This window comes from Chionomys nivalis, chromosome 3, assembly GCF_950005125.1.
Source record: "Chionomys nivalis chromosome 3, mChiNiv1.1, whole genome shotgun sequence".
In the NCBI taxonomy this organism is placed as follows: domain Eukaryota; kingdom Metazoa; phylum Chordata; class Mammalia; order Rodentia; family Cricetidae; genus Chionomys; species Chionomys nivalis.
This window is the reverse complement of record NC_080088.1, coordinates 56464280-56536368: the sequence shown is the minus strand read 5'-3', so window position 1 is coordinate 56536368 and position 72089 is coordinate 56464280. Positions and strand designations below refer to the sequence as shown.

General features: G+C 36.1%; 1 protein-coding gene across 1 annotated transcript; it reads left to right on the top strand.

Annotated features, from left to right (window-relative positions):
* Nucleotides 1-26636: 26636 nt before the first annotated feature.
* Zpld1 (zona pellucida like domain containing 1) lies at nt 26637-69324 on the top strand. The gene is made up of 10 exons (XM_057765946.1): nt 26637-26742; nt 44021-44241; nt 47233-47414; nt 48956-49028; nt 55477-55574; nt 56963-57043; nt 60955-61126; nt 62301-62409; nt 68732-68761; nt 69149-69324. Exons 1-10 carry the CDS (start codon nt 26637-26639, stop codon nt 69322-69324), a joined length of 1248 nt encoding a protein of 415 aa, XP_057621929.1.
* The last annotated feature ends 2765 nt before the right edge of the window (nt 69325-72089 follow it).

Below are 72089 nucleotides of genomic sequence, written 5' to 3'. Positions count from 1 at the left end.
ATCAGCATATTCTATTAAAAATGGGATATTTATTTGGGAAATTGGATAGTTTTAAGAAAACTCAGACAAAAAGTTTTAGCTGATCTTTAGAAACAATGCTAATGGATTGTTATATGCTCTTTTCACTTTTTTGTTGATTTTTCTCCCATGTATTACATCCCACCTTCAGTTTCATATCCTTTCCTCCCTCCAATCCATCCCCCCCATCCAATTCTCCTTCTTACCCAGGGATAGCAACCCAACAGGGTATATCAAGTTGCAATAAGACTAGGAACCTCATATTAAGGTTGGAAGAGGAAACCCAGTGGAAGAGAAAGGGTACCAAAAGCAATCAAAAGTGTCAGAGACAGTCCTTGCTCCCACTGTTATAAGTCCCAGAAGAACACCAAGCTACACACCTGTAAGACATGTGCAAAGGACTTAGTTCAGACCCATACAGGCTTCCTGATTGCCAGTTAAGTCTAATTGCGTCCCTATGAGTCCAGGTTTGTTGATTCTGTGGCTTTTCTTGTGGTGTCCTTCACTCCTTTGGATTCTTCCACAGCATTAACTGAGCTGGACCTAGTGTTAGTCTGTTTACAGTCTTTCTTATAATGTGAATTTACGCGCAGAGAAGGCTAAAGGACCTTATTGGAAATACAACAACATAATTCACAAATCTTAATTTAGTGTGTATTATAACATATAATATCCCCCCCCCTTTTCTCTCACATTCTTTTTAATGCCCAGGTTTTGGTCTTCCGAAGACATGGGTGGGATATTCTAGCTTTTCTGGGACCAAGTTGTGTCTTCTCTCAGGTATATTTATCTCTTTACTATAAATCTCAATTCACATAGTGTTGCCTTTAGTAACAACATATCTGCTTTACTTCGATGAACCCAAATATGTTTCTTTTTAGTTACTTTACTTTTAGAAGTTTACTTATATATTGTTTACTTTGCTCATATGTTCCAGGCAATTTGGATTTTTCCCTGATATAACTTTTAAAACTATTTACTCATTCTTAACTATAGATAATTTTTGTATTGTCAACATAATTTAAAATACCATTTAAAAATATCGTTACTTACTCTAGTTATTCTCTAATTTATCATGACAATTCAGAGCCTAGCTTAGTGAATTGAATTTGCCAATTACTTATGGTTTCAATATGGTTTTTTTTTATTTTTACAATATGGCGATTAACTTGAAGAAATTTGGAAATATTGTCATATTTATAATGCAGTATCAACTCAACCAAAATAGGAAGGGTCATTTTTGAAGATATTTTCAAGTATATGATACTTAACAAGTCAACCCTGAAGGTTCTGTAGAGTTCATTTTGGGAATAATTCATCTTAAATGCCATTATGGTATGGTCTTCATCAAATTTAAATTGTTCCCAGTACTCAAATGACTGAGATGGAGAATTACTAAATTACACTATTAAGTTTTTCAGTTGATGTGGGAGGCCGAATTCTGAGAATTTAATTGTGTTTTTGTATGTATAGATCTCTGGGAAGATCCAAAATTGCTATCGAAAAGTCTTGATCTTGCCTGAGTCAATTGTCTGTTTCTCGGTGGGAAATCACACAGATTTTCAGTAGTTACCTGAAAAAAAATCTCCTATCTTAGCAACTCTAATCATAAAGAAAAAATATGTCATTAAAATTTTCACTTTAGATAATTGTGAAGGCTGTGATTTTTAGGGTGTATAAAATAAACCATCTTTCTTAGTGTGCTTTCAATTGATGTAATAGACACCATGGCCAAAGCCATCATGGAAATAAATGGGTTTATTAGGTCTATAGGGTGCAGTGCATCAAGGTAGAACACAGCAGGAACTCAAGGCTGCAACCTGGAGGGAGAAGCTGAAACAGAGATTACAGATGGAAGCTTGCTTCCTGGTTTGCTTCCTCTAGGTTGCTCAACTATCTTTCATATACAGTACAGGGCCATCTTCCCTGAGGCAGCACTGTTTACATTGGGTTAAGAAATGCCCCATAGACATGCCACAAGCCAATCTGATAGAGGCAATTGAGGCTCCCTTTTCCCACATGTATCATGTTGACAACCAAGATTAGGCCTCACACCATCTTTTAAGAGTTCATCTAAGATAAACATTTTTTCTAAAATTTTTAATCTTTCTACTTTAAGTTGTAGTAGTAGAAAATATAATATTTATTCAGAAAAAAAGATTTAAAACTCATTTTTCTATTTACTCAGTTTGTATTTATTACTTTTTGTCTGTCTGTGTAGACCTCCAGATCTCTATGATTAACTAGTGGCTAGCTCTGCCCTCAGATTTTTAGGCAAATTGGACACGCAGGACATAAAAAAAAGTGACTGTTGAACTTTGCTAAGGCAAGGTAGGACAGTGCTTCAGAATATCTTGCTTCACAAAAAAGTCCAGCAGACATGGTAGGCCTGTAGACTAAATATGGATGCCCCAACATTACAGAGGAACCTTGGGTGACTCTCAAGGTAACCAGATGTTTCTATCATTTCTCACAATTTTTTAAGTCACTTTCTTGCCTTTATATGTTTTTTTGGTATTTTTCCCTTACAGCTTTTTAATATTATTTCTTCATGTTGTACATTTAGTGTTTTGATTATTATATATCAAGAGGATTTTTTTTTCTGGTACAGTCTATATAGTGTTATATATGCTTCATATTCACTGATAGCCATAAACTCTTTTTTATGTTGAGGAAATTTTCTTCTATTTATTTTGCTGAAAATATTTTCTGTGCCATTGACATGAGTTTATCTCCTTCTTCTATTCCTATTATGCTTATATTTGGTATTTTCATGATGTTCCACATTTCTGGATAGTTAGTGACAAGGTTTTTTCAGATTTAACATTTCTTTGACTGAGGTATACATTTCTTCTGTTATGTCTTCAATGCCTGAGATTCTATTCACATATCTGTTGATGACATGTGCCTATGACGTTTCTATCTGAATTCTATTTTTTTTTTAATTTTCAGATTTCCCTCAGTTTGGGTTTCTTAATTAATTTTATTTTCTCCTTCAGGTTTTGAACTATTTTTTTTCATTTTTTTCTAATGTTTGGATTTTCATAGATTTCTTTAAGGGATTTATTAATTAATTCCCTTTAATGACTTCAATCATATTATAAAGGCTATTTTAAGTTTTTTTCTTGTATTGACTATGTTAGAATACTCAGGGCCTACTGTAGTGGGGTTACTGAGCTCTACTGGAGAATATTGCTGTGGTTGTTATTGGTTGCATTTTTATCCTGGAGTGTAAAATTTCTGTTTCTGTTGTCCTCTCTGGATCTTAGGAGAATATGGTGGTCATGTGTTGCTTGGTAGGCAATTCTTCTGGGATCCTGATAGACGGGGATTCCAAGCAAATATGTTTCTGAAGGCGAAACTCGGGAATTGGATTTGGAGAAGAAGAAGAGGTGAAGATCTGCAGTTTGCCTGCCTGCTTCCCTGACCAAAGTGATAGTTTACATTTTATACTCAGATAATTTAATTGTTTAGTGTAGAGTTGAGCATCTGTGTTGGGCAAATGCATGCATTGATTTGCCTTTGGTTTTCTTTTATAATAATACATTATTAAATATTCTATAGCTGTAGTTTTATATTTCTCAAAAGTCTTAAAATTTGTAACTCTACCAAAACATCATTTTGAAGGAAATTAACAGATGCTAAAATATGTGTATATGTTTTTAAGAGATTTCTGGCTACTTCTATCATCTGTCCACTGAGAACCGAGGAAAGTTACATCACTCACTTATTTTCTATAGCCCTTAGACTGCTGATGGGCCAAGTGAAATGACCTTTCAGCAATCTAACACAGGGATTCAGAAATGGTAAAGTCAAGAAGCCACTTAAAGTTTAATTCCCTCTTTATTAAGAATTCTTTTGAAAAAACAAAAGTTGCTTCTTGGCACCTAAAAGCAAGCAAGAAACCTGTTGACTGGAAATTGGCCTGGGGACTTTAGCCTTGAATGGATTCTTTGTTCATTAAAGGGTTTCTATAAATGTCTGGTTTAAAAAGAGAAGTTGGGATGGGAAGAGTGATCAGAGAATGCCCAACAAATTTCCACCATGCTTTTAAAATATTATAACATTAAATTTCCACAATACTTATTAGAGTATTTAAAATCAATATTTTGTCATAATAATTGCTTATATAAAACTGAAATATTCTTCAGTATATAATTTTCAAAGAACTTTAGTTTCTGAAATTTCCCAATGCTTACAAAACCTTCTTTCAAAGTTCTTAGGGTATATATTTATAATCAACATAAAAACAAATGCTTGAAATTTCAAACAACAGAGTATAAAAATTGTTTAATATAGACAAAGTACCTCTAGACTGAAAAATTAGAATTTAAGGGCAAATATCATTCAATGTCTTCAAAGCTAAAAGTATCTAGAAGAAAGGCTTTGCTCTTCAAGATTAGAAGATGGCCTAATTCCCTTTGGACTACACAGGCTCAATTTAATATTGACCTGGAATTATTTATTCAAAGAAGTTGACCTCCTCTAAAGGTTTAATAAGCTGTGAAAATAAACTTTTTCATTCAATTTGAGCATTAGACATTGTCTAGTATGATTCAAAAGACTTATTTATGCTTGAACAAAACACTTAACAACATTCACGTTTGACTACTGCTTAAAAGTCTATTTTTACACAGATTTAACTTTTAAAACTGGACTTGGTGAAACAAATGTGAATTCATGCTCTGTCCTTGGTTGAAGTAAAACAGTGAGTACAGGGAAGACCAGAAAAGGATTCCAAAGAATTTTCAGCCAAAAACAATGAGTTGACTCAAATAAAATAATCCTTCATTTTGAGCTCAGAAAACTGAAAATTAGAAACTGTCTTTCAATTATAGGAGAGAAGATACTGGTAGTATGTATAAAATAGCTTGCTTTATTTAGTATACTTATAGTATACTATAAGTATACATCCAATGTATACTTATAGTATACATCCAATAAGATATAACCAACTATACATCATTCAATCTATCTACTATCTATATTTTACCTCTATCACTGATTGTTAGAAGTAAAACAATGAGCCATTCAGTTGTGAAGTACAGGCAGTTCAAAGCCAAATACTAGACACTACAACCCTGCAATCTATCTATATTAACACATTGAAAATTAACCATCACACTCATTTGGCAAATTTGTTAAGAGAGGCATTAATTTTAGTAGTGACACCTTCTGACTCAGGACTATACATTTAGATCCTCACCAGTAGTGAAATAAGACTGTAGAGGATTTGAGTTTAATCCAAGAAGAATTGTTGAAAGAGCTAAGATTATTCTGTCTGAAGAAGGGGAATTTGGAGCGGATACAATCAGTGTTTTTAAGTTGCCACATTGATGTATAGAGTATTTCACACCATCCCACACATATGGAGTGTGTGTGGGAGTATTAGGGGAGATTGAAGTAACTAGATGGGCTATACTGCTATTAAAATGGTTTTCTAAGCGGTTCTATGACTTTTACAATTAAAGAATTGTAAGGATAACTATATAAGTTTTATTTAGCTTACAAGATAGCCTGTCATGTTCAGAGTAATACCTTGTTGACTTTTGTTAAAGTAAAAGTCAAGTTATCTGTGTTTCTGGGCTTATTACAGTTTTTAGCAAGATCAAAGATAAGTGGATAAATAAACATTAATTGAGTAACTAATTGAATTTCTTGTTCTAGAGTTTACTATAAAGCTTAAAATTGAAACGAAGGGGTAGGTTGATTTATTCTCTGTCCCCCCTTACCAGTAAAACTCCTGAAAGTGTGTTTATTCATGACTTGAGTAGTAACCACAAAGGTCTTAAGATATTCATAGATTTTCACATCAAGTAAATTAATTTAAAAAAATAATAATTAAATTGTTCTGAGGTACATTTTATGCATTTAATTTGTTCCATTGCAACTTATAGATGCATGGTTAGCTTATATTTTCTTTTTAATTTCCTTCATAAAATAGTGTGTTATAATAATGCTCTTTTTTGGATAATTGTCTATGTAAAATATTTTGAATAAATGACTGCCTTGAAATAAAAATTATGTAGCATTTTCATACACAGACACAAACTCACAAACACATTACTTTTATTTCTATAAAGTTGGCTACACAGAAAGAAGTTAAAAAGAAAGAGAAAAATTATAAAGATGACAGATAAAATTGAATAACAATATTCAATGCCTGAAAAGACTTTTAGAGATTAAATTCTTTCCCACGTACTTTGCATTTTCATCTATATGTTCTGTAGGTCAAGTAATACTTCAAAGTCTAGAAGCTCTAAGCTGATTAATTTTGTTCATCATCTTTCATCCTCTTTTCTGTTAATAGTTTCAATTTAATATTCTTCTAGATGTGTAAAAAGTAGCTATAATATTATGACCAACCCATTAGACAACTGACATCAAGAACTTACTGTTTTGACTTATTTTCCCTTCAAAATGTCACATATTTTACATGATTCAATGGCATACATGAAAGTTTGATGTTGGGCCAATGGAAATTCAGAATAATGAATGCATAAATGGCACCAAAGATCCAGTATTCAGCTCAAGAGACCACCACTGTTAACTAATGGGACAGTACTCTTCTAAAAGAACAAGAATTTTTAGAGGAAATTATTCTTATTTTTTTCCTGGTAAGATGATGACATGGACTTGTCAGACGTTAGAAAAATTTGCAAGGTAGAAACTCAAAGGGCTACTCCAGGCTAACTATGTGCAGACGACTAAAAACATGAGGGCATCGTATAAAATCTGATGTGTTCAAACACAAGCCTTGATCTGCTTCTTCTTGGGTAATTGGATCTCTGGAAATGTTGGGTGACACATTCTTCCATAACAACCTGTTCAGGAGTACAGCTGCTGCAGCCCTCAGGCAATCCTCCTGCCATTAGTCAAGCTCCTCTGTGTTCTCTACTGGGACACGTTTCTGACTCCCCATGAGGTGGGTTCTTATGCAGGCTAACTGGGTAGCTCATATTACGAACTTCCATTACCTTCCAGCCCTTGGAGTACTTGATAGTTCCTCTTCTAAGGAAGAAATGAACACTCAGTTTATCTATAAGGTTCAGAATAAATATCCACATTTCCACCATAAGTACTATACTATGATAAGATCCTGTTTCTAGGTTAGAAGTTGCTTACAATCTTTGGTTTAAAAAGAATATGGTTGTCTTATTATGACAACAGAAATAATGATTAGAACCCTTTATTTTCCTAACATGATCTAGTTTGTGACTTTCAGCAAAGAGTCACTGGAAATACGAACCACAATCCCAACGTGTTTATTGACAAATGGGGCAATATTGGTGAGTTGATACAGTAAGTGCTCTATAATAGCCATCAGCGCTTCCATTTTCAATTATTTTCAGTCTAATGGTTTTGACTAGGCATTTCCAGAAATAAGCATGCTGAAGTAATCCAAGAAACAAGGAAAAGCCCTACAAATATGGGAATGATTTAAAAGCTTTCTTAAGCTTATTCAGTATCAGTTACCTAATAAAATTGGTTCCTGCAATTGAGCATGTGTAAATACATACATTCCAGGAGATAATAATACTGTAGTCACCACAGACGCTTCACAGGAAGTGTCTAGCATAAAGTTGTCCATTTGGGGCAGTGTCTAAAAACAATTGAAAAAGCAAACAGCACTCGAGGTGTAATGTTAAAAAAGAGCAACCATACACCAGTATTTCCACAAGCGCTTTAAGGGCTATGAATTCAGGTGTTTTAAAATAACGTTTTCTCCTGTTGTGATAAAGTAAACAGAATATAATTTTAGTTTTATGTCTGCTTCTTAACTAATCTACAGATTCACACTTTTATCCTGATCTAGAAGGAGAAAGCTAGGCGAGAGGGGCACACCTGCATTCTGAGATCTCAGGAGGATGGCTGCAAGTTCAAGGCTAGCCTGGACGATGCAGAGAGACTCTGCTTCAAACAAATGCACGCTAACTTCTTCTGCTTTTAGATTCCTTAAAGTAGAAGTGCTTTTCAGATTGCTGAGCTGAGAAATCCTTTGTACTTGTGCATGAAGCTTGTTTAATCCCATTTCCAAGTACAGCTAAATGAGTTTTTATATTTTCTCCATAATACACAGCCTAAAATCCCGAGACACAGAGCTAATTTAGGAGTTCAGGTGCTACAACTAACTTTATAAGTATTTTAAAAACCTATGGCTCTCCCATTAGTAAAAACACCATTGGGTTATGCCTCTAAGATACCAAAATACCAGATGAAAAATATAAATGGGATTAGGCTGAGTAGATTGTGGGAGTGGGGTTTTTGAACATAGGGCCTAATGAAAGGGAGAAGGAGAGAAAAAGGAATGATTGAGGGTATGTTCAATGTAAACAAATATATGACTATGAAAAGTATTCTTATACAATACTACGACTATGAAAAATATTCTTATACAACACTACTATGTACAATGAATATACCTATAAAACAAACAAACAAAAACCTACTTTAGGGCTGTTGGGCTGAATGTGTTGTCCTAAATGGAAAATTGAAATATGAGCATTTATAAGCTTCCATATGTAAGTGAACTTGGATTCATTTTAAAGCACAAAAAGAATTTTGAACATGATGGTAAACATTTCATCACACAAAAATGATGAACTACAAGTCGGTTGTATTTCTAGGTAATACAGCGGTTTATAGTGGAGCCTTGGTAATACAGCAGTTAATAGTGGAGTTAATAATTGGCTTTAAAGACACAAATCTAGCTTGATTCTTCATACTTAAAAGACATTTTAAAATTATTTATTCTAAATGATGCAAAGGATGTAAATTTCTTTTAAGTATGACCCATAATTCTAACTTACATAATCATAGTTTCCTATCGTGTGCTGTGTCATGAAGGAATTCGGCCTTGCCTTTTCTAGTTGCAGTAGCTCACTCATTGAAAGTGTAGCTAAATGACTTTTAAAGGATGTTAGGGAAGAACCAGTCAATTGGAGGAGTCTTGCTAAGCAGAGTGCCTTCTTGCTCTAAATTCAACATCTTGTAAAAACTATGATGCGTTGTCACTTTCTGATTACGAATCATTAAGTCCTTTTCTGGACAGGATAACGGCTCAACTCTCCACTTCTGGTGCTATCAGATGCTGATGAATATTTTATATGAGTAAAATTATTCTCTGGTAGAAGCATATGCATATTATCAGAAAGCACAACCACTCAGACATTTAGTCAAGAAACACAGCCTGGAAGACAGGAAATTTCTTTAATTGAGGGCTTAGAGCTTACATATAACTGGAAATTTTTCTCTTAGAATTTGTGGGATATGTGACATTGTTGTGAACAACATTTTCAAAGGAAAAAAGTAATAAATAATGCCAGCTATTGTATCTCAACCGTTTTATCTTTTCCTTGCTGAAAGCCTCTAATGGAATTACTGTCTTTTTAGCTAACCAGTGTGTAGAGTATGTGGGTAGTTGGTATTCAATATTTATGAAATGCTTGTTTCTCATAAGACTAAAGGAACTGATTCTTTTTCTAGAGATGACAGAATTTATCAATTGCTTCTTGAACCTGTTGTATTTTCATCTTACGACTTAAAGTGGTAGAGGTCATGGCTGATACATACTCAACGTAAAGCCTGAGACATCTCTTGGAAGCACCTGGCTCAAAAACCTCACTGTACTGACAGACTTGTAGGAGCCTCCAGAGATGAACAAAAGCTGATTCTCCCTGTCAGCATAATTAGTACAGTGGAGTTGCTATTATTATGTCTATGTGTTTAATAAATTCCAAAATTATAAGGAATCTTATGTCTGTCAGTCTGTCTATCTGTATACATGTTTGTTTTACAGTGCTAAAGTTTGAATAATGGCCTTGGTGTGTATTAGGCAAGCCCCGGACCATTAAGCTATGTCTTCAGCCCTTCAAGGAAGTTTGTGTTAATAGAATTTGAAAAAACTCAATAGGTTTCTGCACCTCTCTTTGACTCATGTAAAAGAATATTAAGCTTGTTTTGAGATCTGACACCCCTTTGTAAAACAGAGCTTAGTGTGGAAAATAGCAAACTCTCTGAACATTAAACAAGAGGTAGAAGGCAGTGTGCATAGCCTTGGGCTGTTATTCTTCATGGGTTACATTAGCTTTGAAATCACTTACTGTTTAGGGAAAGCCTTGGATTCCGAGGACTGCCTGGGAACTTAAAGAGGCTGAACTCCTGAGCTTCAATCCCAATTCACAATACCCATAGGCAACTCGCCTATAACATGAAGGTAACTGAGAGCTTAAATGTTGTTAATGTTCTCTGAGCCAACTGAATAAACCAAAGTCTTATACAGTTATAGCCCAGTAGCATTACTGGCTGAGTATTGTGCCTTTTTCAAGGGAGCCATTATTAAGTATAAGCAAAATGCTATAAATCAACACAATGGATTTCATCCTCTTGTATAGTTATCCCTGAGAATAACAGGACATAAAGAAAAGCTTTGCCATGGCTTCTTTGAAGTGCCTTGAAAGGTATCCCCAAGGCATCTGAGTCCCAGCTCCCCACTTTTCTTTCCAAAGACAAAGCACAGGAGTAATTTGAATGGAATGCATATTTGACAGCTAGCTGGGTGCAAGGCTGCCAATGCTGGTGGGAATTGTTTGGAGGTCCCTAAACAAAAGCCGAGATTATACAGCTGGTTGAGTGTCTGGCTTCTTCATCACAATTGGGTCCTGTTTGATTTGTTTGCATTGACATTCTCTGAGTCATTATTACCCCAATCAAGCCCATTTTCACAACGATATTCCATAACCCTTTTTCATCGCTACATGAAATGTAGCATTGAAAGGGCCAGGAATCTTTCATGAAACACAACAGGACATTGACAGTCAAACAGATTATCTCCTGATTCAATCTCAGGTTTACTTCTTACTTTACATTTTTTTTTTTTTCTGTAGACCTGCAGATTTTCCCTCATCAGGCTGACCAAGGCTGTCTTCACACATACCACTCAAGACTTCTGTACAGTGTCAAACAGAAGATCAAAAGCAGGTATGGAAAAAAAGGAGGCTGAGAGTGACATGAACGCTGAAATAAGCTCAGGTTTCATGTTGGTGATGATTAGACTCACAAAATCTCAGAACCGTGGAAGCATTTCTACTCGTCTAAAAACCCAGCTTTCTCTTTCATTGAATAGACTTTTCATAATGAGCAACTCTTCTCTCATTTGAAGGTTGGAATCGTTTCTGAAAAACTTTGGTAGGCATTTGAACACTGTCACATGCAGTGAACCAGGCACATGGAGGACAGCTGACTACGGAACCAGGAACTTGGGTAAGTGCCCAGCACTGAAGCCACTCAAAGTGGCCGCTAATGCTGCCTCTGAGTGAGCATGGAAGACTCGTTCTAATTTAATAATGTTGACTTTACTCACACAAGACAACCATTAGTAACACTCTCAGAAGTGGTTTTGGTTCTAGTGATCAGGAAAGGTTTGGACTGGGAAGCATGCTAAAGTAGCAAAAGAAAATGAAAAAAAGATTATTCTGCTTTTCGCTTCAGAAAGGTAGATACAAAATAAGATATTTTTTATGTGTGTGCACTGCAGTCCTTTGTGATTATTTTGTTGAAATTTGGGAAGAGGCCTACTATTTCCTCAGTATTTAGTTTTTTTGTGTGTGTTGGGGTAGGAAGTGGGCCTTGAGATCCTAAGATGTGTAGAATTTTCACACCATACTTTTGGTGTAAACTCTAATCCCTTTCCATTCCCAGTCTGTTAGAGCCCAGAGATATTTGGGTAGTGGAAGGAAACAGTCAATTTGTATTGCAGATTTCTTAGCAAGGATACAATGTAAGAGAGAAGATGGATGGATAAGGGTGGCATTATCTCTAGTTACAAAGATGATATCATAATTGAAAACAATTGTGTCTTGATTTTCTGCTAAATGAATATAATTTTAGCTACCAACTTCAACTTGTTAAGTATTGCCCTGGAATCTCACATGACCTGTGAGAACTTACTCATGACTGACCGGAGACCTTTGATTTTCATTTCATGGGAGGCTTTCCCTTCTTGTAGCTCTTTTTGTTTGACACTTGCCAGAACTAGTTGTGTGTGTGTGTGTGTGTTAAAGCTGTGTTACTTCTTGGGTCCATATATTTGAGACAATAATCCTTCTGGTTTTTTTTTGTTTCTCTTGATGAGTTTCATATAATTCACTTTACATGTTCAAGCAAAATAGTGCTGGTTGAAATTTTTTTTTTGCAACAGACAAAGGAAGTTGAGTTTACTTAAACTCTCAGGAATTTTCTTCATACATAATAAGAAATCCGTCTTAATTTTCTTTTCAATCACTGATCTTTCCTAGTGTGACAGACTTCAAAACTCTTATTTTTATATTTCAAAACTCTAGTTCTAAGTGTTTAATGTCCCTAAGTGATTTCTAAAATTCTTATTTACAATCATAATACTTAGCAAAATATAAAAATTTGGAAATATGCTGTATGTAATCTTATTTAAGATATTATTCAAAAATGCTTTTAAAATACAGCCTTCATTCTTAAAAAGTGTCTAGTACAGTAAAAAATTCAGGATAGGTATTCCAGTAAATTGCACGCATCAAGACTTTTAAGCTATATTTTCCCTCTTAAAGAGCACTTATGATACACAAATGACCACTGAACTGTTCTGCTGGAAATTGCTATTTTAAAGATAGATTTTGATCACTTGAATCAAGGGCAGATGCTTGGACTAAAATTCATTTAGTTACGGCATCAAAGCTTAAATAACCAAAGATTCATGGTTTTATGACCCTTTCAGTAGCCCAGGCACCATGAGGTTCCTTAGGGGCAGGAGCACCTGGTAATGTCTGCATCACTCGAAAGACTGTTAGGAATACCGCTTGCAGCAAAATTCTGTTGTTGGCTCGTTTACCAAATTTATGCATCATATTTCTGGTTTTAAGTTGGGATGTAAATTAGGTCAAGACTATAAATTAGTGTTGGTTTGCTTGCTGTGTTTTGTTTTCATTGCAAAATGGTTTAGCTGGGAAGTAGATGTTGTACCTTTGCCAAGACCCAGCCAAGTTAAGCCTTAAGCTGAGTTCTACAAGCTTAGCATTTTTCCTCATTGTGAGGAACTGTGAAGGTGATGTCAAGTGGGCAAATAGAGAGCATCCCATGCCCCTTTCTTCAGTGATCAGGAAGAGAGGTTCCTTTAAGGAGCAGCCCAGCCACCTGGCCAGTTCAACACTGCTGTTCCAAATGCCGAACGAAAATCACAGTGAGGCTCATGATCAGGGGCCTTTACTGAGGCTTACAAAAATTAATAACAAATGAATAAAAAGATAAGCACTTAAGAAATTTTCACACACACACACATACACACACACACACTGTATTTAAAAGTTTCGTGTAAATAGTCATGCACTAATTGTTTTGTTATGTCAGTGAAGTACTCCACAAAACAAAATAGAAAATGTTTCATTTTTTTGTAGATATCTATCTCAACTACTACCTGTCACTGTAGCTCAAAGGCAGCCATAGAAAATAGTGACTGCAATAACCTATGTTCTAGTAACACTGTATCCATAGATATCGCATTTGAATGTTATGTAGTTTTTACACTTTAAATGAGATATTACTCTTTTATTTTCCTTTTTTTATTAATTTATTTATTTATTAAAGATTTCTGTCTCTTCCCCGCCACCGCCTCCCATATCCCTCCCCGTCCCCCAATCAACTCCCCATCTCTCATCAGCCCTAAGAGCAATCAGGGTTCCCTGCCCTGTGGGGAGTCCAAGGACCTCCCACCTCCTTCCAGGTCTATTAAGGTGAACATCCAAACAGCCTAGGCTCCCACAAAGCCAGTATGTGCAGTAGGATCAAAACCCAGTGCCATTGTTCTTGACTTCTCAGCAGTCCTCATTGTCCGCTATGTTCAGTGAAATCTTTTCTTTTCTTTTAAACATTCAAAACTGTGGAGGTTTTTCCGACCATGAATCATACAAAAAATAGGTTATGGGCCAAATTTGCTCTTAGTTTCAAACGTTAATATCTAGCACTTACAAAATGACAAGCTAACATAAAAATAATATAAAATTATGCCTACAAGTCTAAGATATTTTGGAAAAATAAGACTTAAAAGTGGAAACAAACTCAAAGAACCCCAAGGCTGATAAGTTTTAAGGACGTCAATGCTGAAGCTAGGTTACTTAGCTTAGTAATTTCTGTCACCACCTGTCTAAAGAATCCAGACTCAAATATAATGCATGATTATGTATAACATCATCATCACTCAGCAAAAAATGTATAGGAGAGAGGACAGAAATATCTCTGATTTAAAAATGTTCATTTATTTCAGAATGTTTGTTTTACCTATGTGGTGTGTGTGTGTGTGTGTGTTTGTGTGTGTGTAGGGAGATGCAAGCATGCCACGGTGCATGTGTGGAGTCCAGACGACAACTCGAGGCAGTCAGATTCCTCCTTCCAATGACTGATTTCCAATCATTCACCCTGTGTCACCCCACTTGGTTCTGAACACCTTCGCCCGATCAGTCATATTGCTGGGCCCTTGAAATAGAATTTGAACACAGATATAGACAGCTCCATATAAAATTTTAAATAGCAGGAAACTGAGAGCTCAAATGGTCGTGTACTTGCTTGGGTGGTGCAAGACTATACAAATGAAAAAGCAGACAAAAAGGATGTCTTATGCTAACTATGAAAATATATGATAGAATAAACTAAAGAAAAAAATCTAAAAAGAAATGTATGACATCACTATTAATAGCAAGAATGAAGACTTTATAAGCAACCGTGCTATTTACAATGAGTGTTCTTTCATGTGATATTGATATTATTTATGAGGCACCAAAAATACTTAAAAAGATTTTTAAGTGAGTCAATTACTCAAAGTACAAAACATAAATATACTAGTCAGATACTTTTTTAAAAAACTGGATCAATTTATCAACTAAATTCAAGTAGTTTTAATTCATAAAGTTTTCATAAATTGATGCAATTTCAAAGCATTTTGTATATCACAAATCCCATTTCTTTTTTTCTCTTTTTATTTTAAAGGCATATTAACCCAGTAAAAATTACTTTCAGTTATTGGTAGCTGATTTAATTTTTAGTTGGTTAATGTTTACATCAAACTGAAAAGTTTTATTCTATTAGTGATGGAATATCTAAACAGTGAGTGCTATCTTGACAATGTCTAAATATTGATTCACTTGTTTTTCCATCGTTCCTTTGGTTGTAATAGAATCATTGATTAACAAATAGTTTTTGAGAGTCTGCAACTCCTTTTGTTCTCTGCTAGATCCTAAATAACAAAGATGAGAGCACATCTTTATTCTTCAGGAGTTTATGGATTCATTAGGAGGGAAAACAAAGGTCAGCAAGGGTGACTTGTGGATAGTCCCTGCTGTCTGGAGTCTTTGAGGGTCACAGCTTGAGTGGTCAAGTGCGCTGGCATCCCACAACAAAGAATTACCTGAACCAAATTACAAAAAAACACTGACCTGGAAATTCTGAATTAAATGCAGTAAAATTTTAGGACTAGGATTATAGAATACGATACAGATTTTTCTTGGAACACAGGAAAAGACACTGTCAACTTTAGAAAGAGAGGAGGTGTACTGGTGGAGAAATGCCCTGAAAGAAGAGTTAGCAGTAAAAAACTCCTGAAGAGTAGGGTAGAGAGAGACATTCTTGTGGCAATGGTGGGAGAGGGCAGGAGTACCTGCTTTCCAGAACTCCATGCAGAGGAAGCAAAGGGAGTCAGGATGAAAACACACAAAACAGCTTCTCACCTGTGGCAGCTGTACGAACCCTTGAGCAGACAGGATGGCTGGAGGGAAGCGGAAACCCGGATTTGGACAGGTAAGAATTTATTTATTTATTTAACCAGTTCAGAAAGTCAGAGTTGGGGGCTTTCTTCTGCATTTCTTTTTTTTCTCTTTCTTTCTTTCTTTCTTTCTTTCTTTCTTTCTTTCTTTCTTTCTTTCTTTCTTTCTTTCTTTCTTTCTTTCTTTCTTTCTTTCTTTCTCTCTTCCCTTCCCTTCCCTTCCCTTCCCTTCCCTTCCCTTCCCTTCCCTTCCCTTCCCTTCCCTTCCCTTCCCTTCCCTTCCCTTCCCTTCCCTTTCCTTCCTTCCTTCCTTCCTTCCTTCCTTCCTTCCTTCCTTCTTTCCTTTCTTATTTCAATTTTTTTTTGGTTTCTCAAGACAGGGTTTCGCTGTAGCTTAGGAACCTGTCCTGGAACCAGGTCTTGTAGACCAGGCTGGTCTCGAACTCACAGATCCGCCTGCCTCTGCTTCCTGAGTGCTGGGAATAAAGGCATGCGCAACTACCCCCAGCTCTTCTGCAATTTCTAAAAATTATCTAGAGATTTAAAAATTATACTGTGTGTGTGGTATATGTACACATGTGTAATGACAGTGACATGATGAGCTTTTGTTTTCACGCTGTCCTTAGTACAACATGGCCCAAAATACCATTAAGAAAGTTTTCTTAGAGAAGAGATCTCAATGTCTACAATGATTTATGTTTAAATTTGTCCTACATGCCAGTAGCCTAGTTATAATACAACATGATCTGCAATCTTATCTACAGTCAAACATAGCCATCTAGGTGCTCACTTCCTTCCATCCTCCTCCGTGGTCACTTTGCCTGCCATTGAGTTCTTCCACTTAGAGAGCTTAACATACTGGCCCCCAGCTGTGTCTAGAGCAGGGCTCCTCCTTCAGATCCCCAAAGCCACTGCTGTGAATGAGACAGGAGCTGAGAGTCCTGTCTGGAGTTATGTTCTGTGTTCCCAACTCTGGCTAGTGCCAGACTATACTTTTGTTACAAGTAGGCTCATTTCATCCTCACTCTACTCCTCATAAGCAGTTTGAAGAGGTAATACCCTTCCTTTCTGTCAACCTTGACAGTCTTGACTTTGATACTGGAAGTGTCAGCCTGATTTCTGTCCCTTTGTGTAACTCAACTAGGGAAAGAACAAAATGCAATTAAGCACATCTGTGTGACATTGTTATAAAGGCTATTACTTGATTAGATCACGTGGGTCTTTATTTCATAGATAGCGAAAGCTGAAGGAAGGTGCAGTGTGCCAGAAATGCCGCACAATGAGCTACTCAGAGATCATTTGCTTTTGAGCTTTCGTATGAGACATTTCAAGTACACTACACTGAAGTAACATAACTGTATAATTGTTTATGTTTTGCATAATTCTCACAAACTTAACTTTTTTGATGATTCATTTTAAAAATAAATATAGTTGCTACTTAGAAGTCTGGAGTAATAGTTATTTCTTTCTAATGAGACAGTCCTTTTAACTGAACTTTAAATTTGATACAGTGGTCATCTTTAGTGATGTAAGAATGAATGATTTTTAAAAATTAAAAAAAATGATAAAATAAAACCAGATGGTGCTTAGTAAGATTAAGCAGATCAGGAGAGATAGTTGGGTGGGAGAAGGCACTTGCTGCCAACCTTGATAACCTGAGTTGGATCACAGACTCGTGTGGAAGAGAGGGGGAACTCACTCCTGGAAACTGTTCTCTGATTGCCATACACATGGTATGACACATTCCCAAGACTCTCACTCACACACACCCCCCTCCTTGTCTCTCATAGACATGTACAGCACACACACACACACTCACACACAGTATCTCTATCTCATACACATGCACACTCATCACCCATACAGTCTCTCAGTCATACACATGCACCCACGCACATACTTAAACACTGAATAAATGTAACAAAAACATTGAAAGGAAGTATAAATATTGAGATTTAAATTTCAGATGTTCTCTGATTTTAGCATTTATCTGAAATAACTTCTGTGTAAAAATCTACTTGCATACTTGCTCCAACTCGCTGCCACTCCCGTGGACCTCACGCTTTCCTCATTATCACTACATCGCATTTGTGTTAGTGGACTGTTTGCAAGCAGGTAAGCCTTGAATTTTAGAAATATTCTGGTCACTGACTTTTATTCTCTTTATTCAGTTTACTCACAGCAACCATGCATTTAGTCTCTTGCTATAATTTCCTCTGCCTAATAGATAAAGGTGGTCCGTTTGCCTCTCTGGTAATCTTCACAGGGAGGCCACAAAACTTATTATTATCCCCCCTGAAACAACTTAACAAATAATATAAGAACCCAGGCACAATAATGAGAGCAGGGCTAAATGTGTATTTTAGGCAAAATAAAGTATTAGCACAAATTACCAGTGGCCTATTTTATTTTGTGAATATTGCTTCCTAAAGCCATTTGAGGAAAAGCACCAAAATTGTCATAGCAAGGAGAATTAAATAAGCTCACACAGCCAATGGCAATGTACTTTCTATATAATTTAAACTTTACTATTTTATTTCATTTTTGTTTGTGGAAGGAAGAGCCAAACTATCCCATAGCGACAGGGTTAATGCTTCCTTTAGCTCTAACAAAATTAGGCTGGGGGGCTTCCTCCACATTTTCTTTCTTAGAATGAAAAGTAAATATGAGAGTCTTCTGGGTGTACCATATACAGCTTCATCAACTGTCACGGTAGGAAGGAAAAAGCAGGTTACCAGAACCTTCTCATGTAGTGGTCTAACCTTGAATAATAGACATAAGTGATCTTTCTCCTGCATCTGTTAAAGCTTTGTGGGTTTATAAGCTCTTTTTAGACTGACATCATTCTGTAGCCCCACACTTCACACTTGAGGTAATGGATATAAGTCGATCTTATGACTTTGTCAGATCACACTGAAAATTAGTACAGAAGAGAGGCAGGATCCAAACCCATTGTTATGTTACTAAAAAAAAACTGTGTTAGTAATTGTGACATATTATCACATTCTAGGAAATAGATACCATACCTGCCAATATCAGTTGGAAGCTAGAAAAAAGTTATTAGACTATGTTTTATGATGGTGCGGCATTTTTTTTTTAAAAAGGAATCTTTCATTGCATCTAGGTCATATAGTCAAAATTAATTTCTAGAATCTTTATCACTATTAACACAATGATGATGAAGCTAAAATGTTTCCCCTTTGATCCCAAACTTCCTGAGAGCACAAACACATGCTGTCTATACTAATGCCAATCACACCGCTTTGGCATTTACTGTCAACCAGTTCAACTACGATTACCACAAACTGCATAAACAGACTTGCCAATATTCTAGTTACTGTGTTCATTATTATATAAATGTAGACACAATTCAGGCTGAATCACTCTCAGTGAGTTCAATTCTAATGTAACTGTCATACACAATTACATCTACTGTAAAAATTTTAACAATACCTTTACTTATGTTTGTGTGTTTTATCTCTTTATACACGAATGCCCAAGGGCAATTTGTAATATTCTGTTTTCTTCTATACTGAGTGGGTCTTGGGTTCACATTCAGGTTGTCAGGTTTGGTGGCAAACGACTTTGCCTGATCAGCCATCTCTCCTGAACAATATTCGTGTGTGTGACACATTTTTATGGCATATGTTGATATATTGGAAAATACATTGCAAGATTTTAAGTATTAATATTCAATCAAATATATAAATTCTCCACTTTATTTTTCTTAATTCTAAGTTTAAATTTCAACTCTGTTGGAACTTTACAGCCATTGATAAATATTTGTTTCTGCTTGAGTACATGCAGTCCTTTAGTTCTAAACCTTGGACTCCTGAGACCAGCCCTTCCTGACATCCTCAGCTAAACCAGGTTATTCCTTTTGAATTTCTCAAGGAACCTTTTATGTTTCTCCTCCAATATCACCAAATGCATTTACAAACACCTTTTGACCTTGATAGTATGATGCTGACACACTCTTTAGTCTGTTAATGCTGTGGAAGGGAGGACCATGCCTACTTTGCTCCATCATTGCACCTCAAGAACTCCAAGTCTCAAACTTAAATAAAATGTTGAATAATTATTTGTAATAAACAAACAGTGAGCGGATTGACATAGAAATTTTAAATTGTGCAAACAATTTATTACAGAGTTAGTCAAGGATTCACCAAAACATGCAGCTATATTTCCATTACTTAGTACTGTTGACAAGAATATATTTTTGATTATTGAGAAATCAGTTATCGTCAGCTGGAATAACTCATAATATCCTTCTCACTGGCTGAGTCTTTCGCTGTGTCTTCTGGTAAATATTATGTAAATCATCTCTACTAAGAAAGAAATATTTTCATTCTGTAATAGTCATTCTAATAGTCAATTGTCTACTTCATTAGATAGAAGTGATTATTCTAATCAATGAAATATTCATTTTATTATTAATTGGCTATTATTACACTTCATGTAAGAAGGAGGAAGTCAATATACTAGCATAGCACCAAAGCTCCTTCTGAGTGATAAAATATACAAATACCCTACACAATAACTTGATGAATTATTAAGAAAAAAAAAAGCTTTTAAAGTGATTTCGTTCAATGTGTCAGCTTCCTTACTCCTCTCAAACTAAGGTGCAAGGGTAAATGTTCTAAACTAAACATTGTGCACCAGTTAATCACTAGATGACTAGAGGAAACCCTCAGTAGATAGACAAATGGAGAAGGTGGCAAAAGGAAAGACATGAACCCTCCCTGTGTGTCACAGAACACCGGCATAGGTTTTTCTCCTAGGAGCAACATTTAGCTCTCATATTTCCTTGTGGTACATATCAGCACATTCAGAGCTATAAAATGTTGCAATGTGCTCTTGATAGTGACACACATTTCCTTCTTTGTTTGAGGCATTATTCTGAAACTCCATGATGGGTTTTATTCTTTGTTTAGCAAGACAAGGATATGTTATGTAAAGAATATATATATGCGTAATAATGGATGTTTGAGTTGAAGGTTTTATATTTTCATTTTCTTTTCCATATATATGTTGCCTCTAGTGTCCAAGCATAATAGAAATAAACAATAGAGAGCTTTAGTCTAGACATTCTGTCAAAAACCATCTCTCTTTATTAAAGAACCATGTTCTCCAACACTCCAGGACTTTCAAAACAGTGATTCTGGAGGGTTAGTAAAAGCATTCTCTCTCCCCCAGTCCCCCCCCCCCACCACAGTGGGAAGACTGCAGCAGCAGATTCATAACTCAGAGACAGGAGTCTCCCTGGAAAGCATCAGTACCTCTTTACTCAGGTCCTGATGCTTACTGCCGAGTGGGAAGTAGCCCTCATCTCCACACCTCAAACTGTGACATCTGTTTAAATACACATTTTTGTTTTCCTCTCTTTCTCTGGAAACATCACTTTCCAGTTATTTGAAAGTTGTCTGAGATGTTTAGGATGTTCCCTTGGGGAGGAGGCCGGGATAGATGATGCAGAAACTTGAGGAAGGTGCCTCTGACTGCTATAGACTGCACACCTGTGCAGGGCGGTGAGAGCAGGGCAAAGATAATCCAGAGCACACTGCACACGTTTTTGAATCGTGTGTGTGTGTGTTTGTGTGTGTGTGTGGTGTTTCAGACTTTCAGATTTAGCTTAGTGAAAAAGACACCAATCCTAGACTGTTCCCTATACATTTGAAGAAATTATACTTAGCTTGCCTTTTCCATTTTTCTTCCTAGCTATATAATCGAGCACATACGAAACCCATACAGTTCAGAAAGCATGAATTTAGGTAAATTGCTGCACCCATTAGTCTTTGCAGAGCTATTTTTCAAGAGCAGATGAAGGTACTTTTAGGCATGTTCTCTCTCCACCCGCCCATCCTCTGGTCAAGGAGGAGGGGCAGGGTACTTGAGGAGTACTTAAGGTTCCTTTTCTCAGGCTCTACTTAGTATCCACCTTTACACATCTGCCAAGATTAATGCAGCTTTTCAGAGTGTCTAGGTTATTCCTAGAGAATAAGTTATGAGCTGAAAAGTATTTTTTTCTTTTTAAATTTGGGTAGTACTTAAATAGAAAGAAATGAAGTATAAGTTATGGGCAGAAAGAACTGGTTGTTTATAACAGAGCTGTTCATATGGATTGATGATAAATCTCTGGCTGCTTCATAGACAATTTCAGTCCTCCATCCCCACTTCCTCAGTCCTCACTCTTTATCTGTTTTTACTGACAGCATTTATCACATGCATATTTTATATTGTATTCACAGATTTTTCCCCCTGATTTCTTTTATTAAAATGTAAGTTCTATGCAGACATTCCCTCCCCCCATGGCTGTACTTTAGTTCTGTCCTCCCCATATAGTACCAGTTATGTGAAAACATTCAGTAATTATTTGATAAATAAATGATAGAAAAATACTACATCCATCAAGTGTACTTTGTGCAAGCAAAACTTCCATTTGATTTGGTGCCATGTGCGTCATTTTGGACTAGGTTGTCACACACTGGCCGGGGGCAGTTTCTAGAGTCTTTGAGAATAGATCCTGTTATAAGCTGCATGCTTAGCTTCAGGCTCATTTGTTAACAATCAAAATTTTTCGTTTTATCCCCCAGAATAAGGAGAATAAATTACCTATTTGTCTAAAAGATATGTATAAAGTGCTTAAAACATTCTGGTCTACACTTGACCCTTACAGCTCATTTGTACTTTCACTAAGTCAATTTGCAAAAAAGAATAATATTCTTCATGCTCACCCTGCCTAAATAAAATATAGTTATAAAAATTATGTAGATATCAAGAAATATTTTGACTCAATCATCTGAATGATTTTGCCCCGAGCATATGTAAGCATTCATTATTAATATAATTTACTTTTTGTGAAGTAGAAGGACATTAATTTTATTTATTGAAAAACTCAATGAAATCAAATTGCAGTATAATCATTGCAAAGGCCAGACTGAATTTTTAATTCTGGATTGCCATTTCCTAAATCTGTGACCCTGTATAACTCAATTAAAGTCTTGCAACATGGGTAAAAAATTAAATCTATATTAGTAGTTGAATATTAAGCACAGCTCTGTCATTAGCATACACCAAGAAAGTTTAAAATATTATTTTATCAAATCTAGACAATGGTGTTTATGAGAGAATTATATCAATTTTATGTTTATAAGAAAAGTGAGATTTTATTTGTCTCACTTTAAATGTAATCCCAAGCAAATTAAAAATGTATACATTTGAAAAATTTCCCACTTTAAAAGGAGATTGTAGTATGGTAAATATTGATATGTGGGGAAACAAATCATTTAGCAGCAGGCTTCCAATGTGTTGTTAATACCTATTAGCACCAGTTTGGGAAGTGCCAGGATTTCTTTGTTAAATTGACATTTATAACTTCTTTTTCTTTTCCGTGGCAAGAAACAGAGTGTTATTATGTATCCCGCGTCATCCATGAATTCATGACAATTTTACTGCTTCGGTCTCTTGATTGCTAGGATAACAAACGCACACTACATTGTCTGGATTCTAATGTGTTTAAAATTCAGCATTTGTACATACAATCCTCTCTTCCTCTGCTGCGTTCAGCTTAAGTTTATGACAGTCTTAAGTCAGATGCAAAAATCCTTTGCATATGAGTATTTTCAAGTTTACTAATATCTAAGCATGTCACTGATATTTATAATTTTAACTGTTAGGCCATTTTACAAATCACTGTTCTTGTCTACGTAGGTGTTCTGGTTGTTGTACTTACATGTGGGGGAGACGAGTGTCTAGGAGGAGTTCCCTGGAGTCAAAAATCAGATGTAAGACAGTTCAGGGCATCCTATGGTGGTCTACAGATATCATTCACACGTAAACTTTTTAGTACGATTAGGACAGAAATAAATCCATGTGTGTAATAAGAAGAGCTGGGAAGCTTGAGCAGACAGAGGCTGCTGTTATAGCAGGCAGAGGCTCCTATTTCCTCTGCAGTCGGGAATGGTGGAGATAGAATTGAGGATAGGAATCTTGCAATTTTGCAAGTTGAAAGCTTTGTTTTATTTTCTCTTGTGAGTAGACTACAGAGTGCTTTTAGAAGTCTTAAAAATGCCACGAACACTGCCAATAGTGTGTGTATTCAAAATATATATTCACCTATACAGAAGATGTTGCTAATTATACTTTGACACTAAAACTCAGGTGAGTCCATATACCACCAGAAATCGAGCAATGTTATCAACTGGCACTAACCCAGGGCACACCCTTGTGTCTGGTGTTGGGGTGGCACAATGTTGAGTTGAGGAGTGCAGGTCTAGTCAGTGTTCTTCTCCTTGGAGATTCCAGTGCTGGAGAGAACTTATGGAGCAGTGTGTGCTGGTCCTGAACTGTAATTTCAAAACTTTCTGTGCATTCAGAATTTAGGGCTCAGAATTTATGGCTCAGAGTTAAAGGCTCAAGATCAACATCTTGGCTTTGAAATGACAAACCCAACAAATGGTTGGGAAGACCCCGAATCCATACTTGCTAACACAAAAAGCAAAAAGCAATGTGTTTTCTATTAGTGGATGCTGCCTCCCACTTCTGCCTCTTCTTCATCAAAAAATAAAGTGCTACAAGTTTGAATCTTCAGGATGTGGCTGCAGCGTTTGTGCAAAAATAAGAAGCATGGTGAGAGGCCTCTTTGAGATAGCCTCAGATTTGATGTATAGCGCATATTTCACGATGGCTCACTGGCTGATTTATTTAGCAGGCGTATCCATCTATTTTCAATAACACAGATGTGTCCAATGTTTTTATGTTTTTTCACAACGAGAGAGGATTTTATCCATCAAAGAAACCATATCTATTTTCAAACTTGCGGTACTAACACTGGATTTGCTTATTCATTCTCAGAGGAAAAGATCTATGAAAGGGTACAATCTTTGAAAATGCAAAGGAAATGGCCACTGCTGATGGAAGGAAATGAAAATGACAGCTCAATCATTTAGTAACTGTTGGTGCATAGGTAGCATGCTCATGCAGCAGGCTTGCTCTCAGGAAAAACTGCGGATAGAATGGCTTTTTGTTCACTCACTTTTCATGTCAGTTAAACATCCCGAGACTCAGATTTCCTCTTCTGTACAATAAAGTAATGATCCCAACCTCATCCATTCATTAAGGGTTATATATAAATGAGAAGGTACAGGTGAACATCTGCCACACCCGTGTGCAGAGAACACACTTGGGAAGTTGTGTTTTGTTTCTTAAAACAGAAGCTTGATGATGTTTCAGTCTAATATAAATAATCCAACCAGATAAAGTTCCAGTCCGTGGACCTGTCAGACACACTTTCTTTTTGGGAGAAAACAGTGTGGGTTTAGAGTTGCCAATATTTTCTGGGACTTACTAGGGCTCACAGTTATAAGGCTGTGGCAGCATCCCATTCAGATTACCCGGCTCTTTTTCCTAGCCATCTTTGAGCCTCTAAAAGAATGGGCTTGTTCTGTTCTATTTTAAGTGTCTGGATGACTAGACCATGGTGATGTAGATGTATGTGGTCAGCAAAACCCAGAGTGTGTGGCAGCCATTCCAGTGAGCCCTTTGTTTATGGAGTGCCCCAAGGGAGTAGAAGTAACCAGATAGACCGTTGTTCTTGCCAAAGTCACGAGGCTTGTGATTGAGGTGTGGTATGGCATCGAAGGAAGGATGCTCCTGTTGAACTAGGTTTTCCAGTCTATTTTGGAGAGAAAAATCATACCTTCCTTTCCCACATCCTCACCAAAGTAACTCTGTTCACCATAAACTCATCGTTCTAAACTGATGATTTAAAAGAGGCACATTTCCTTCCATATGCTGAATACTTAATTAATCATATAAGTCAGATCTTTAAAGGCAGTTAAAATATTGTTTTTACCTCCAAAGTCCAAGCTTTTCAAATGCATTTAACTGAGTAAACATTTAGACTTTTGTCTTCTTTGTGCCTTTCATGTGTAGACCCAAACCACTAACTGAAATGATTTTTTTTTTCAGTGTACAAACGTTACTGTGGGAATAAATTGAACATTTCTGGAAACCATTTTAACTTCATTAGGCCAATAAAAGCTCATCCAAGAAAACATTATTGAACATTCAGTCAATGCCCATTTATTTTTCCAAACCCACATTGGCATCCTACAGAACAACTTCCTTTACTTTATCCTATGAATTCAGTTTTTTTTTTATGCAAAGATATTAGTCTTCACATCTCATTAGGGAGCAGTCATTCATTGGAGCAACTATAGTGTTATTCCCACACATACAGCTTTCCTAGTCTTTTGCTTAATTCTTGTGCTTCCTGAGAAAATATTACACAAGTCATTGATTCTTGAGACAATGCAATAGTCTAAAATTGCTGTGTTGAAAGAAAGATATTTCTGATGTTCTTTGGTCATTGAAAATATTGATAATATTCTCAGAAGAGAGCATTGAATGCTTGAACACCCTGGGCTATTTGTGCACCCCGGATATTATTCAGGTACTGTTGCCTCTAAATTCATTAGTCTGCTTAAGTGTGCTGTGCAAACTGGCTAGATATTGAATTGAGTTCATCCCACTTACAACTGATTTTTTTCTTTCTCATATTGCATATGATCTTGTCCTCTTTTAGGAAAAAAGCCATTAGCTTTGTTACCATTTTCAAACTAAAGTCAAGGAATTAAAATTTGAGCCATTGTATCCAAAATCTCCATCCTCATTTTTTATGATTACTTTCTATGACCCCCCCCCCCCCCCCGGCTTTGACTGGCGATCTATAAGCTCTTTGTCCAACAAAGGGCTGAGATCTGCCTCAGTCTTTTCAGCAAGAAAAAGTGATGGTTGGTGATGCCCACATGCTTGTTATTCTTTTCTAGATTTTACCATGGAACGGATATGGTTGCTGCTCCTTCTAGCTGCTAGGGTATGTCCAGGGTCTGCTCAGTTCAACAGTTACAACTGTGATGCCAACCTCCACAGCAGATTTCCTGGTGAGTCTGCCCTTCATCTATTGTTTAACTGATTCTGAGAAAAACAATTATGTGTGTCTAGCAGTCATTTAAATACATACGGAAAATGAGGTCTGTCTGTCTCTTTACATTGAATGAATATTAACAATGGAAGATGAGATCAAGACAATATTTCTGGCTTTTTAATTTATATACACATTGACATACAGAGTGATTATGAAAGTCAATAATATCATAATGACTGCTTGCAAATATAAAAAGTATAGTCAGTGAACAATAAATTGTGAGTCTAATTTTCTTTAAAATTTGCCTAATTGATGACATATTTCTCAACTTAATCCAGACTTTTAAAAACTGTTTTTATTAGTGAATATATTTATTTGGGAGTCATGTTTATTGAAATAGCTGTGAAATATTATGTGATATTTCTAAAATATTGTTTCAATGAAATGTTTGTAACTATCAAATTGCATAAGTCAATTTTCAAATGAATTTTACAAAACCTACCAATATAATAATAGTTGTGAAATTTGTCCATATTGATGGACATGTCCTACAGATCAGTAAACGGACACATGATCAGGAGGTACTCTAAACCTTGTGTAAGTGTCATTCTTCATTAGTTAGAATTACCTCATCTCCATTCCACATTTACAAAGTAACTATCAGAGAGTTAGAAACTGCTTTCCAAGTCCACCATGTGAACTGCAAGACCTTTGGTCAGCATTTGCCTTCTTCATACCTGCCAAACTTTCAATTTGGAATATGTGAGAGTAATAAACCAGAATAGAGCAATCAGTAGGTGGTTTCATTTGTTGAAGTGAGACTGGAGTATGGCCAAATGGTTTCATAAACTCAGACCTATTGTCTGGGTTCTTGGCCTGTGAGGCAAGATACAGAGGTCTTTGTGGAATATGTACAGAGGTGAATCTGTAGAATATGTGAAGGTGAGATTTTAATAGCACTGAGTGTCACAAATAAATTCTCTTAAAGTCACCTTTACTTTACAGCTAATCTCTACTTATAAGTGAGTACATACCATGTTTGTCTTTATTGGTCTGGATTACCTCAATCGGGATGAGTTTTTCTAGTTCTACTCATCTGCCTTCAAATTTCCTGATGTCACTGTTCTTAACAGCTGAGTCAAGCTCCATTGTGCATATGTACCACATTTTTTTTATCCATTCTCCAGTTGAGGGGCATCTAGTTTGTTTCTAAGTTCTGAATATTGTAAATAAAGCTGCTATGAACATAGTGGAGCAAGTGTCCTTGTGATATTATTGAGCATCCATTGAATATATACCCAAGAAAGATATCACTGAATCTTGAGGTAGATTGATTTTCAATTTTCTGGAAAACCACTATATTGATTTCCAAAGAGGCTGTACTGCACTCCCACCAGCAGTAAAGGAGTGTTCTCCTTCCTCCAATCCTATCCAGAATAAACTGTCATTTGTGGTTTTGTTCTTAGCCATTCTGACAGGTGTAAGATGGAATTTCAGAATCATATTGATTTGCATTTCCCTGATGGCTAAGGATATTGAACAATTCTTGATGTGGGATTCCCTTCTGTATGCTGTGAATATCATTGGTTAAAAAAGGAACTGCTTTGGGCCTATAGCAGAACTATAGGGGAACAGAGCTAGGCAGGGGAAAACTAAATGGAATTCTGGGAGAAAGAAGGGCAGAGTCAGAGAGAAGCCATGGCACTACCACCGGAGACAGATGCTGAAACTTTAGCCAGTAAGCCACAGCCGTATGGTGATACACAGATTATTAGAAATGGATTAAACTAAGATGTAGGAGTTAGCCAATAAGAAACTAGAGCCAATGGGCCAAGCAGTGATTTAATTAATATAGTTTCTGTGTGATTATTCTGAGGCTGAGCAGCTGGGAACAAACAAGCAGCCTCCATTTCAACAAATTGGTACCAAATTGGCAAATTAAAATCCACTTAAAAACCTGAGAGAGCTTGAAAATGAATTCCAGATACAAAAATACAGAGTTTAACACAGCTTCTTGCTGTTTTCTGGTGCTGTGCTGCAGTTTCTTTACCAGAGGTTTTCCTGACTCAGCTGTAGCAAAAACAAACAAACAGACAAAAACACACAAGCTGCAAATGCTGCCTTTCTGGGCCATGCTGCCAGTGAGACCTCTGGCTCTTTCAGGAGACCAAGAAGTTAAATGGACTTTGTAAGCAGCATTTTACAAACTGCTTAATGGCTCGACATAGACTGGCTGCATACTTGGAACTGAGGCAATGAGCATGGCTTGCAGAGGTGGTGAATGGACTTCCACCATGTTGGACTGTGTGGAGCAAGCATGAAGTACTGTATAAAGCCTAGTAATGCCGCATCTTACGTTCATAAGAAGCGCTTAGCATTTTAAGAATTAGTCCTGGTCAGAAAATAATTATAAATACACAAAGACAAATTCAGATTGAAAAGACCTCTAAATTGGTCACAGTGTTTAATAAGTGTATGTAGGCTTGGGAGAGAAAAAGAATATACACAGTTATAAAAAGAAGTAAATGGTTTAAAAAAGGTTAAAGTCTTTAAAGAGACAGGGTAAAGAATAAGCCATGTAAAGATGGATAATAAACAGAGAATCTGGATTATGTATATTATTGTGTTTTCTTTGATTTTTTTTGACTGCAGAGAGACATTTGATACTGGGGACTGCTAAGCCAAACCAACATATATATTTTAAAGGTATCTTGAATTCAAAATATGGGTCTAAGGTTATGTTGCTTTGGAAAAGAGGTTTTTCTTTTGTTTCCACAGATGATAAGAACCTGTGGATTGCTTCCAGACTAATGTGATTTAATGGACTGAGACACCCTGAAATGTTGCCTTAAACACCCCTCAAAAATTACTTCACCCAACTGCTGACTGAGATGAGTCTAGCATGCAGGATACACCATGAAAGACCTGATTAACAGCACTCCAATCACCAGGAAGTAGTCTAGAGAACTATGCCCATATTCACAAATATTGTTCATAAATGTTAATATTTAAAGGGGGATATGCTATAGAGATGGATACTTTGCACTGGTGTGGATCTTGGTTTTTTGATACAAATTTAAGGTCAATTCTGTTATATGTATTTTTTTTTTTTTTTTTTTGGTTTTTCGAGAAAGGATTTCTCTGTGGTTTTTGGAGCCTGTCCTGGAACTAGCTCTTGTAGACCAGGCTGGTCTCGAACTCACAGAGATCCGCCTGCCTCTGCCTCCCAAGTGCTGGGATTAAAGACGTGCGCCACCACCGCCCGGCCTAGTTATATGTATTTCTTATCTTTATTAAGGTATTATGTTTGTCCAGCTCACTTAAAAGTGTAATATATAATTAAGAGATATAGGTTAACAGATAATCATCTATAATAGCAAAGCTTGTAGTCACGTTAGTTAGATTTTCTTGATGTACAGAGATGTATTTCAAGTGGATAGGCATTCTTCAAACCTTTCAAAGACTATAGAATGTGGCATTTAAAATATTTTAAGAATTTAAGACTTCTCATGACAATGAGACACATCTCCTCCTGGCAGCACCAATCTACTTCAGGAGGAAGATGGGCATCCAAGAGGTTCCTTATGGAGCTTGCTAGCCATTTGGGAAAAAAACAAAAACAAAAAAAACCCTGCTTTTGCCTGTATGGGTTGGTGAACTGGACATGCAGGACCCATAAATGACTGCTGAACTTGCCTAAAGGTGAGTCAATCCTTTGGGGTTCCTGCTTCATGAAAGAGTCTGCCAGACATTCTGCAAGACAGAGAAAAAAGTGACTGACAAAATTCCAATATAGGCAGAGCTGTCTTTGAAATTTCCTGCTTTGTGGAAAAATCTGCTTCATACTATGGGCCTGTAGGCGGAAGATCAGATGCCCCAATGGTACAGAAGAACTTTGGGTGACTGTCTAGGCAGTGAGATGTCTCCATCAATTCTAGAGGTTTGGAAGTTGCTTACAATGAACTTACTGTTTATTTAGGTAATAGTATATCCTTCTGGAGTCTTTGATAGAGTTGAAGAATAGATAGTTATTATTATAATTATCCTTAGTTATGATAAAAGATAAAGTAGATATAAATATTGTAACTAATTCTTGCTTGGTACCTGTTTTTATATGTAATTTTACTATATTAAAGTTGAAACTCTAAATTTTTATTTTAAAAATTTCTTTAAGTGTTTCTCTGCCATTTGAGATTCTTCTCTTGAGAATTCTCTGTTTAGTTCTGTGCCACATTTTTAGATTGGATTATTTGTTTTTGGATGTCTAATTGCTTGACTTCTTTATATATTTTGGAGGTCAACCCTCTGTTGGATATTGGGTTGGTGAAGATCTTTACCTATTCTGTAGGCTGTAATTTTGTTCTATTGAAAGTGTCCTTTGCCTTACATAAGCTTTTCAGTTTCATGAGCTTCCATTTATTAATTGTCAATTGTCATGGCTCAGTAACAGAGGGCCCGAGCAGGACTCATGGATTTCCCTGGGATGAGGAAATAGAAGAGATCTCCCAGGTAGACTGGAAGTAGGGATGGGAACTTGAGGGATCTGATTCGGGGGGGGTCATGGAGAGGGAGAGTAATAAAAGAGAAGACTGGGAAGGTAGAAATGTGATGCAAGGGAAACTCCCATGAATCTACAAGGATAACTCCAGCTAAGACTCCTAACAGTAGTGGAGATGTAGCCTGGACTGGCCGTCTCCTGTTATTATATTGGTGACTCTTCTAGTTGTCATCAGAGATCCTTCTTCAGCCAGTAACTAATGGAAGAAGATGTAGACTCACAGCCAAACATTAGGCTGAGCTAGGGGAAACTGCTGAAGGGAGGGAGAAAGGATTGTAGGAGCCAGAGTGGCCACAATAAAATGTACAGAATCAACTAACTTGGATCATAGGAACTAACGGAGTCTGAAACAACAACCAAAGAACCTGCATAATACTGACCTATGCCCTCTACATATATGGAATAGTTGTGTAGGTTGGCCCACTTGTGGGACTCCTACCAAGGGGAATAAAGACTATAATATTTTGGCTGGCTCTTGGGAACCTACCTATTCTTTATACTGGATTGCCTTGTTCGGCCTTAATACAAGGGGAGGTACTTAGTCTAACTGAAACTTAATATACCATGCTTTATTTATATCCATGGAAGCCTGGCCCTTTCTGAACAGAAAAAGAGGAGGAGTAGATTGGGGTGGGGGCTGGACATAGGGAAGAAGAGGAATGAGTGGAAACTGGTCTGGATGTACAATAAATAAATAAAGTAAATTAAAACAATCTTTAGGATGGACAATTTCAAATGCACACATAAGTAAGAAATAGTTTTAAAAATCTCAAGTTGGTCATAGAGATTTATTTACTATGTATGCTTATAATTTTTGTTTCATCTCTCTCTTCCACTCTTCTTTCTAGGCTATTTTAAGTAAACTTATTTTTCATGCTTTGGTATGCATATCTAATGGAAATAAGTTTAAAAATCATTAAACTTTATGCACATATCTAATACACTTAATAATTCCTTGATATGCTTTAATGCTCAGCCAAGTTGCCTCTAATTTGATCATTTGTTCTATGCTATCAAATCTAGGATCCTGACACTGTGGGTGCAGCGGCATGCAAGTCAGAGGCGCTGTCAGAATGCTCTTCATGCAAACCCTATGAACTAATTAGAGCTGCAGTTTTGAGTAAATCATATTTAATAGTATTTGGCAAGAATGTTCTCTGTTATATAGTGTAATGGAAATTTTCTTACTCTATTTTGTAGGCAGAATAAAGACCCTGAATCTTTTGTAACATGGTTTTTGGTAGGTGTGATACAGTCTGTTTTCTTTAACTAAAGACATGTTTGGAAACGTAAAAGACACAAGTTAGAAGAGACTATGGGCAGAGAGAAAGACTAAGGAGCTACTGGCAGTGGGAGTAATAGGAGGAGACAATATTGTTAAGAGAAATGTTTCTGTTTCGCTCAGCAGAGGGTGAGATTGATTTGATTTGGGAGAGTAAGGGAAGGCTAGATGATATTTTGCCCACAGGCAACTGGTGTGGATGCTGTTAACTAATGCGGAAAATAAAAAATACTTCGTGCTTTAAAAAGAAAGTTGGATTTTGGAACAGTAGTTTAAGGGAACTTTCTGGAGAATGGATAGTGACATCGTCTCTCTCCTAGTAGGAAGTGCAGATACGAGTTTGAGGAGGGAATATCCAAAGTGAAAACAGTTCTATAAAGTCTGAATCTCTGCTTGGTGTGTGAACAGAAAATGGGGGTGACATAAATATGGCAGGTCTGTCAAAAAGGCGACTGTTAAGATTATTTTTAAGGTGAAGGAAAAAGAAGAGTAGCCTAAGCCAGAAATTTAGATGAGGAATGTTTTTAGACCCTGAGCGCTGCATTCTCAGAATGGAAAGTCCTCAGACACTGGAAATACTAAGGAAGAAATGAATAATAAAGAAAGAAAGTATAGAATGGTATAGGCAAAGGATGCAACCCTGTGAGTGTAAAAGCTGTTTCTTTTATTTAGGAGATAAAGAGAAGTAAAGACACAGAGAAGAGCAGAGGCACTGACTGCTCCTCAAAACATGCAGTGGGAGGAGCCTTTGCAAGAGCTGAGAGACCAGATGGCTAGATGGGGTAGTCTAGACAGGAATTTATTTGGGTAGGTAAATGGGTTCACTTGTTCTAAAGATTCCTCAGCAGAGACCAACTGGCTGATGTAATTCCATGTTTCTTCTCCTCCTTTTCTCCTTCTCCTTTCTTTTCCTTTTCTTTCTCCTTCTCTTTCTCTTTTTCTTCCTCCTCCTTCTTTCTCCTCCTCTTCCTTATTGTGCTTATATTATTTTTCCCATTTTAATTTTTTATAAAAATTTCATACACTGTGTTCTGATCACCCACAAGTTCTCCAGATCTTTCCCGCTGTCCCACCCACAGAGCTCCACACCATTTCTTTCAAAGTAGAATGAAATGTGTTGATTGGCCACAAAGTGACAAGGACAGCAAAAGATCATATTTATCCTGTGGTATAAACTAAGGGACTATGCTAAAAATCATTCATTTATAATAGCTGATAGTATCTACTGACCACTTACAGAAAATCATTTTGAGTAATTGTGGGATCCATTATCTCACCCTAAGTATGTTATTTTTGTCTCTAAATATGACTGAAATCTGTATTTGAACCATATAAATGAATCTAATTAACATTTATGATTAATAATATGTGGTTATATGTTCTTGATTTGTTCCAGAGTCCATTATTCCATTAAAAATGACAATCATGTGTTGAGATTATCACTGAAAATAGAATTTCTTGGTCTAAAACTTCTCTGTGCCTACATAGTAAAGAAGAAAACATCTTTGGCTTTGAATAAGCATTAATCTCAATGTGTCATGTGTACCGTGTCAATGGCATGGATAGTTTGAAGATTAAAGAATTTGTACCCTCTTACCCAAGTGAAGCAGTCATTCTCTGTATGTTTAGACAAATAATAACTATCCTTGGTATAAGAGTTTGACAGCACCATTAATCATACATCCTAACTTTACCTGGTAATTGACTGCTTGTGCTGTTAATCATGTTTATCCAGAGGAAAATTTATCTTCCATACCATTATAATTGGAGTTGTCTTGCTATTTTGAAGCAAAGTTTACTCTAAAGGCAAACCTTTTCCTCCTCACAGTGTCTAGGAGATAGCAATGTTGCTATCTCCCTTGCTAAGTAGTGGGATCCATGGGTCATCAAGGTTAACCAAGTGCTATCTACTTTTTCTAAATAATCTGTATATATTTCAAGGAGGACAGAAAATATAACACCATGTGATGTAAAGTAAATCCTCTAAGAACAGGGAGCAAGGAATTTCTCTAATTTTCAACATAGAGGACCAATTTAACTTCCTGTTTCAATCTTACAAATGCCAAAACAGTCATAGGCATTTCTCCAGATCTTTCCAAATGTACCTACTTATATACAATCACCCACATATACCCATGTTTAAAATTTAAAATTTATATTAAAGGAATAAAAAAATTCCAAAACCCAAATAAAGTAGAAGTCTCAGGAGAGGCTTTAGGATTTTATGAGTATTACTTCTTATTATGTCTTGTTTTGCAGGTTGTTTGTGGAAGAATAGAGTGCACAAATAAAGCTGAAGAGTTAATTGCTCATTGCCCTTTGACTTTGCATTTCTTTCCCAAATCTGAGCTTCTCTTGGGGTCAGCAGGAGCTCCAGGATCTACTCAAGATTCTAAGCAGAGACAGAATAAGAATGAGTTTGGCAGAGGGAAGGGCTGTCTAAATGCAAAGCAATGTTAATAAATATAGGAATTATTCTCACCCCATCTGACCTCGGCTATTTTAGGACATTGGAGCTATTTTCTCTAATTTCCATGGCATTTATTCTTGGACCAAGATAGCCACCATGGTTCTAATTTGTTTAAATTTAAGGAAACGCCATCTAATTTTGAAAGTAGTGAACTCTTTGCTACCCTGGCTAAAATGACAAGGAACAGGCTCACGAACCACTGAGATGTTACACACTCCCCAGACTAAACACACAGCTAACTTTTAAGTACTGGACGCTATATTTGGACAGGTGAAGTCTATCAGTAAGAGTGCTGACCTTTGAGACTGAGGGCTACATTTTGGAGGCAGCCTCTGCTTTCAGAAGGGAGTAGTAGGGCGGGGCTAGACAAAATTTCTAGTCTTGTGAAAAAGCACAACCAGAGAGACCACTGGGTACTAGAACACCCATGTTCTGACACCATCAAAGGGTGAACTAAGTGGTTATGAGAAATCTTGGGCAAATCAGTGTTTCTTAACTTTAAATTGACATTCCATTTAAAATAACACTAATACCAATACTAGGTTTCATGTTCTGAGTGATAAGTACAGCCGTATTTGATTTCTCATAACAAAAAAGCCAAGTCACTTTTAAACCTCTTTTTGTAGTAGGAAAACAGGATTAGATTTTGTCTAATGTTGTCAAGTTAGCACTCAACAGTGATATAATGGTAGGGCTCTTTCTTCACGTGTTGAAGCCCCTGCTCTCAAACAAACTTTGGATAGCAAGTTTAAAGATGATGCTAGGACGATGAATTATGCATAAAACTATCTCTTAGTTAAAGAATCAAAAAGCTGTATGGTGAGTTTATTTGTTTAGCCTTTCCAGTTAAAGAATTAAAGGGCGAACTACACATAATGAACTCATTTTATGTTTGACTTTGCTTAACGGTTGTGTTGTCCCATTCCTGAGGAGCAGGTAGTAGAATCGTAATTTCAGGGAACATGTCTGGTCATCCGTGAAGATAAAGAAAGCCATTTCTCCTGTCTTCCTACTTGGGGCAGTATTTTGGTCATCCGTTTGTCAAGGGGATACCTGCTTCCTGCTTTGCACCTGTGATGATAATTCTTAAACAGACGAGGTTGAAGGACTGATTCAGGCACTGTATCTGTCACATTCATATTAATAGACAATGATAAAACATTGTGGAGGAGAAAGCAATTAGTCAGCAAGAGCAGAAACTGAATAATTCAGCATCCATCCCCCCTTTAATAGTGAAATATTTACTACACGAAAATTGTATTTCCATTGTACAAGTAAAACCTGTATCTCCTGCCCCCCCCCTTTTTTCCTGCCTTAAAATGTTTATCAGACTCCTCTGGTTCCAATGTAGAGCAGCAAATGTGATTATAAGTCTTCAAAGTTTGCCTCAGACTCCACATGAATATCTGAGAGCCCAGGAAACAGCAGCTTGTATTTGCTAACGAGAAACAGATGTTGCTATGAAAAATAAGGTGGTGAGAAACCTGTTCAATATAGAGAGGAAACTTGAATCCCTAATCCACTTTAAATTCTTCATCAGCTACTGGTATTTTGCGTAGATGAAATATCAATACCCCTGAAGGAATTCTTGCTGTTTTAGTACCAAAGCCCGATTCTTGTATAAAATCTTTGTGAAAGGAAATATAACTTTAAAAATGAGTTAAAGAAACACACACATCTGTTCTCTAGGTAATTTGTAAATTTGGTGCAAAAATCCACTGCTTTTATTTTAGGAACAGAAGAAACAGGAACGATATATAAATTATTCTTAAAGCCTATGATGATGGCACAGGTTATTATTAGAATATTTATTGCAGTCCAGGAGGTAGATGATTTCCAGGTGAAATTTTTTTATGAATCTTAAAGCATTATATCCTTGTGCAGAAAACATTCTTTCTTCTCCACACAACTGGCTTTTGTTTATGCTGTTGGCTTTGCACCTATACTTCTTTTCAGCATGTGCACATCAGCCTGTGAATGTAAGATTATGTCCATGTGATCCTTGCATCTGAAGTATATGGAGCATCTAACTGCTTACAGTGGACCATCCACTGTGTTGCACATCTCCAACCATTCCAGAGTCTCCCATGGGTAGGAAATATTTCTCAGTCCCTTCATCATGATGCACTGTCTTTGTTAAAAGCACCACTTTTGAAAAAACCACTCCATTTGGCACAGTAGTGTTCTGCTGTGGTTTGTGGAATGGGGTATAGATGAGAAAGGGAGACTGGTTCTTTCCTCAGCACTATCACATGTGTGTGTGTGTGTGTGTGTGTGTATAGTGTGTGTGTTGTTTCTCTCCCTCTTGCTGCTTTTATATTTGAATCTTCCCTCTTATTCACCTGTGCATCCTGCATCCTACCCATACCTATTTGGTGGGAATGCTTAGTTCCTCCAAGTAAAATCCTCCTAAGAGCTTCTGTCCAATCAAAATAATTAGCCATATCTTAGCAACTGAATTGACAGAGACTTATCACATCAGCATCACTTGGGAGCTTCTGAGAGGTGTGAGCAGTGCAGGCCCCACTTAAAGTCTACTGAAGCAGAATCTGTATTTTAATGAGCTTCCCTGGTAATCCACTTTTTCCATAAAGTATAAGAGGTGACACTTAGAGAACTCATGATGGGCTTGCTGACTTTATATACTGGAAGCCACCATGCCAGTGCCATCTACATTCACAACTGTCTGACACTCGCTGCTATCAGTCATGACAGACATCAACTAATATGTCAATGGGAAGGGTAAATGATTTTAAAATTTCTAGAAAAGAGGTAAGATAACAAGTTAGCAAGATTAACGAACACTTAAAAAGTAAGTAAAAATACTGGAACATATAGCAAAACACTATGAATTGTGTACTATTTCAAGTTTTTCAATGTGAAGTCAAATAGTAGCTACCAATAAGATTACCAGTGTTCATTGAAAACTCTGAAGGCAGAGCCTTTCTTAGGCAGTTGGTAGAGACAGAATGAGGTATGGACAGTCAGGGTGGATCTGTCTGTCACCATATCTTTTCTTTGAAACTAAGAACCTCATGTTACGTAGTTAGTCACCATATGTGCTGTTTGTGAAAGATTTACAGCAAAGGCATAACAGAAAACATTTGCTAATATTATTAGGCACTCTGGGAAGAAAATCTAGAACCTTTGAGAAGTTTATAATTTAAAATTTGGGAAAGCAAATATCTGCTCACAGATAAGATGAAGGGAATAAAAATAAAAGAAACATAGCCTCATTCTTAAAACAGTATGGAACAGAGCACATGATGAGAACCAGGGATATTGATACTAGGTAATCACAGCAAAGGATTGCTTGGATATTATTTTGTCTGCTATTAATTTAATTTTCTTACTTGATTGTTTTCCTGAGTGTTTCCAGCTAGCAGCATGGCTCACTATTTAGAGTTGACAAACAGCAGTTTATAGTCCAAATTAGCATTTTTGCTCTTTCCCATCTGATATTAATTTACTCTTGAGGTAATGGTGCATCCTCAGGCTGCGTGGAGACTGATACCTAATAAGTATATGACAAATGTACTTTTGAATCTTTTATTGACATGAGGTAGGATTTAGTTTGGACATAGTAACATTAATAGCCTCTAGTCTATAACAAAAGTAGTACACGATTTTTAAGTACTAGAATTTATGTATAAGATTTTTGTGTACTAAGTAAATGTTTTTTGTACTAGATCATGGTCTAGAACAAAAGTAGTTCTAGAACAAAAGTCTAGAACATGCTTTTTAATGTTTTCTATTTGAAGATACTGAGTGCATTTAATTCAAATACCTGCTTACATAGTCACATAATAGTCACGACAGTCATCATGCCTTACCCTGATGCAAATTTATTGAAGTCATGCAAAGTATAAATGTGTCATCACTCTGCCAACTATCTAACTCCTCATGTGTAAAATAAAGTATCCCGATTGGAAGTTCATAGACTATACTTACCCTATGAATGGGTTAGAGACATGACGGACCTCAGTATAAACATATATATGTGTGTGTGTGTGTGTGTGTGTGTGAATAACTATAATACAGAACTTCTTTCCCCATGAGTAAAATGCTATTCTTTTAAAATATAATTGTACTTTTGTCTTTAGACAGCACTTACTAGCAACATGTTTGCCGAACGTTATACATATATGGAATAAGTAGAGCTGTCTTTGCTCTTTTCCTCAACAACCCCATAGTCAATTTATGTCAATTCAGCAACATGCAGATAAGGCCACAAATTCTTAGCTTGTGACAACCTGACTCATTTTTATATTATCTTAGTACTTTTGAAATTTTAATTAATTTATTATTTTACATATCAATCACAGCCTCCCCTCCCTTTTCTCCTCTTTCCCACCCTCAACCTTTAACTTGGAGATCTATATCACCTTTGAGTGCTCTCAGAAGACTTAGCTTTGTCAAATTATATTATACTATTATAAGAACCTAGATCAGTGCAATTAATGAAATCATTGGTATCCTTGTATCTTCTGATACTGGGATAGAAATATCTTGAAATCTGGCTTTAAGTTAGTACTAATCATTGCAGCACAGTGATTAATGTTTGCCTGATAACAGAAAATCAAAATGGAGGTCGGTCTTTACTATGTTTTTAAGTTGTAGGATGCTCAAGAGTAGAACATAAGACAGAACATGAAAATCAGAGTTAGATGGTTGACAAAGCGATGGCACGTTTATACTTTGCATGACTTTAATAAATCTGCATCAGGCTACCGCATGGCCACACTGATAGGTGAATGGAATATGCAATGTTGTTTTTACCAGTCTGATTTATTAACATATATTTCATTTTTTTAATGAGACACTTAGGCTGTCTACGATCTCCATGAAATACCTTGGCATATTGACAATGTAACTGCACACAGACTGTGTAAGCAAGCATGTCTGTGGGTTAAATGCATTCAGCATCATTAAGCACAGAACATTGAAAGTCATCTCCTAGGGACAATTACTGCTTTGCTCTCGTTATTAACTCACTTTTATTGGGTTAATAGTCAAATATCACAGAGCAAAAATCTCACTGACGCCAGTCACTGGCAACTAACACTTCCAAAAACATTATTTAAAACAAGTATTATTAAATAGCTGGAAAAATATCTACTTGGGCTGTGACTGTCCTTTAACAACTTGAAGTATCCTTTTCTTTTCCTCTCCAAGTTTCCCGAATGGTGAAGTTGAGCTGAATGGATGTCTTTAGTATCTACAAACAGGAAAATGGAAAAAATGTGTTTCCCTGAGGGACAGCGAAAAGTCTTTAGAAAAGGCCAGGATGGATTTGTACAGATCTCCTTTCTTCCCCTGTGAAAATCCTTTAATTTGTTGCTATATCTTCAAGTGGAATCAGTTTGTAGTGAATTCAGCTCAGTTGCAGGGTTACAAGGCTTCAGCTACAAAGCAGAAAATGGAAACAAGCTTATGTCTGAATCCAGAAACCATTTCCATCTGCTTGGTGAACTCTAAGCAGCAATTAATTCTTTCAAACAGAGGTGTGGAAGTTGAAGACTCTGGCTGGCTTAAGTCAAGGAAAGGAAATCTGTCTCTTTGAATATGTTTATTGATATGTAATTTTTGTGCATTTATAATATATCAAGTAATATAATCTCACTTGTTCACTGACCATCAGGCAAAATCTTAATGAACTTGTAAAATGCTGAAGATTCCACTCAACTTTTAGGTAGCTATTTTGCCATGGTAAAAAGACAGATCATTTGGTTTACAAAGGTTTGCCAGTTCTTAGCTGTTCTTGCCATATGATTCATTTCCTGACATATTTTCTTTGTATTTTAAAATATGATGGAAATGACACTACCTGCATCCCAAACACTCAAAACATAATTTTTATTCACACTACCCCACTGGCTTTTAATATTTTGCACTCTTTTATTACATATATATATATATATATATATATATATATATATATATATATATCTCCTGCAAAATTAAGCTCAATGTTGTCTCTCCAGAAAGCCAATCTTAATGAGCTCACCTGGTCAACTTTGGCTTTCTCTGCCTTCCTCACATACGCTGCCCAGTTCTTCTCTGGGTCATGCTATTGTTCCTGCTTTCCTGAATTGATTGACATAAGCAGTCCAAAACCCTTAGTGCAGTCTATTGTTCTAATACTTTATATAATAAATTTATTCCTCTCTGGGATGCATTGGTGATTATAATAGGTTTGGTACCTTCTGTGACATTCAGTTTATAAGACAAATATCAAAATGCATGCATAATTTTAACAGTATATGACAGCAAAAACCAAAAATAACATACTTTGTATTTGGGATCAAGAAAATCTTTGAGAAAAGATATAAAATTTGAGACCTGCTGGGTTGAGTCAGGGTTACTCAGGTACACCCTGGGTATGGGAAGAACTTGCAGTACCTTGTTGAGGATTAAAGTGTATGTAGAAAGATGTGCCAATCTTAAGGATGCACTTTGAAATCTTGGCATTTTTAACCTGGGGCACATTTATAGAACCCCAGCTAGATCACTAATCATAACTCCTCCAAACATTCTTTATGCTCCCATGCTAGAAAGTCCTGTCCTATGAGGTAAACACATTCTGGCATCTGCCACTCAGTATAATCCTTTTAAATACCTGAAAAACATTTTGCTTAAGAAATTGGGGGAATGGGCATGAAACAAAGAAGAGAATGTGGAGTGAGACCAGTGAAAGATCAAGGGTAATCTTGTAGAGCTAGTTAAGGTGTGGACTTTGACCTCTAGGAAATGACTAACTGTTGAGGCTCTAAATAAGAAGTTAGTATAGTTGGATTAAAATGCTACCAACTACACCAAAACAAGAGGCAAAAGTAGTTCACAGACACTCAATAAATTCTTTTAAATGACCTTTTTTATTGTAGGAAATAGGATCATTTAAAATTTTATGGTTACTTTTAAATAGTTAATATTGCTTAAGGCTGTAGAGATATCACCCAAACTAAGTAGATTTGTTATCATCTGTGTTGGCCAACATATATTCATTTATCTGGTTTTCCCACCTATGAATGATTAGAATTTTTGTCTACACCTATCCCTACTATTTTTCTTTTGTCCAAAATAAAATTTTCAGTTATTGCACATAATTGTAGCAAGTTTAAAATTATTATGAAACATGGAAACGTCTACATTGACTTATTCACTTTCTCAAAATATAGTTCATTTTACTAGTAAAAAAGTATAGAGAACCATATTTCAAAAAATTTACTATTGACACTATTTAGAAGATAGAGTTATTTAAGTAAATTAATTCTTTGCTGAATATCTTGAATGAGATTTACATATTTCTCAGATGAACACTGATGTGGGATGTCATTTTGTATATGTGTTGCTTATATTGGTTGATGAATGAAGCTTTTTGGGTCAATGACTTAGTAGAATAAAGCCAGGCAGTAAATCAGAACACAAATAGAGAGAGTAGGTGGAGTCAAGGGGGTATGGACAGCCAAGAACGAACAAGCAGTCTCCACCGATAAAAGTCTATATCATATGCCAAAAACTATTTTACTGTATTTAGTTTTTTTCTTAAACAATCAGGGTAATTTATCAGAGCAGTACAAATGCCTCTTGCTTGTTTCTACATTTTGTAAATTCAATGCCTGCTTCAGATTCTTCATTTTGCTGGGACACCCTGTTAAAAGTGGTGAATTTGCTGTATTCATTTCCTGCACAGACTTAACAAAGTCTCACCCAGTGAGCAATTTAAAACAATGGACACATGTTGTCGCCCAAGGTGAATTAAAGCCAGGGATGATTCTCTCATGGTTCTGAAGGCCAGAAATTCAGCCTCAAGGTGTAGCCACATTTCCATCAAGAGTGTGTGACAAGCTCTCTGTCCTGTGCCTCTGTGGCCTGGTGATGTTCAGTCTTGATGTGCCTCGGCTTCCAGACACTTCATTCCACTCTTCTGTCATCAGCTCAGGTTCTTCCTTGATCTTTCTACTGCATCAGCCATATTCAACAAAAGTTTATTCACTGCAGTGGCCTCATCATCTCTTAGTTAATTAAATTTGTAGCCATCACATTTTCAAATAAAATCTTGGGATAAGGTACCACCCAGTGAAAGTAAAACCTGTCGCTAGGAATTACTTATCCTTGGAACTCTCCTTTTTCTACTCATTTTTCTTTATTATTTGTAGAAGAACGGTTAGAGACGTGAAAAGTCTCTCTCTCTCTCTCTCTCTCTCTCTCTCTCTCTCTCCTCTTCTCTCTCTCTCTCTCTCTGTGTGCTGTGTGTTTATGCATGTGCTCATTTCATGTCTAGAAGAATGCTTCCTGATAAATAACAGAGCCATGGGGAACCATGCAAGCTATGTTTCACTTTTCTATGGCCAGCTAATGCATGCATAATCACTGGCAAATTTTTTCTTTGAGCAAACTGTGCATTTTGCACTCAGTATCAAACTATTCTTCATTTTCTTTCTCCAAGATGATTTACTATAGGCTAAATAAAATGGGCCTGTTCCCGATGCCTTCTCTTTCTGTGTGCTGGTAGCATGAGCCACCAAATAACAATGTGTTGAATAATTTGGTGTACGGCGGGTTTTAGCTGCTTCCTTTCTCTTGAGAAAACACATAATTTGTACTGCTTCACTCTAGACAGGAGATACGAATAACTCAGTTAACTCCAGTCCTAAATTTCCTCAGTAAACTGATTTTCTCCACTCAATTCTCCTGTCATACAACAGTGCTAAACCGACATTTCATGTATATCCTCTGAACATCAGGCTCCAAGAAACAGAGGTGACTTATAATATCTAAAAAAAAAAAAAATCTCCCCTTAAATTACCAAGTCAATGATGATTTTTCATGGCTGCTTTTCTTAACGACCTGTACTAAGATTAAGATTAAGAAATGAGTTAGACAAAGGAGATGGCAAATAAACCAGGCAGCACTCAGTCATCCACCTGCTTTCTACTGCGCTTTTATGACTAGCTTTTGCTTTTATGTATTTTTTGTTTCAGCTGAAAGAGACATCAGTGTCTACTGTGGAGTGCAGGCCATTACAATGAAGATTAATTTCTGCACAGTCCTTTTTTCGGGTTATTCTGAAACAGATCTGGCACTGAATGGAAGGCATGGGGATTCCCACTGCAGGGGCTTCATCAATAACAACACCTTCCCAGCAGTGGTCATTTTCATCATCAATCTCAGCACCTTGGAGGGCTGTGGAAACAACTTAGTGGTAAGATTCCTATAAAACCCAGTGCTATATCTGAGGTCATAAATATACACGCTCCCATTTCATGAAATAATCAGGAGTCCAATCGGTCTTCAGGAAGAAATTCCAATAAAGCCAAACAAATCACTTTCTTTTGCCTGTTTGAAGTATGAACTCCCAAATATACAATTCTGTCTTCTCATAATGGTTGTGTTGATAGGAGCTGGGCCGTGGAGAGGCATGTACTGGGCTGTGCTACTCTAAGCAGCTCTGTTAGACTGACTTTGATGGGCATCTCTAAGCACAAGCCATATTCCTTAGACTTTATGGGTGCAACAGTTTTTGTTCTTTTGTGGTGATATAGACCTGATGACCCCATTCAGTAAGAAATATTAAATATAGAACGGGAGACTTGAACTCTTATTTCATATTTTCTCTTGACTGGTAGTCGTTGATACTTTGTAAGACAGCCGTGTTTCTTGTGTGAAGTTCTTTATGGCGTGGGACTGCCCTTTGCATTTAAAATACTTATCATACCCAATTTTACCCATACAATACTGGCGGCACCTCTTTTCAGTTATTTTGATAACCAAATTAGTGTTTTGAGCATTTTTACCCTGTCTGAGAATTTATAATTAATATCATTTATTATTTTATTAATTGACTCAACACCAAAAATAGGAATAAGAAGAAATATACAATCCAGGGAATAAAAATTAATTGAAATTAATAATTTGTGGTGAAAGTATTAATTACATTAAATTTCACCTAGGACTATATTTTATTTAGCTTGCTCAAATATCATTTTATCAATAAATCCTAATAAAAGTGGCACAATTCACACAATAGCTTAGCACAGTAAAGAAGAAAAAATTGGTTTTCAGTCTTCAAAAAATTATGACCACAGATTAAAAAGAAAGGCTTGATTAGTCTAAGAGCATGGTTTCTAAGATTTGGTAGGGGCTAGCAGACAGGAAACAGATTTATTTGAATCTCCTTCTTTATCTTATCCCAAAGGGCAGTTACAATATTGTGCCCATGACCATTTCCAAGCCTGCAGACTACGTATTGTTGACTCTTTTTATTAAAAACGTTTATTCATCTCTCTGAGTTGTGTTCACAGAGGTTATGAAGCGGGCCTAAGGGAGAGGGCGGTTAGTTGATTATTGCACGTTTTGTTTTCTAGTGGAGGGAGCACAGGTAGGGACCAGTAGAATTTCCCCTCCTCCCACTGTGTTTCAAAGCCTCACTTTCATAGATTGATGTCACTGTTGCCTTGCTGCCTAGAAAATACCTCCAGAGAAAGGGCATGGAAAATGTTACTTTGCACATGTGCACTCTTCACATTTTAGAAAGCAGCTGAATATAAAAAGTGTGTGTGTGTGTGTGTGTATTTTGCAGAACTGATATACTTACCTAGTAAGTCAGGCAAATGGTGGAAGGAAGAGAGGTTTTCTTAATTTTCATATTTTATCTTTGGTATCAGCAGCTTTGGAGACTCCTCAGAGAACATTCCTATATGAGAAAAAGTGAATAGACTATATCAGTAGGTTGGAATTAAAATGAATGCTCCCTTCCTGCCTGTTTTGTCTCGTGCATAAGCAAGCTATTTGCCTTAGCCCTGTCTGTGTACTGTTAGGCCCATGCATAAAGTTTATCCTATTACTGAAAATCTAATATTACTTATTACAGTAATATCTCCTAATAATATTTGGTAAAGGCTGTGTGATATTTGGCATGGTGAGAGAACTACTGTGTTCTTCCTTGGTCTCATGTAAATCATAAACATTATTTTTCCAAAGATGATTTTTTTTTTTTAGTTTTATCAGCACTTCAGAATCTAGTGAAAGCTAAGCAGTGTTAGGAAACACAAAAGTAAGCAACCTTCTCTATAACTTTGGGAGTTCATGGTCTCCTTGAAATTTGTCTGAGAGTGAGGAACTCCATGATCCACCAAAGAAAACAGTGGAAAGGATAATTCTTAGTAGGTTTGTGACTTGAATTTATTTGTTCAAAACTTAATGGTTAGACGATGCCATGGTGCTGCGATGAATACACCAACGTAAGGTCTAGGTGAAACCTGTCCGCCGGGCGTTCTGAGGCTGGTTGAGGGAATACAAAGCAAGCAGGCTGCTAGTGTGCTGCAGAGAGAAATCATTGCAGGTATGTGGGCAAGTGAGAGGGTTTATTGGGGAAGATGTGGTGTTTTACATGGGTAAGGGTCCTGAGGAGGAGAAAAGGAGAGAGGTGGTAGGAGTATCGAAGGCAAGAGCAAGGAGGGCTTGGTGCAGGAGTGTTTTATTCATAGTGGAAGTCTAAACAGGCTGGCAGAGTGGCTCCGCAGGTAAAACCTGGAGATGTGCACTCTAGTGACAGAACCACAGAAAGGTGGGAGGAGAGAATCAATCCCACAAAGTTGTCCTTTGAACACCTTATGTGCACCTTCTCATGCCGCATGCACACAACAGTAATGTGCCAAAGTCTGGGGCTACAAAACTAATGCGACAAACAGAGCTAAAACAAATCTTTTAAGACATATTAGAAAAGTTGGGATTTATCAAGAGGTTTTAAAAAGTTAATTGTAGACTTCTACATATGTAATTTTTCCTTTCATATGAAATAACTAAAAGTCAAATGTCAGTGGTACACAAAAAGTTCCATTGACTTTAAAAGACACAGTGTCCCTTAAAATTTGATAAAGTGAATTGGGAGCATGGGGACCTTGGGAGAGGATTGAAGGGGATGGAAGAGGCATGGAGGGGAGCAGAGTTAAATGTAGAGCTCAATAAAAATCAAGAAAAAAGAGAAGAGAAAGTAGGAAAAAAATTAAAGTCAATACAACACAAAAAATAAATAAAATAAAATTTTATAAAGTATTATACTTTTAAATCTATAGCATGTTATAGCTAAACCAAAAAGAGAAATAGGTGGTCAAAATGTTTTATTTGTATGTAAATTACATGTATGCGCAGATAGAAACATTTAATTATTGAACTTGATTTGATGTCCTAACAGGTGTCCACACTTCCTGGTGTTGGTGCTTCTGGAAATGCAACCTCAGTACAGATAGGAAATATTTCAGGATATATTGATACTCCAGACCCGCCAACAGTCATCAGCTATCTTCCTGGGCTCCTTTACAAATTTAGTTGTAGTTATCCATTGGAATACCTGGTTAATAACACCCAGCTTGCTTCGTGAGTTCATGTTTTATCCTTATTTTCTCATATTTTCTTTATACTTGCTTCTTATTTTTGATGATTGTAGTCAACCTCAAACAATGTAATGGAGTGGAACATTGACACATCTATCTATCTATCTATCTATCTATCTATCTATCTATCTATCTATCTATCTATCTATCTATCTATTAATCTATCTATATATCCATCCATCCATCCACCCATCCACCTATCACCTTTTTGTCTGTCTGTCATCTACCTACCTACTTACTTCTCTATCTATCTGTCTGTCTGTCTGTCTGTCTATCATCTATCTATTAATCTATCTATCTATCCATCCATCCACCCATCCATCTATCATCTGTCTGTCTGTTTGTCTGTCTGTCATCTACCTACTTACTTACTTCTCTATCTCTATGTATGTATGTATGTATGTATGTATGTATGTATGTATGTATGTATGTATCTATCTATCTATCTATCTATCTATCTATCTATCTATCTATCTATATCTATCTATCTATGGCTATCTAGCATTCTTCTTATTTCTTTTGCTCAAAAGTCCTGGGTGCTTATGTAGTTCTGAAGTTTTGCATAGGTTATCATATCTGGTCACTACAATTCTGGGTCTTGCCTGATCCAATTGCCACTTGTTCTCCTGCTGAATTCTACAATTCCAGACTCTGACTTCTTATGATTTTTGCAGAGGGGTGAATATGGATGCAATAATGCAGGCCCAAGGAATTCTAGACAAAGGACTGGAGCTATAGGATATATCCATGGAATTATTGATCATTTCCAAAAATACATACATGAAGAGACAGTATGTCTAAAATATAAATACCTAGATATTTTTGAAAATTTTGACAAAATGGAATAACTGAATAATGAGTTTCCCTGTCTAATTTGATGGTCTGTATTATAAGATTCTCACTATTATTTTATCTTAGTACATGGAGATAAGGAAGGTACTTTTTGTTTCATGGTTAAAAATACAGAACATTTTTATAGCATATTGATGATATGTGATTCTGTCAAAAGCAAAGTTTAGATGTGGCTATGTCTAAAGGCGTGGGAAGAAGCATCACTCATTCTGTCTTCACCTGGCATATCTAAGGAATATGTTCATTTATTCAATTAATGCTTATTAAATCCCTATTACTTATCATGTACTATGTATTCTAGCATGGATAAACTCGAATAAATCCCTAACTTCATAGAATGTCTTGTGAAATTGATGACATTCTATGTGCCTCAAATTTAAGTTCTTAGGAAATGAGTTTTCCAGAAAAAAATATCTTATATATGTAATTCCAAATAAAAAGATGACTTTATCAACGAAAATATCATAAATGACAGTCTGTCTTTATTTGAGTTTCCTTGTTTTTTGATAGCTTGTCATTTTGATGATTTAAACACTACACCTATTGAAGGTCTAGTTAAAAGTGTGTCAAGCTAACTCCAGAGTTTATTGTCTAAAATCTAACATCTGGGTATAAATAAAATTTTTAATTTAAAATCTCATTAGTGCTTTCCCTCTTTCCAATCGTTTTTAGGTCTTCAGCTGCTATTTCTGTGAGAGAGAACAATGGGACATTTGTCAGCACTTTGAACTTGCTCCTTTATAATGTGAGTTGATGGGTGAAAGACATTATTTTTCCCTTTCACTGTTGTGAGGAGTCATTTATGTGAATAGCTTTTCTATAAAAACCCCCTGAAAGACACATTAACCCTGCCGTATCTTGGTAACATTTATCCATCTTACTTTCATTTTCATATATCTTTGTTATAAAGGTGTGCTATAAGCTCTGTTAAATTTTCTAAAAGTTGATGATTGAAATTTCCTACCAAAAATGTGATAGTTACTTTGAGAATCCATCTACATTTATTTGCACCTCTGTGTGTGTGTGTGTGTTTGTGTGCATGTGTGCACATGCACATGCATGCATGTGCATATGTGTATGTGTGTGTTCATAGTTAAGAGAATATTTGGAGGAATAATGTTTTTATGAGATGATATACACAGTTTGAATGACACTTCTTGGAGGCATCATTGGTGGTGAATGTGTTAATACTTTGAACATGGGTTCTGACTGATGGTAGTTCTGTCACATCTGAAATAATTTGGATTGATGACATAGCATTGTCTAAACTTTTTTCATGTAAATATTGAGAATGGCAGCAACACGTGAAAAATACATGGATTTCTATTTATAACGGTAACATTAATCCCCCAAATGATATTTTCATGTTGATTAAAATTTTTATTCATACATTTTAAATGCCTGATTTAAATATCAATTTTTCAATCTATCAACCAACATTTTTGTAAATTATGATTCTGATTTTTGCATTATTATTCATGTCATCATGGCACTGAGTTATAATTCATGCAACTGATTTAAAAGTCAGTGCTTTATCCTTTGAATATAATGAGCTATAAATATTGTAGTAGGACATTTTCCAAAGGCATTTTAAAAATCGTGTTTATAAGTTTGTAGTTTGACACCACAGAGTTCTAAACAACACATTAAAATGTGTTGAACTGAAGATTGCCTTTCTGTCATTTGTAAACTTTCTTCCGCAAAGACTCTGCCAATTGACTTGGTTCTGTACATGTAGTAACCATGTACTGATATTTTGTTCAGAGGGTGGACAGCTATTTTATTGTTTGCAATATTTATAAAAGTAGTTTTCTATTATAAGATTTGTCTCTATTGAGTTTGATGTGTAAACTCTTTAAGGTAGAGTTGAGGTAGAACATGTTATAGTCAACAATACTTAATAAAGTTACTGAGTGAGACAGAGATGAGAATTTCCATTATTAATACAGTGAAAAATACATCCATATGCCACTCCATGGCATCTTTATTTTCTGTGAAATTAGACTACTTTTTTCCATTGTAAAAGTAGAAAATCAAGCTGGGCGGTGGTGGTGCATGCCTTTAATCCCAGCAGTCGGGAGGCAGAGGCAGGCGGATCTCTGTAAGTTTGAGGCCAACCTGGTCTACAAGAGCTAGTTCAAGACAGGAACCAAAAGCTACGGAGAAACCCTGTCTCGAAAAATTCAAAAAAAAAAAAAAAGTAGAAAATCAAACCACGGAAGTATGAATCTCTTCAAATTTCAATTCTGTAGTAGAAGATAATCACTTTGTCGTATTATAAATGAAAGAGTGCTAAAAGTTGAATTTTTAGTCAGTTTTCAATAAAATATTAATAATTGAATTATGCCAAGTGGTGGTGTTGTACACTTTTAATCCCAGCATTTGGAAGACAGAGGCAGGTGAATCTCTGTGAGTTCAAGGCCAGCCTTGTTTACAAGAGCTAGTTACAGAACAGCTAAGACTGTTACACAGAGAAACCCTGTCTTGAAAAATCAACCAAATAAATAAATAAATAAATATTTAAAATTTAAAGTTCCTTACCAATTACATTTTACAATTCAATCATTTCCAACAGTTTCTTTTGTTTCTTTTATATGTCTCTGTGTGTGGAGTATGTTTGGAAATGTGTATCTTCTCTATGTGAGAATGCATGTATGCTTGCAAAAGCAAATGTGGAGGCCCTAGGTCATTGTCGGTAGTCTTCCTGACTTTTCTCTCCTTACTGAGTCAGGATCTCTCAACTGAACCCAAACCTTGTCGATGGGACTAGTCTAGCTAGCCAGCTTGCTCAAAGGATCCCCTCTCTGTGCTTCTAGAGTGCTGGGCTACCATGCTCTCCTGACATTTTTTTTGTTGTTGTTGTTGTTGTTGTCTTTGGAGGAGAAGATTCCTGGTTTTCATTCTATATAGTAAGACTTTTAATCATTGAGCCCTCTCATGCCAGGTTTGAAATTTAATTTTCATTAAACATGCTTACTATTTTTGGAGCAAATTTAGGATTATGGACAATTTGATTTAAAAAAAAATAGAACATTCCAACACATCCTCATACCCCTGTATACATTTTCCTCTATTATTGTGTCTTCTACTATTATGGTTTATTTGTTAGAACTAATGAACTGGTTTGGAGACATCCCTGTTAGCTAAGAGTGACCATTTATGTTTATTGTACCCTTCGCATTGTACGTTCTGTGAATCATAGGATACACCTCCATTGCTGTCCTGTGTAAATATCACTGCCGCAAACTATTCTAACATCATATTATTTTGTTATATAGCAAGACGCTAAAAATTATGAATTCACATTGTACAAGAAAGTGTTGGGATACTTTCATTAATTGATTCTAAATGACATTTATTATTTATTTGGGATATTAATATTTAGTCACCTAATTGTAATTGTATTGTAGCAGTTAAATTTTAATGTCATTTTACAGCTTTTAAGAATTTGTTTTCCCCTAGAGAATTTTTTGTTAGTAAATCCTTAGGCATGCTTTCAAGTTGTTTTACATTCTACTGCCTAACCCTTTTCTCTGGTTTGTTGTTAGGACAGAAACAACTGAACACTGTCCAGAAACAACCTTCTTCCTTCTTTTGAGTTTATGTATAAAAGGACACTATGTGCACGGAAAAGCTATAGTTATAAACAAATAATTTTAATTGATGATGAATTTTTTAAGTATGAAAGCTATCTATCTATCTATCTATCTATCTATCTATCTATCTATCTATCTATCTATCTATCTATCTATCTATCATCTATCTATCTATCTATTGGTTTTTGGAGACAGGGTTTCTCTTTGTATAGCTCTTCCTGTCCTGGAACTTGCTCTGTAGATCATACTGGCCTTACACTCACAGAGATCCCCTGCCTCTGCTTCCAGAGTGCTGGGATTAAAGGCATGCACCAGTTGTGGCCTTCTCTTTGTATAATATAAAAGTAGCTGTTTTCTCCTTTGTGGAAATAGAAAGCAAGGCTGCCTTTTCTGTTTGAACTGTGTGCAAGTATTACTGTTTGCTGAGTGGTTGAATAAATAGGACCGTACAAACAGTGAAGAGAAATTTGATGACTCATGACCCAAGCACAAATGGGTTGTACATCATTTGCTATGAGCTTATTTCTTTTGAAGAAAGTCAGCGTTCTTTGGGACAATATTAATGCAAATACAAGATGTAGGAACAAGATAGGTAAAGAATGGAAATTTACTTAAAGATATTGGAAAAGGAATCCAGAAACATTATAAAAAGAAGCATTAGCTGTCTGCCTTGGCTATAGAAGCCATTGCTGCTAACCACAGAAATATAGAAAATAATTAGAAATTCAGTGCTAATGCTTCCTCTGATGAAGCATGCATTTCCGTGTATACCTGCAGTTTTAAGAATGGAATGTTTCTGCGTGGATACAATTCTTTCAGATTCCCAACATCCAAATTTTAATGTTAAAAATTAATTCTATATATACTGCCTTTGTCCAGTCAGATAAATGCGATATTCTCCATATTCTTTGGTGACTAAAATTTTACAATGAATGTTAAAAATGATTTCACCATAAAACAGCAATCTCTTTAGAAATACCAACTCTGGAAAACAATTTTTTGAAAGCTAAATGATTTGACCACTTAGATTTCTAGAAATTTTTCCCTTGGCGTTTTATGTATTTCTTTATTTCTATTATCAACTTATAAATGCTACTTTTTAATTTCTAATTTAATGTGCTTTAACCTACTACTATGTGTGTGGGGTGATAAGAATGCCTTATTTAGAATGTTCTAAAATAAAGGAAAGAAAAATTAGTTTTTTAAAATTAATTTATTTATTAAAAAATACAAATCCAAATTCTCACTCCCTCCACACAGCCTTCCACCCCACTCCCATCTAGTCCTTAGAGAGGTAAGGCACTTTGCTTTGTGGAAGGTCCCAGACCCTCCCTATTACATCTAGTCTGAGAAAGGTATCCATCCAAAGAGAATAAGATCCCAAAAAGCCAGTACATGTAGTAGAGACAAATCCCAGTGCTACTGTTGGTGGCCCTTCAGTCTGCTCCAACTGTCAACCATATTCAGAGGGACTAGTTTGATCCTATGCTTGTTCCTTCCCAGTCCAGCTGGAGTTGGTGAGCTCTCATTAGCTCAGGTAAACTGTCTCAGTGGACGAACCCCTCATGGTCTTGACCTCTTTGCTCATATTCTCATTCCTTCTTCTCTTCAACTGGACTTTGGGAGCTCAGTTCAGTGCTCCGATGTGGATCTCTGCTCCTATTTCCATCTGTTGTCAGACGAAGGTTCTGCAGTGATATTTAAGATAATTATCAGTCTGACTACCGGGCAAGGCCAGTTCGGGCACCCTCTCCTCTATTGCTTAGGGTCCTAGCTGGGGTCATCCTTGTGGATTACTGGAATTCTTTCTAGAGCCAGGTTTCTTGCTAACTCATAATGGCTCCCTCAATCAAGATATCTCTTTCCTTGCTTTCATATTTGTTCTTCCTCCAACTGGACTTTCCCATTGCCTCAACTTCTCCTCAACCCTCCCCTTCTCCACTCCTCTTCCCCTTTTTCCCTTCCTTCTACCCCCTGCTCCCATGCTCCTAATTTTGTCAGGTGATCTTTTCTGTTTCCAATTTCCAGGTGGGTCTATATATGCTTTTCTTTGGGTTCACCTTATTACTTAGCTTCTCTAGGATCATGAACTATAGGCTCAATGTCATTTGTCTATGGCTAGTATCCATTTCAGAGTGAGTAAATACCATATTAATTTTTGGGTGTCTGGGTTACCTCACTCAGGATAGTGTTTTCTAATTCCAAACATTTGCATGCAAAATTCAAGATGTCATTGTTTTTTTTTTGTTGTTGTTGTTTTGTTTCCACTGAGTAGTACTGTAATGTGTAAATGTGCCACACTTTCTTTATCCATTTTTCAGTTGAGGGGAATCTAGGTTGTTTCCAGGTTCTGATTGTTACAAATAATGCTGCTATGAACATAGTTGAACAAATGCTTTGTAGTATGATTGAACATCTTTTGAGTATATGCCCAAGAGTGGTATTGTTGGATCCTGAGGTAGGTTGACTCCCAATTTTCTGAGAAACCATCATATTGACTTCCAAAGTACTTGTACAAGTTTCCATTCCCACCAGCAACTGATGAGTGTTCTCCTTATTCCACATCCTCTCCAACATAAGCTATCATTAGTGTTTTTGATCTTAGCCATTCTAACAGGTGTAAGATGGTGTCTCAAAGTTGTTTTGATTTTTATTTCCCTGATAGCTAAGGAAGTTGAACATTTCCTTAAGTATCTTTTGGCCATTTGAAGTTCTTCTGTTTAGAGTTCTCTGTTTAGTTCAGTGCTTCATTTTTTAATTGGGTTATTTAGAATTTTAATGTCTAATTTCTTGAGTTCTTTATGTATTTTGGAGATCAGTCTTTTGTCTGACATGGGGTTGGTGAAGATCTTTTCCAATTCAGTAGGATGCCTTTTTGTCTTATTGATTTTCAGGAATTTTTCCTTTGGCATTTATATATTTCTTTATTTCTATTATCAACTTATAAATTCAACTTTTAAATTTTTAATTTAATGTGCTTTAAGCTACTGCTACGTGTGTGGGGTGATAGGAATGCCTTTTTTTAGAATTGCTCTAAAATAAGGGAAAGATAAATTTGAATGAGACTTTTATAGCAGGCATTTTCACAACTCAGAGGCTATATTGCATGCTTTCTCTGGTAATTTTAGATGATCAGAGAAAGAATTCTAGATTAATGAAATATTACAAAAAAATGAGCACCTGACACTCCAACAGTGAAATGCTTCAATTGAAGCAATTTAATTAATGAAAACTGAAATTTATGACAAATATAAAAAAATGGACTCTTAATTTAAATCAACTTATGATTGGAAACTGAATACTAAAAATGACTACTAATCACTAGCTATTGAATATAATTTACATGTACTGAACATTGACAACATATATGATAAATTCCATGATATATATGGAACAAAGATGGTGTATGCCCTGAAATAAACTTGTTGTATTTATTATGGGTTAAGAGAAGTTCTGCCAAGATGAGCATAAAATAAATCTCTTTCGAGTCAGTGATGTTGATTTGATTGCTCTTTGTTTCTTTATCAGTTCTAAGTTGTAAATGTTCTATTGATAGAAAGATAATGACACGTGTATTATTTATTATTTCATCAATAGGATTCAACCTACAGAGAGCAGTTAATTATCCCAAGTATAGGATTACCTTTGAAAACCAAAGTATTTGCAGCTGTGCAAGCTACTAATCTGGATGGAAGGTAATTGTGCACTTTTATCTTGATTAGTTAAAATACTTAACCTTTCCCAGTCATACTGTTAGCTTATTCATTCTAAAGTATTATTTGACATATATGGTCATTGCTACAGCATTAAGTCATTCTAGTATACATAAACAAATTATTATATCTAAGAGAGCACTACTCATTTTATGTCATTAATTGAGAAATAACAAGACTTCTGATAAACAATTGGGAGTAGTGACTGAAGGAGGCCATGTGGAGATCTTCTGGGATGCTAGAATGTTCTCTATTTTGTCATCAGAAAGATGACTAGCCTAGTATCATTTGATACACTTGTGGTCTAGGTATGAGTGCTTAAAAATCAGAAAATAAATGTTGTAAGAATCTGTTCTGAAATTATGTAAGACAGTTTTGTGAGAGAACTCTGAAACAGACAAACAGACCAACCATCTAGAAAATTCACTCAAATTTTCTAGAAAAAAATCTAGAAAAAATTCTTCTAAAACGAAAGGGATTATATCACTACACTGCTTAAAATAAGAACAAAACAAAAGCAAAGCAAACAAAAAGATCTTGTATGAGAACTCAAATTCCAAAGAACTATGTGAACTCTGTTAATACTATGCAGTACATGATGGTTGATTGGGGGGCTTATACTATGCTTTAAATTTGGGATTTTCTACAACATACCCTTGATTGGTATACCCTAGAAACGGGGTGCCTCTTCACAGTCTCCTTGTCTCTTAACAATGGATTTTGCAACATGCAATTGTTTAAGATCATTTTACCAAATAGAGAAAGTTATTTTAATATTATTGACATTTTCTGCCTATTTTTTTTTAATATTTGTAATGCACAAATTTGGAATGATGAAATTCGTAAACCTTGCTCCAACATGACTTTGTGGAATAGTTATGCACCCACCTTGTAACTTTCTTCTAATAAAGTATCATCAGGAAATCCCACTCCTATGCCAGCTGAGTCAACTTATACACTAAGCAATATATATACGTATATATACATACATATATATATATTCATACACACTTACTATATTTATATGATATTAGAGTAACAGGAATAGAGTAGATGGAATGTGGTTCATACGGAAACATATCTGTGTATCAGATATCTTTGTAGTTTTGTTCCTTCGAGCATTGTCCATCCACCTGCCTTATCTCTTATTGTTTGTGACATTATTCTCCATCCCACTTGACAATTGTTGCAGAATTTTAAACATGTAGAATTTAGATAAATTCTTTATAACCAAGAAACTTCTGCAAACAGCAAGTAATGAAAATATGATTAAGGTGGTAAGAATTTGGCTAATGCTTACTTTCTTTGGATTAATTACCAGTGCTCCAGGGAAAACTCTGATGCCAGATCATGTTTGCTTCTCTCTGCAGATGGAATGTATTAATGGACTATTGCTACACAACCCCATCTGGGAACCCAAATGATGACACTCGATATGATCTCTTCCTTAGGTAGGTGTCTAAGTCTTGCTCTGAAACTAAAGACCCAGTTATAGATCATTAAAATGGGATGTATAGGATAAACAAACAAATTATACAGCACTCCTGGGCCTTCTCAATGTAAATTCATACAATTTGAACTTGTAGTCTTCAGTACAAAAGTTAACAACCGTCTGTGACACAAAATTCTGATAAGGCTATCATAGAATGAGAATTGTCACTAAATGACATTCACTAACAATGTTTTATTGATGTTTAGGAGATATGGGCTATTTCATTTTCTTACGTATAGCAAAGTAAGATTATCATTCTCAATATAAGATGGGAAACAGGGTGGTATTGCTTATTGGCAGCTATGCCTTCCTATCATATGTCAAAAAGACAGTAAAATTAAAGTAATGGTTGGATAATTCAGATCCCAAAGTACTTTTGTTCATTTATCAGTATTTAATATGAAAGTGCAATATAACCCGCTACTCCTTTTTTTTTTTTTATTTTTTTTATTTTAACCAGAGCCAATAACTCCAAGTTTGTTCTCCAATAGACAGTGATTGAGTGAATGCAATCTATGTCCGGGGAAAGGGGACATTGATCATAAAACCATTCAATCATTACAGGTCCCTTTCAGCATTTTTCTTGGACAACAGAATAGACTTGAGAGTTAAGCAATGTCTTCTAATCATGCCTGTAAAATATAGTTGGCTCAGATTGTTGCAGTTATTGACACATGATGGGAGTAACATAATGGAAAGTAAAGAATGCTTTATTGGCTAATCAACATTAGGGTGGTGTCAGAGGATATGGCCAAACTACCACTTTTAATATATTAGATTGTTGGAAATGTTAATCTCAGCAAAGGTTTCGAGGAAAAAATGTCAGTGTGTATGAAGAGGCTTAAAAGAGTTCAATTGTTTGATTTTATTTTTCCAAATTGAAAAGTGTATTTTGAAGTATTTATGATATTCTACTCTCTATCAGTTTTATTAAAATAGTAAATCATAAGAGTAAATTGCACATACAGTAATAAAAAATAACCAAGTGAATGGCAGAGACCAGTAAGCCAGGCAATTCATTCTGATGCCACTATCATGTGGTCACTTATTAAATGGAAAAAAAAAAATCAGTGATTTTATTTATTTATTTTTTTACCTTTTTGTCTTCTTGATATTTACTTTTCTGAAAATTAAGAATGTAACTGTATTAAGAAACAAAGTTAAAGAATTGACATGTTTACTTTTGTATATCCTGAGACTCACTTATCTTAAAGAAAGCACTACAGGCCAAAAGGTTCACTGTGGGTATTTCTTCTAAGAGGAAGGATTATGCATTATCTGATATTTGTTTTCCAATATTTCTATAATGATCACAAATTAGTTATATGGAATGTGATCATAAGACATGGAATAAATATTGTGGCAACTTCTAAATCATCTCAGGTTTCTTATCGGAAATTTTAGAGAGCAAAATATGAGTGCTTATGTTGAAAAATTATAGAAGCAACTGGAGGGAATGTGGCTGTGAGCCTTCTAAATTGGAGATGTTGGGAGCAGGGCTGAGGTCCAACAGCTGCCAGGGATGGGGAGCATCAGAAATGAAGCTGGAGAAACTTCCTGGAGATTTCACAGTGGTAGATCTCATTAAGTGAAAAGAAAGGACCTATGAAATAGGCAAAACATTTACCTGTGAATGTCCCTCCCTACCTTTGTAGGGCAGTTAATGAATTCTCTGAATTTCTTCAAGCTCAGACATGCAGAGAAAATTCCTCTGTAGAACTGCAATGTAGCTAAACACTTCTGTCATTATAAAACAGAAGCATGAAGCCCTTGAACTTATGCAACCGTGAAGAAAGTTGTAACCATTCTACTTTGCTTTAGGAATCTCTGAAAGTAGCAAATGCAGCTAAATCCTAATACTTCAGATAGGAACCACAATCAAAAGCAGGTATTTCTTTGCAGTGTTGGAATGCACTAAAAGGAAAGAAATTGAAAATGTCAGAAAAAGTTTTAAATATAAATTCATCAGAAAGAAATAGCATAGAACAGAAAGCGCTTGTAACTCAACATCTCAACGCTGATTTTAAAATTCTTAAAAGCAAGCTTCAGTGGCAATGATTGAATTATAGAAACTTAGGAAAATGAAAATAGAAAAATAGAATGTTGGGTTATGAGGATGAGAAAGGGAATTGGACAAATTTAAGATGGAAAAGGAAGATGTGACTAGAATATTTTATAGGAGTAGAGTGACATAGAAATAGAGCAAAGATCATGAAAGACAAAAATAATAAATATTAATAAAAAGAAACAATTCTAAAGACCAAAAGAGGATATTGATGATGAAATGACAGATCTAGGTTGCTAAGAGAATAAAATACATGTATTTATGTATTTATATGAATTTGTGTGCATTATATTATATAAAATATACAAATTATATTATAATGAAATTCCTCATAAAGAATCTAAAATAATAGAACATTGTTTAAAAATACAATTTAAGAGTATGTTATTAAGCTGAAAATAATTAATCACAATGACTTATTGAAAAGATATGCACTGTGAAATTTAAGATTTCCTAAAGTGACAACTAGAAGAAAATAAGAAAGACATAGTCAAAAATCCAATAAAAGTTAGAGACTTTTTTCTCAGGAAACTTAATTGAGATTAGAAAATAAAAACACGCCTCAAAGAATAAGATGGAGAGTAATTGAGGAAGACAACTGAGTTCAACCTCTAAACTCTGTGGGCATGTACATCTATAACCCCTCCCCCATACCCACACCCCACCACACATGCATACACATACATACCCAACACACACATACCCCCACATCCAACATGCATACACATACATACCCACATACACACTCACACATACACCTCCACATCCCACATACCCCCCCCACACCCATACATGCAAACACACATACACACACATGCATACACACATACATATGCACACATGTCAGTGTGTATCTACATATGTTCTCTCTCATACACACTCATACACACCCATACATAGATACACTCTCACATTTGCACACACATTATTGACATAATGATTATAATAATATCACAAAACAGAATGTCTTGTCACTGGGACAGTCTAAAACTCAGAAATAATAGTTGAGTTTAAAAAATGAAATACATTAGCAATTTCAAATACATTAAAGAAAATATTTGAACAAAAACAACAGTCACAGGCTAATGTGATTTAAAAAAATGGCTTGCTGACACATAGAAAATACAAAATGTCAGGTAGAGAATGAGAATGGAATCCAGAGAGCATGGTCCATTAGACCATTAGTTTTTTTTTTTTATCACAATGAATGATCAAAGAAATTGATTGTATATAAATAAGGAACTGACTAAATAAAATTCTAGCCTATGTATACACTAGAACAATATATAATTGTTTAAAAATAATGAGGGAGATCTTATTCTTACATAGAAAGATCTGTGGAATGAGCTACTAATTTAATAAAAAAACATGCATTATATAAAAATGGACTAAATAACAGTACATTCTTATTTGAATAAACATTTATTTTAATATATCCTGATAGAAATCAAAATAAATGCAATGATCTTTACTATATGGTTAACAAGTGTGTGTGGTGATGTGAGGGTGATTTAGTGATGTTTATTTTGTATTATTTGCAACTTTTGAATCCTGGGATAATATGGTGTTCCTAAAACATGACATTATTCTTTGATCAGAAACTGCTCTGCTTGCAATTTATGATCATGTTACATTTGTCAAAACCACCTAATCTATTTATATTCTTCCCATTATTTGAAACACTGGCAGATTCTTTTAGCTTAAATATAATGAGGGTGTCCTTTGTACCACACAGATTGATGTACAAATCCCACTTGATTGGCACTTCCCAATGATTTTCTGTTTTCACATTCTCTGAACTATAGCTGTGACAAAGATCCTCAGACTACCGTCATCGAAAATGGGAGAAGCCAACGGGGTCGGTTTTCATTTGAAGTGTTCCGTTTTGTGAAACACAAGAATCAGAAAATGTCCACTGTCTTCCTGCATTGTCTCACGAAGCTCTGCAGAGCTGATGACTGTCCCCTCCTCATGCCGGTATTTATAAGCACTTTTGGTTTATCTCTCTGAATTAATCTAAGCTGAAAGACTATCAGATCTCAGGAAAGTCATAGGTCAGGGTGAACTATGACTTGATAGTTCATTCAGTAAGGATTTATCAAATGTTTACTGTGTGCCAAGATGAGGATGAAGTGATGAACCTATCATGGATTAGAATTCAATTGGTTTATCTTTTAGGATCATGAAAGAATGATTGAAAAGCAAAATTAAAATAGTAGTAGCAAAGGCAGACCCGGGTTGTAGTAAAGGTGAGTGATTGTCATTTGAGAAAGAAGAGGACAGATTGGAGGGATAGACAGAGGAGATGGTCTGGCTTGTGATTCTGAGAATGGATGATCTCCAGCAGGGCAAAGATAAAGTGTGTGAGAGAGTTCGTACCAAAGGATGCTCAGAAGTTGCAGACACATGTACCAGGGTGGTTGGAGCAGAAAGTGGAGGGAAACATGAGGAGGGTTCAGCTGGTTCTAGAAGGTAGATTAGCACCAGATGGTTCAAGAATCCTTTCAAATAAAAGTTAAAGTCACTGAAAGATCTGGTTCCAATGAGATGCAGCTGCCATCAAAATACAGATATAGTGAGTAGAAAAATTTTAAAAATCAGAACTTTTATTCAAACAGGCTTCCTAGAATTACATTACTATTAACTTGAGGACAAACGTAAGTACTTTTTCAAATTTAAAATAGCTTTAATATATATATATATATATATTCAATCACTACATTAAATATGAAGTTATCAACTCATTGATTTCTTTGGTCTTAACTTGCTGTGTCAGATGGAGGCAAATTCAGAGTTCACATTACCTTGGTTCTGTGCTGACCAACATTTTAGGGAAGAATTTATTAAAGGCTTGAGAGAAATAAACGTGGCAAAGTTTGATAAACACAGCTCGTTTTCAGGAGAGCTGTTGAGCTATGTAAACTAATGAGGCAGTGCACAGTTACAGCAGGGAGGGAATAAGAAATGTGGTCCAAGCCAGAAGAAGAAACACCGCAGCAGTTATATGCAAAGTAATTAAATAAACGCACAGAAGGAAATGTATAAAATTAAACATGTGGTGTATCTTCCAAAAGAATCTGCTTTCCAAATGGCCATCAAGAAACAAATTTGTGCTGGTGTGGAATTTCATTTGTTTCTATTAACACCTCAGATTTGTGGCAACAGAAAAAAGAGAGATGTTGGGAGCAGGACAACTTGGGTTCCTCAGAGCACTTCTGGAAACGCGGTCCTGTCTGCTGGTCCCATCATCACTCGCAGCGGTAAGAAAGCCCCTCCTTTTGTATATAGCAGGACAGGAATCCGAAAGGGCCAGCTACTTGGCCTCCAAGAACTCCAGGTTTCTAAAGAACACTAGTTAGCGGTGAGACTGGTGAGCAGTTCTCCACTTACTCAGTGTTTAGGCCAGAGGCAATGTGTCTTCACTATATTTTTGTTTCACATGGCCCCCACCCGCCAGTGCAAATGTTTCATGTTGTGCCTCCAATTTGCACTTCCTGCTTATATTCTTGCCATTGTGGCTTACCTGTATGAACTCTATCCACTATTTCCCTTGTTATCTATTTTTTTTTATTAAAACTGACCAGCAGGAGTCACTATCGAGCCTGGACGCCACACAAAAGTAAGATCCTGTAAGTTTCCTTGGTGCTGAAGAGATAGCTCAGCAGTTAAGAGCACTTGCTGCTCTGCAGAATGCCGATTTGACCCCAGCTCCCATGAAGGTTCACAATTTCCTGTAAAGGCAGATCAGTTACAGGATGCCTCTGGCCTCCAGTGGCACTGGAACATACTTGCACACATAAGTGTGCATGTGCACATATATACAATTATATATACAAAGATAAGATCTTAAAAATAAGCAACACTTTTCTTTCTAAAGCTTCACTCTCTGGAAGCCTTTCCTTAACCTTCTGCCCAAGAAACACGTTTACTCTTGTGAACGCTCTACATCTTGGTAAAGCATCCTAGCAAATACTGCTGAGTTGCCCACTTTGAGTACCACTTGCCTCATTCCTTTCTTTTGTACCGAGGGCGCACATTCACATTCATACATTAATATGAGCAGATAGACACGGGGTCATACACACATATTCTCACGGATACAAATGTTTTCCCCGCACATTTGTGCACAAAACTACGTGGATGAGACCAAGGAATGTGGATTTCATTCTGTACGAAGCTAGAAGCTTCCAAAATTGACCAGATAAAAGAGGCATGTGGTAAATTTGAATATGCTAAAACTGAAGCTGGAGACATTTGACTCTAGGTCCAGCTTTTATTCTAAAAAGTCACGTGAATATTAATAACTGTGCATGATTAAAAGCCAGAGTTTTAAAATGTAGATTTCAAGATTCTTTATAATGTAGTTGCGGAATGTTCTCAAAAGAATAAGAGAACAGTTTGGGTTTGGTTTATATGCTAATAGTGTTTTCTCAATTTTGTGTGGCTGTAAGGCTCTTATTATCTTTCAATTAAATTGCGTTTACCTTTTTGCCAGTATCACCTACCTAATAGTAAAAAAAGAAGTTTGCCTGAAATCCATAAATAATTAAGTAAAAGTACTTTAGGCTAAAAAATGTATGAAATTGAGTTAATCACTTCCTTGTGTTTATATAAGCATACTATTATTGAAAAGGAAGCTAATAGGACCTTTAAATAATGCAGAAATATTTTGAATGTAAAATTTCTAACTTGGCATCTATTCTCTGAGGATTTGTCTGGAGGGTTTAAAATGACTGCTTTGCGTTTTGTGAAAGCCCCACATCTTATTTCTATCTAGTTATGAGATATTGCTGGTGAAATTACATTGGATGGAAATCTAACTCTTAGTTCCAGTAATTAGGAATGCTTCAGGATAGGCAAAACAAAGCTATTTGTATATTATGGAGTATTTGTAGAGTTGTTTTCCTATTAGAAAGCACTTTGAAAGAGACATCTGGGTCCATTTTGGATAGATGATTTAGTTGTAACCCTATTTCCTCCTTCATACCCAGCCCAAGAAAATCTAAACATCATAAAATTTTGAATATTTTGTTAGGATAAAATAATTTTCAAAAGTCAAAAAAGTAAAACCCTCCAATTCTATTAAAAATAGCAATTCAAGCTTCTAGATGTCACCAACCCCGTATCTAGATCCTTAAAATATCTCTTTTTTAAAAAACATTTTCTTATGTGTGAGTGAGACTCACTCTGTGTGTATAACACATATGTGTGAGGCCAGAAGATAACTTTTTACAGATTTTTCTGGAGCTGGAGTCACAGACAGTTATGAGTCACATTTAGGAGGAGACTGCTTGCTCATTTCCTGGCTGCCCAGACCCAAATAATCACACAGAAACTGTGTTAATTACAACACTGGGTGATAGCTTAGGTGTATTTCTAGCTAACTCTTACATCTTAAAATACCCCTTTTCTATTAACCTGTATATCATCACATGACTGTGGCCTACTGGTAAGGTTCCAGAATCTTTCTCCTTTAACAGCTGCATAGCATTTCCCTGACTCTGCCCTCTTTCTCCCTGCATTCAGTTTAGTTTTCCCAGCTAACTCTATTCTTCCCTGCCATAGGCCAAAGACCTTCTTTGGTAACCAATGGTAATATAACATATTTATAGCACACAGATGGGAATCCTACACCATTCACATGATGTGAGTGCTGGGAATCTAACTTAGGTACTCTGGAAGATTAGCTAGCACATTTAACAGATGTGCTATCTCTCTAGTCCCAAAGTATATATCCTTAAAGAATGAGAAGCCAAGTACAGTGCCTCTGCCATCATGATCAGAGTTTCCTTTTTCCTGGTTTATGAACTCTTTCTTCCTGAAGAATGTCTGACATATGAGAATTTAGTTTTCTCCACTGACAAAGCCTGGAAAAATACTTTTCAGATCTTTGAGGCACTTTTGAGTACTTCTCTCTCACTCTACTTCATTTTATGTTGCTATTATTTTGGTAAGTAGTGTAAGCTTAGTCTTTAAAATGGCTTCATTGTTTACAACTCAGTCTATCAACATTGTAATAATACAAGATCCGCGCACTCTTAAAAATTCTTCAAGATATAGAATTCAAGTTGTGTCTACCCTCGACACTTCCCATGTAAACTTCCTGTTGGGCTTTATGGCCTAAGCTATTGCTTTTGCTGTGTCTCACTATAGTTTCTGCTTGAATTGTTTATAATTTCTCTCTCCAGGTTCAATGATGGGTTTTCTATAGACAAGTCCCATCCAGGCTTATTTTGTTCTCTCCAAAGTCGTGATCCTTGGAATTTTGCTCAGTTAACCTAAAGAGCCACTGCTTGACCCAAGATGTTGTCTGGTTTAGGTGAAGTCCACTAAGCTGAAAATTCTTAGAAATGCTCCTTTGTTTTGTGTGTTCATGAGATGAAATCTGCTTCGGTTATTTTTGCTGGAGAACATTAATATTTTTGATAGCTCACTTATGAAAATATTCATATATATATATATATATATATATATATATATATATATATATATACACATATATATTTTGGTTTTTTGAGACAGCATTTCTCTGTGGTTTTGGAGCCTGTCCTGGAACTAGCTCTTATAGACCAGGCTGGTCTCGAACTCACAGAGATCCACCTGCCTCTGCCTCCCAAGTGCTGGGATTAAAGGCGTGCGCCACCACCACCCGGCTTATTCATATTTTTTAAATGTAAAATCCTTAAAGTTTCTGCAGTGTACTTACTAAATGCTTCCAAATGTTGATGTTTCTAAGGTAGATAATTGCCTGTAGCAAATGATTCTGCTACAAATGCTGGAAAACAATAACAATTGTTTTGTTAACATAAGTTGTTATGAATAATCCAAAGCCAAACTCTTACACAAGTAGAATCATAGTTTTATGGGTAGTTAATAATTCATAAGAGCACACATATTCAGTCTCTACATAAGACAGGCATGCTGCTAGAAACTAACCCATGATGTAACTCTTTAAGAATTATAGAGTTCAGGGATAGACTATTAGCCTGCATTATACAGTGGAAATTTAAAATACTTCAGTGCTTTTTAAAATGTAAAATAAAGGATTCATTTTACAGCATAGGTAATTAAACATTTTTGAAGTTTGCTAGAGTTAAGGGAAATATTTATTCTGCATATATTTTCCCAGTGAGTGATGTTTATATTTTCCATTTAGTATGACTCTTTAGATGAGAGGGAGACACATAGTAGCAATGTTTGTGCCATTCCTGGTACAAACAGCTGTGGTACTGCTACTGGTGCCTCTCCTGCGAATCCTCAGACAGCTGTATGTTATTTTGAGGAGCTCACTGAGTTTTTATATTCAAATTTATTTAGTTCCTTTAGGCTTCATGCATTTCTTTTAGCACATATGTACCTATCAACAACAAAATGACTGGAGGGACCACAGAAGTGGATGGTGACCTAACACTCCAGGAAAGCATCTGCTTCCTCTTTGGAGTTAGATAGCATTTTTGTTATTATCATTATTACAACAATACAATAACTTAGGAATATCAGCAACAACAAACAGAAAGGCAATTCCCCATCAGAATTTATTATTCAAATTTAATTTCAAACTGTATTCAAACAGTACATGGCTTGATTTCAGTTATCTGACAACAGTACTATGCCTTCATCTGTTCTGCTCTAGAACCTGGAACTAGTGTTTTTTATTTGACATGAGGGGTTTGGTCCTAATACACAGGGATGTTTTATCCATAGCAAAGTGTTCATGAAAGCATGCAGAATATGTTTTTTTCACTATTGGGTGGTGATAGAAATACAGATGTTATGATTTTTTCTAGTCTCAGGATGCAGAAAAATTGTGTGTGTGTGTGTGTGTGTGTGTGTATGGGATGTGTATTTAGTCATAGCATCTCTGCCTCATTTGTATACTTTATAGGAAGGAGCTTTCCGTTGAAAGCAATCTTAAAGGACTTAAATATAACTCCTGCAAAAAAAAAAAAAAAGAGACTGTATTAAAAAGATTCCAGCTCATTCTGTGCTCAGGACATGGATGTCATTTCAATGAATTGCCACAGTCCATTCATCCTATTTATTTCCACGAGAAAGAAAGTGCCTTTGTGTAGATGTGTTAGAAGGGATTAGGATCTTCCCGTGAGTGTCACTTTTCGTTTTTTTTCCTATCACAATGCATTATACACTGTAAATCATCCTCTGGGTACCAATGCACACTGTAAAACATCCCTCAAATGAACACCCATGTGCATTGTAAAGAGTGCGCTGAGTAGGTGCCATATTAGCTTTCAAATCTGTATTTCAGGACCTGACAACAGATCTGTATTTTTTGCTATCAGTTAAGTGTCTGAAAGGAAACAAAATCAGATATTTTGTAATATTTCCCCACGGCCCATGTATAGAAAATATTTTTGATTATGGAAATTAATACTTCAGGTTATGAAATATTTTCTATTCTCAGTCAGTTTATATCATTTTAAACAAAAACTCTCTGAACTAGACTGTTGATTTTAGCATACGTTTACTTTGCCATAGAGGCAATGACACAGGGAAGTGTCCTCAGCTGTATAATGGAGGTAGCAATGCTATCTAAACCACAGAGCTATCATGAAGATTAAATGTGACAACACATGAAACAGAGCTTTATGAAGTCTGGTGCTACACAGTTACACATCCGTTAATTGTAAAAATGTGTAAAATCTGTAGTCAACAGTACAAACCTTATAACTTAAATAACAACCACAAGTACACATGTTCATTTTAACATGGGTATGGAATAATCTAGTTGCTGGCTCAATGGTTAATTTTAACATGATTGCAAATTGGTCTGTAAAAATGGGGAGACTAAGAAAGCATGCTTATTGCCTCTGTCGTGTTCACCAAGGAAAAATGACAATCAACTGCTTCATTCCTTAATTTTTTTTTTTTTTTTTTTTGGTTTTTTTTCGAGACAGGGTTTCTCTGTGGTTTTGGAGCCTGTCCTGGAACTAGCTCTTGTAGACCAGGCTGGTCTCGAACTCACAGAGATCCGCCTGCCTCTGCCTCCCGAGTGCTGGGATTAAAGGCGTGCGCCACCATCGCCCGGCTTCATTCTTTAATTTTGCAGATACAAATAGAACTCCAGCTCAAGCTTAGAAGTCCAGTTGTCCTTTTGTTTAGTTATTAAGAGTGAACTCCTCTTCTTGGATCTCAGAATGATATTTTTGTGGATTATGCTAGGCAAATTGGCAGCTCTTAAGTAGAGTGACACTAAATAATGAATATGTCTCTGTGACAGAACAACAAATGGCAGGTTATAAGTCCATAAAAAATGTAGTAGCTGTTAACAATTACTGCCCTCACTAACCTGGCAGAGACAAAATGATGAAACAGCCTTGGCAGGAGAGAATACAGTATAATATATTTTGTGATGTTATTTGTAGACTTGAGGATGAAATCTGGTACACAGGGAATAGAAAATGGCAAAACCAAGGTTTACAGGCTTTCATCCATGAATTGTTCATGGAGCTTGGGTGGAGAAGATGAACAGGGATGAAGTTTCAAAGTTAGCGAGTTAGAATACAGAAAAGCAAGTGTCTGGAGAGACATTTTCACTTTCATTTTTCTGTTATCTCTCCTCAGATGAGACTCCAACCAACAATTCACAGCTTGGTAAGATAATTAGCAAATAAAAGAGTAATGTTTCAGAATGTTTTGGTGATCTGTTATCAAACTGTAGTTTACTAGTATAATGAGCTCTAGCTTCACAAGTTTTTAAATAACAGTTCACAGGGGAATTTAAAACCCATATATGATGCATTGGGCAATTTTTATAGCATTTTTAGCTTTTGTTTTGTTTTGTTTTGCCTGTTTATGGGATACCACACTTCTAACCCACACAATACTTTGGGTCTTTGGTTGAATTATTGTTAATAGATTACTGCATATTCCAGCGTGATGCTGTGAGATAGTGGTGAGGGCTATTCTGTGGAGCAAAGTGGAAGGAGGTGAGATAAAGACATTTTGAAGACATTGTAACAGTGTCCTTGATTCTTACAGGTTCCTTGAATGCACCTCCCTTCCAGCTGAATGCCGTCACCAGCTCTCTGATATCAGGAATGGTCATTCTGGGAGTCATGAGTTTCTCCCTCCTCGTGTGCTCACTGGCCCTTCTACACAGAAAGGGATCCAACAGCCTGGTATTGAATGGTGTAAGAAATCCCGTCTTTGAGTGACAATGACTGGTTCTACTCCCAGAAGGAGGCTTCATTGATTACTCCATGAGACTGTGGTCAGAATTCCATCTGAATTGAATACCAGCCACATTTGATATTCTTTTTTTAGTTTAGATATATTTCATGTTGTAGCTCATGAGTGTTAAGATAGTGAAAGAATTTTGATGATATTGCTACTGCCACCTCTGTAAGTGGCCAACCCTATTTTCCTATCACCAATGGGAACATTGACAATAAATGCAAATATTCAGGACTTAGATATTAACGGATCAGTCATTTCTCACATTATTTGTAATTTCTGTTGATGGTTGACATGAGAGGTAAATGTAAGCACATGGGACAAAAAGAATTCATTGCATTTTCTGCTAAGCAGTTAAACCCAATACAATAATATTAAATTGTATATCGGTTCTCAAAATGGAAGTTACTTTTGTTATATTCCAGATAACTCCAGCTTAAGGTTACATTTTAATGGGGCACCTGAGATTTAACTACTTTTTCTATTGATCTACCTGTGTCATGGGTTGATTTTCATTCCTGATGACGTTTGTTTAAAAAGAAAACACCAAAGAAAATGAAAAACACTCTTGGGAAATCTATTTGTAAAACAAATAGTGAAAGTAGTTGTTAATGTCTGAAGGATACAGAGTGTCCCTGGAAAATTACTCCTTTGAATGAGAATGGCTATGAGGCCCTGGTCCTGACTGCTGTGAGAGCATCAGCACAGGCGACTTCTCCTGCCAGGTAAACTCTCAGCTTCTGGGTGTCCAGCAGTGAGGTCACAATGGGAATGTTGTTCTTCTTAATTCAGAAGTCCTTGCCTAAGAAGAGGACACTTTCAACACCATGCATGCATTTCGCTCCTGTTAGGGTTTTCTAACAAGCTAGCATCTTTTAAAAGTCCCAGAATAAAGATGAAATGCATATGAAGTTAAGTTTGTGGAACACTTTAGGAGCCAACATAAAAAAGTTGTTCCTTTGTTCTAAACATTTCATGACACATGGGGCAACAAATGTCCGAAGAAGCTGTCTCTGTCGAATGTCATTTTTTAGATGTCGTGCTCAGTCAGGAATGAAAAGCAGCTTCCCTTAGTACTCAATAGTGAAAGGATTTGATCTTTTAACAGTTCTGCAAAATATTTGTAAAGCCATTTTTAAAGACTACATGTTTAACATAAAAGCAATAAAAAAAAACCACAGTTTTTTTAGTGCTCAAATTATTCCCACAGCTGAACAAGTGAAAGAATTCAGTGACAAACACCAGAACCCGTTGTGTAGCTCCTGGTAGTACTGTATTAACTGTAGACATGCCACTGCTATAATTTGTGACCTGTTATTCAGGACAGATTTTTAATATGCAATATGCAAATCAATATTCAGTTTTATATTAGTTTCAAGGGGAGTATGTACACTGCAAATTAATATAATAATTAAATCAATCACCAAGTTAAAAGACCGCCCTTTCTCCAATTTGCTGGAATATTTCAGGAGCAAGTGTTTATATTACAACAATTAGTTATATAATTACCTCAACTTTTCTATTTCAAGGTGGGAGGCACAAAGCGAAATAGGACGGGGAAAAACAAATCCTGGATAATTTCTTCAATATTAAACAAAAATTAAATCACTTAAAAAGTCAATCTTGTCTTTGATTCTGTGTTAACGTGATTAATGGACCATTACAGTGTATGACCGTCTGTGTACGCAGACAGTACAGAAATGCCATGATGAACCTATATCAGCTGCCTAGGGTAAGTAGGTGTTCAAGTTTAAGCTCTGTGAATCGGGCATTCGATCCCTGAAACTGGTTTTTCTGTTAGAACTAGCCCTTTGGATTACTAAGAGTGATTAGTACGGCTGGATTGCTTCAGCTTTCAGCCTTTGAGTCCTACACTTCATTACATAGAGATGAATAATCAGCAACATCATTTTGGAGACAACTTAAGTCTCATGTTATTTTTTTGCTGCCTTTTTTATCATGGACAAGAGAAGCAAAGTTATACAGACAGCAATTAGCAAGGTTTGCTTCATTCAGCTTCCCTGGTAATCCCCGAACATTAGGTTCTGGTTAGTTACACTAAATTTTTTATTTGGTTATTGTAGTGGGAAGTCCTTACAAACATGTGCAAATGTCTTTTAATTTTAATACCTCAAACTGTTTTATCCTCGAGCTTCAGGGGTAAGTTCTGATGACATGTACAAAATTAATAAAATAATTATAAACGAATATTTTGAAAATATTACTTGATTATTTAAGATTGCATTTCTTTTCCCTATCCTCTGTATCTTATTTTTTCATGAATTCTGAGGAAAGGTGATTCTACCATAAGCTTCAAAATGGAAGGTTGGTGATATCTGTAGACATATGAAGTCTGTCCTTGCAGCACTGAGTTTCCTGGCCACAGGGCTGATTTGGGGTCCTTTAGTAACTTTCAGTGGGGATAGATCTACCCTTTACCTGGAGCTAGAGTGCTGACTAAAATGGACTTTAATACTTTGGTCGGTGGAGTAAAAGGTGGAAAGGATAGATGCTCGGCTTCTGTGTAGTTAAAGATCCAATGGGTTTTGGCTGGTATCCATCCACCTAAGGGAAGCTGAAGTGGAGATCAACACATTGAAGAGAACTCCTTTTCAGGGAGAATCCAATCTTTCTGAGCATGGCATGAGTTCTTTGGTCCTGAGAATTAGCTTAGGGAGCACCACTGCTTTGCGAGTTCTTGGGGGAAGGAAGTACAGCACGTAACATCACTTTGGGTAGCCTCAGA

Coding starts and splice junctions, on each gene's coding strand:
- Zpld1 (XM_057765946.1), top strand. CDS start 26,637: ATGGAACGGATATGGTTGCTGCTCCTTCTAGCTGCTAGGGTATGTCCA. Junction 26,743..44,020: donor CCTCCACAGCAGATTTCCTG/GTGAGTCTGCCC, acceptor TTTTTGTTTCAG/CTGAAAGAGACATCAGTGTC. Junction 49,029..55,476: donor TGAACTTGCTCCTTTATAAT/GTGAGTTGATGG, acceptor TTTCATCAATAG/GATTCAACCTACAGAGAGCA.